Source organism: Nicotiana tabacum, chromosome 3 (genome assembly GCF_000715075.1).
Source record: "Nicotiana tabacum cultivar K326 chromosome 3, ASM71507v2, whole genome shotgun sequence".
Lineage (NCBI taxonomy): Eukaryota > Viridiplantae > Streptophyta > Magnoliopsida > Solanales > Solanaceae > Nicotiana > Nicotiana tabacum.
Genome location: NC_134082.1, coordinates 112,857,008 through 112,929,096, shown reverse-complemented (window position 1 = coordinate 112,929,096; position 72,089 = coordinate 112,857,008). Strand labels below are relative to the sequence as shown.

General features: G+C 37.3%; 2 protein-coding genes and 1 long non-coding RNA gene across 4 annotated transcripts; 2 read left to right on the top strand and 1 right to left on the bottom strand.

Moving 5' to 3' along the window:
- The first annotated feature begins 1,279 nt into the window (after positions 1 to 1,279).
- LOC107793941 (protein SHORT-ROOT) lies at positions 1,280 to 3,643 on the top strand. The gene has a single exon (XM_016616391.2). It carries the CDS (start codon positions 1,843 to 1,845, stop codon positions 3,379 to 3,381), a length of 1,539 nt encoding a protein of 512 aa, XP_016471877.1. The 5' UTR covers positions 1,280 to 1,842; the 3' UTR covers positions 3,382 to 3,643.
- Positions 3,644 to 33,230: 29,587 nt separating this feature from the next.
- LOC107822724 (uncharacterized) lies at positions 33,231 to 40,009 on the top strand. Its single transcript, XR_012707732.1, has 3 exons — positions 33,231 to 33,835; positions 38,153 to 38,233; positions 38,740 to 40,009. It is a non-coding gene; the product is annotated as an uncharacterized LOC107822724 (long non-coding RNA).
- Positions 40,010 to 60,288: 20,279 nt separating this feature from the next.
- Positions 60,289 to 68,102, bottom strand: LOC107822725 (uncharacterized). Of its 2 annotated transcripts, none has more exons than XM_016649292.2 (3): positions 67,620 to 68,102; positions 65,758 to 66,339; positions 60,289 to 61,408 (listed from the first exon to the last, which is right to left on the bottom strand). In XM_016649292.2, exons 2-3 carry the CDS (start codon positions 66,307 to 66,309, stop codon positions 60,557 to 60,559), a joined length of 1,404 nt encoding a protein of 467 aa, XP_016504778.1. In that variant the 5' UTR covers positions 66,310 to 66,339; positions 67,620 to 68,102; the 3' UTR covers positions 60,289 to 60,556. The 2 variants fall into 2 exon arrangements, with proteins under 2 accessions (XP_016504778.1, XP_016504779.1); XM_016649293.2 differs by having other exon boundaries at positions 65,758 to 66,257; positions 67,620 to 68,073.
- Positions 68,103 to 72,089: the final 3,987 nt, after the last annotated feature.

Here is a 72,089-nt window from a genome sequence, read left to right as displayed (position 1 = left end):
GTAAGGGCGAGGCGCCAGCTTAATACAAGACCATCATATCATTTACGTTCTTTTTAGTTTTTACGGCATGCTTTGATAATTAAACTATGTCCTTTGAACGGGCGCAATCCTCTTCATTTTTCTTTGTCCGCTATCTTTGAAAAAGCAGTACTCATTTAATTTACGAGCAATGTATTAATTATGCCTAAAAACTTTTGCACTATCAATATATTTTAATATAAAATAACCGATTAATTATTATTTTTATTAAAGTATTAATTATTGTTTATTATAGAAATATTTACTTAAAATAATCTTATCAACTTGCGTACAGAGGCGGTCTTACCCTTTGGGTAGGAAGGTCACCAATCCCCGATAACTTCCAAAAAAATATAGGTATATATCTTAAATAATACGTATATATTTTGATTAGCACCCTAAGATGCAAATCTTTGGTAACTGTATTGGTTGATTAGGGGGCACGATTTGACTTTTAGAGCGCTGCGTGGGTTCGGTTCCGACTCTAGCATTTGCTGAAATTTTTATTCGATATTGGTGCTCCCGTCACTTTCAAATTTTGGATCCGCCTCTGCTAGTGTACAATATAATTTTTATATACTTGACCTTCTATTTACTGCCCGTGCAGTGGATTAAAAGAGCTAGACTGACACGTTATTTCAAGAGAATATTAGTAGCCAATGGATTTTTTAGCCTTTGATATGGATTAAGCAATAAGTTCCATAATAATCACACTTAGACATAGCACAAGAACGCGCGGCAGAAATATTTTCTAGGAAAATGGCCTAGTTCTAAATGTAGTGGTGATGATGGAAATGTTATGGGGTTGGGAGAAAAGTAAGGAGCATGCCCTGGATTTAAGATAAATTCCCTAGGTTTAATATTGTATTCAAAGTTAAACGAAGATTCTAATGATGTTGCATACTGTATGGGTTTTCGTAGAAGTATAAGAAAGGTCAAAAAGGGCAGAATTTTCATCTTTTTGTTGTTGCTGTTGTTCTTTTGGCAGGCTTTGAAGATGGATTAGGAGGCAAAAGAATGTGAATGAATAGGTTATTGTGTTGGGCGAAAATAATAATAATAATAATGGAATGGTTTTGGTGGTGGGTTTGATAATGATCATATATATATATATATATATATATATATATATATATATATATATATATATATATCATGGAATCCATGAAATCATCACGATGATGCACGCCGGCAGCTTTTTTAATGTCTCTTTCCTTTTCTCTTTTCCCCTCAAAACCCCATTTGTCACGCCTGCTCCCACTCACTTATACTCCCTCCTCTTCTCTTCCCTTTTCAATGTATGTATATCAAAAAATGAAAAGCTAATCTACTAAGCTGTTTCTTGGGTCTCGAATTTATATAATCTTTTCTACCTTTTTGTATTTCTTTATTATACCACTATCTATATCTTTTGTCAGACAATTTTCTATATCTAAATACACACCAACCAGTCCCAATATGGCTAGCTCCATGTTTTAACGGGAAAAAATTACAACTATTTTCAGTCATTTGAAAGAATGACTAGGAAACAATAGAAACCAAATCCACCTCACATCTCCATTTCATTCTTATTCCATTCTTATCATAATATCTCGACTGCCTCAATAAAAAAGAAAAGTAAAGTGAAATTTTTACTTGGATATATATTCTTCTCTCTTTTTATTCTTTGCCCACTCTTCTCCCCTTTCTCTTTCTTTAATTATGTATATCCTCTAGCTAAAACCACCTACTCCACTTTGATCTTTTGCTTTGAACCATCCAACAGAATCACTGGGGTAAAGGAACATTATTCTTTAACTTTGATGTGGGTCGGCCGTTGGTTAAATGGATACTTTGTTTAGATTAGTTACCCTTCAACAACAACAACAACAATCTGATCAATCCTTTAACTCCAGTAGAACTTCAAGCAGCTCTAGATCTTCTAATAAACAAAACACCTATAGTACTTACAATTACCCTCCTCATCATAATCAAGAAGACGAAGAATGCTTCAACTTTTTCATGGATGAAGATGACTTCTCTTCTAATTCCTCTTCTAAACACAACAACTACCCTCCTCCTTATCATTACCAACAACAACAACAACAATTTTCCAACACTCCTACACCGACAACCACTAGCAGTACTCCAACACAATCTCATCAGTACTATGATCAGTTCTCTCCAGCACGTGACTTAAACCTAGAATTTGGTTCTTCATTTTCGGGCAAGTGGGCAACGGACATCCTTCTAGAAACTTCCCGTGCCATTGCTGATAAGAATAGCACACGTGTCCAGCAGCTGATGTGGATGTTGAATGAGCTAAGTTCTCCCTATGGTGACACCGAACAAAAATTGGCTTCTTATTTTTTGCAGGCTTTGTTTAGTCGCATGACGGATTCTGGTGAACGTTGTTATAGAACGTTGGTGTCTGCTTCTGATAAAACATGTTCGTTCGAGTCAACGAGGAAATTGGTTTTGAAATTCCAGGAAGTTAGCCCGTGGACAACTTTTGGTCACGTTGCATCCAATGGTGCAATTATGGAAGCGTTTGAAGGTGAAAGTAAGTTGCATATAATTGATATTAGCAACACTTATTGTACTCAATGGCCAACTTTGCTTGAAGCTCTTGCTACTCGTACTGATGAAACTCCTCATCTCCGACTCACCACCGTGGTCGTAGGTGGCGCCACCGGAGGAACGGCGGCTATGCAAAAAGTTATGAAAGAGATCGGGAGCAGAATGGAAAAATTTGCTAGGCTTATGGGTGTGCCGTTTAAGTTTAGTGTCATTCACCATATGGGAAATTTATCTGAATTGGATGTTGGTGCGTTAGATATTAAAGAAGATGAAGCACTAGCAATTAATTGTATTGGTGCGTTACATTCGGTTTCGCCAGCTGGAAATCGAAGGGATTATTTGATATCATTGTTTAAGAGATTACAGCCTAGGATTGTGACTATTGTGGAAGAAGAAGCTGATCTTGATGTGGGAGTTGATGGTTTTGATTTCGTTAAGGGTTTTCAAGAATGTTTGAGATGGATTAGGGTTTATTTTGAATCATTAGACGAGAGTTTCCCTAAGACAAGTAACGAACGTTTGATGCTAGAGAGACAAGCAGGACGGTCAATTGTTGATTTACTGGCTTGCCCTCCATCAGAGTCAATGGAGAGGAGGGAAACAGGGGCAAAATGGTTACATCGTTTGCATGCAGGAGGGTTTAGTCCAATTTTATACAGTGATGAAGTTTGTGATGATGTGAGGGCTTTGTTGAGGAGGTATAAAGAAGGGTGGTCAATGACACAGTGCGGCGGAGATTCCGCCGGAATATTCTTGTCGTGGAAGGAACAGCCGGTGGTGTGGGCCAGTGCATGGAAGCCTTAGATCACCAATGGGTGGTGTTGGGTGGTGAGTCGCCATCTTAGATAGCTCCCTATTGCTCTCTCACTTTTGTTAGTGGATTTGTTTGGAGTGGATGAAATCAAGAAAGGTACCTTTGGCTTTTTTTATTTTTATTTTAAATGATGAATAGAATTTTTGAGCTTTAATTAGTAGTAACATACTAATTCTATCGGATGATGATTAACCTTTTGTTAACATTGGTGATTGATTTCGGCATTCAAGCAAAGAAAATTTGGTTTTTCAATTGAGTTTAAGTTATATGTACTATTAGTGTATAATTTTTTTTTAAAAAAGTGTTTCAGGTTAATTAAGTTAGCTGTAATAACATGTAATTATTTATAACAAATGTGATCTAGTAATCCAGAAACTAAAGTAGATATATAACATATCATAACATGTTAAATTATACTGATAATTTATTACTTATTTCATTTAGAATGCTATTGATTACAATGATATTTATTAGCGCAGTAACCGGTTAGTGCTAATCCCTTGGTTGGTATAACACAAACCAAATTATGTCTTTCTTGCTAATACATCCATTAATCCATATTAATCCATATCATATATGACTGCCACAATGTCAATATCGTTAAGAATAACGCATAAATACTCCATTAATTAGCTGCATTGTGTTGTCTTTATGGTTAAGTAGGAGAACAAGAGGACAAATAGCAAATGCATCAAGTACACATGATCTTCATGAAACTCAGTAGCTTCTTAAAGTACTTTAATTTGTCTAAGTGTTTGGTCTCAATTTATGTATAGATGGAGTAGGTATTAGGTGCCAAAGGATGATATAAGCATAGATTTGTGATCTTTAAAGCAAGAAATAATTGAGATAAAAACAAAAAATTGATCATAAGATTGTAACAAGGGGTCGTTATCTTGGGTTGGGACCATAGAATCTTAGGACGGCTATTGAGTTTAGGGTTATGCTTGGGAATCTAACAAAAGGTGTTTAGTCTTTAGTGGTATATAATGGTCTAATATATAAGTGGCCTGCACGATATATAGATATGGTCTATGTCATATTCTATTCCTATTCATCTTTCCTTTTTTCTCCATACTTTTTTGGTGAGAATGAAGTTGCTTTAAGCCACTTGATGGCCCCTCTCCCACACCAATAACCATAAATTAAACTTGGCCTCTGAAGTGGATGACTACTTTTTGGCCCACTAAAAGAAAGCAAGAGAACAAGAAACATTCAGTAATAGTAGTGGGAAGTGGGAACTTCTTTTTAGGGTGTTTTTTTTTAACATCTCTCTTACTCTTTAAATTTGATGAGACCTGCCCCTTCCACGTTAACATTCTCACTTCCTTTTCACCTTTGGTTTTTCATTTTTATTTTTCATTCCTCTGTATTGAGATTTGATTAAATTCGAATTCTCACCGAAAAATTTACTCCAAAATATTAAGATAACTCCCTACCTAAAGTTTAAACCTGAAATTTGTTAGGGATGAAGAAGTACAATTGCTACTTCATTATAACCTTTGTCGTCTTCATTTACGTGGGCCTTTTCTTCATCTATGATTACCAAAAGCATGGCTTGGATGAGATCCACTATATATATATATATATATATATATATATATATATATATAATTGTGTATAATTTTGCTTTTTTTTTTTTGCTTCTCTTTATATAAAGGAGCCCTGGCTTTATTATGTATTATGGTGATCGAAAATTGACCAAGACTTTGTTGTGATGACCAAAATACTGCAAGTTGGCGACCACCCAAATAAATGTTTGATCACTGTCACCCATATATTGAAAAAAAGAAATAAGATTTTGTTGGATGATTTGCGTCTACTAAGCGTCTGTTGGCGGCAACTCTTTATATTTTTCTCTTGTTTATTAAATGATATCATTGTGTAACAAGGTTATCGGAGTGTGATATTTATTACTCTAAAATGAATATTTAATCAAACAACTAATTCACCAGAGAGAGCGACTTCGCAACTACTAATGCAAATAATCCACCCCGAAGAATAAAATTCAAGGAATATTGTCTTTTACGATGTTGCTTTTCGTTGAGGGCACCATTTTCTTGGAGACAAAAGACAAATAGAATGGCTTGAGGAAATCTTCTAAGGGATATGTTTCTCTTATCTCTGTCTTTTGGTTAAATAACAATTACCGTAACTATTTTTAGCTTTTCATCAATATTAGGGCATGTTGGCTCTTATTTTTGCCCTCATAGCTTCATCCATTTGTTTCCCTATCAAATGGATAATCCGCCCAATCAACTAACAAAAGATTTACAAACAAAAAGAACGATGAAAATAGAAAAAAGATTGACCAATATTTATCTCGTTTACCGACATTGAAATTCTACGTCAAATAGAGAAACATTTATAGTGAATTTGCATAAGTCGTTGCAATAGTTACTTGATTGTTATCACAACTCACAAATGATATTCAGTTAACTTCTAATTTCTACTAGCATGCTAATGCAAGCGTTTAATAATAATCTGCTATTCTTTTCAACATTTGCAATGTGCATTTTAATTTTTTTGGAGCTTCATATTTCATAAGGCTACCGCATATCAGTGTGTTATGAACTACAAAAACATGATTTTCTATTAAAAATGGAGATGAATGATGTCTCGCATTAGTTTGTTGAAATACAAGCAAATGCTGTTATACTTGGCCACTTGGGCTTCCTCTCTTCTTTTCTCTTCTTTCTTTTACTATTAGGCCCAGAAGCCCACCTTGTATTTATTTAGTTACATTGTAGTAGGAGTGTCAATGACTATTTGAGAACCGACTAAACCGATCGAACCATACCGCATCGTACCGATTCTTAAGTTTCTTTTAAAGAAACTGTAGGTTTTTATATAAATCTATAACTGTATCGATAATTAGGGTAGGTTTTTAATTTTATAAAAATAAACCGAAAAAATACCGAATCGTACCGAATAAATTTTACATGCGAAAAATATATTTATATAGTAAGCTTAAAGCTAATAAAGCATTAAATTTTTCATTGGGCCTTGGAATTATGAAAACTGTTACAAGCCAACAAGTAATTAAGCTCAAAATACTAATTCCTAAAACCTATTATCCTACTTATACTTAAACTAAATTATTTCAAGTATCTTTATTAAGAAGACACAAAGTATTCTAGCGATTATGAGTAGCAAACTATAATATATTGAATATGTTTCCTTTCATATAATTTAGATTTATCTTTTTGAATATTTAATATAGACTTTATTCTTGAGTCTCAGCTTGATAATATCTTTTCAGTCGTGTGATTTATATTTTCTTTGCTTTTACTTGGTTTCTTTTACGTTGCTGTCGAATAGTTAATGTATCTATACTTTAGCCATCTTTCATGTTTTTTAATTCATCACTTTTTAAACAGTAAAAATGTCTAGAGAGTTTTGCTAAGTCCTATAAAAGAATGCATGTTATTGCATTCTACTTTTACTGGTGAATTTTATATGACATTTAAAAAAATACTGAAAATTAACCGAACCGTACTGATACCGAAGTGAAACTGACATGATAGGAACAGTTTCGAAAAATCTAATTTTGGTTATGCATAATAGAATAACCGAAAAATTGGTATGGTATAAATTTTATAAAATAACTGGCCGAACCGAACCATTGACACCCCTACATTGTAGTTAGTTGGGTTTAATATAAGTACTAAGCCGACCCATTCTGTTGGGTATGAGAGACCAGTAATTGTATAGACAAATTATTTTTTCATTCTCAGTTCATTCTAATGAAAACCTAGAAGCTTCTGTTTTTCTCTCAATAGCCTCACAATATTCTAACAAAACCTCAATGATTTGTGCGTGAATCAAGTTTTAACATGGTATCAGAGCCTAGATCTGGATAGATCAGGTGATTACCTCTCGTCCGATATTACCCTCGCATGTTTTCATCGGAGTTTTAATATTCCGCTGTTCTGTCGTCTCTTTGAGTTTTTCCGGCGAGATTCTCCGGCATTGGTGTAGAAATTCGTGTTTTTCTACTAGCACTTGGATGTTTCTGGTGATTGATCGAATTTAATTGGTATTTTCTGAGAAGTCTTCATTAGGGTTTGGTGGTTTTCTGCAACTGTACATTCAGCTAGGGTTCACTTGGGCCTTCGTCACTGAGTTTTTTTCTACAAGGCCGTTATTCTTTCTGGTTGCAAAGAAAATTTGGTAACCCTAGTTATCTCTTCTCATTTTTTGATTGCGTGTGCATTTTCTCTGATTAATTGTGTACAAAATGCCGAATGATGATGTTCCCCATCTGTGTTACCAACTGCTCGCCCTACTACCTCTCGTTCTATTTTTCATGAGGATGATTAGACGCACTTATGTCATCCCTTTTATGTGCATCCATAAGATGTTTTAGGGTCCTCATTAGTTTAAGTAGTTTTTGATGGTACTGGGGAGTTGGAGACGAACCATTCTTGTGGCTTTATCTGTTAGAAATAAACTAGGTTTCATTAATGGATCCTCAGTTAAGCCTCCTGACAGTTCCGCCTTTGTGGGACAGTGGCAGACGTGTAATGATTTGGTCGTCTCTTGGTTAACTAACTCCCTGTCCAAAGACATTGCCTGTAGTGTTGAGTACTCTGAACTTGCCAAAGATATTTGGAGTGAGTTGGAGGAAAGATATGATCTGGCAGATGCTGCAAGGGTATTTGAGCTTAAGAAAGAGTTAGCTCACATCTCACAAGGATCACTTGAAATTGCCTCATATTTAAAAAAATCAAGCAATTGTGGGATGAAATTGATGCTTTGTCAATCAGTAGAGTCAGGTCTTGTAGCAACTGGTTTCAAATCTGATTATCAGAAAGATGATGATGTTCAAAAGGTGTATCAGTTTTTGATGGGTTTCAATGATATATATATATATATATATATATATATATATATATATATATATATATATATATATATATATATATATATATATATATATATGCAAACTAGAAGTAATATATTCATGATTAAGCCATTTCCATCTGTGAGCATTGTCTATAGTATACTGCTGTCAGATGAGAAGTAGAGGCACCTCTCCTCAGTTTCTCCCTACATCTGCTTCTTTCAATGCTAGGGTGTCTAAATAAGGTTTTCCTTCTATAGTGAATTTTGATGCTTGTAGACATATAATTTTTGACCCTCCCCGAAATTTTACACCATTTAGTGCTTAGATCTTCATTTTATATTTAATATTGATATTTTAACTTTTAGTTCATTTTTTACTTTATTTTATCATAAAAAATAAAAACTACAAAAATACTTTTCCTTTTTTGTGTAGTTGGTGTTGTTGTCTAACTATTTTTGGCTTGTCTTACTTTTGATAAAAATTGAAAACCACAAAAAAGAATCACATTTTTAGTACTAGTTTTAGTTTTAATTTACAAAAAAAAAAATATATCTTCTTTTAACCTAGTATTTTAACAAATAAGTTGGTTATATTAGTTCATTTAATTATTTTAGTCTAAAAATAGTTATCTCCTTTTGGCTTTAACTCTAAAAGAAAAAGAAACAAAAAAGAAGAAGAAGAAGAAACGAACCAATTACATTTTCATTGAGAAAAGAATTCACTCTATCCATTTTTGGAACAATTCTTGGTCATTACATTCCACTCACTTCTGCACACTACAACACTCATATTTTGGTATCACATGCTCACTTTTATTTTTGAATTTTTCATTTCAGATATTCCCAATTGCACATGCGCACAATTTTCCTTTCTTGCCCATAAACAGTTTCACATGTCATTTTTCTCTTATATTTGATATCTTATCCATAACTTTTTCCCTGCTCCCCAATTAATCTCAGCACATTGGATGCCACTCTTGACAGAATGTTCTCACACCAAACACACATTACATAAAGAGAGAGGAGGACGTGAGAGAACGGGGAGAGACGACACATAACATCGACTTTTGGACAGAGACAACACCCATTTTAGGATTTGTCTCTTTGTTATTGCTCTCACAAAAAATCAGTCCAAAATACCATAGATGCAACAACAAGCACCACCGGTAGAACCATCGTAGATCTGTCCCCAAAACTGCCATGGGTCCTCCATAACAAGCCATTTTCATGGTTGTTTCGCCATTAATTGTTGAGTAACGTCGAGTATCGTTCGAGTGATCCGGTCGGTGCTTTTCTGTTCAAGGTCCGGTCAGAGGCGTAAATTGATTTTCAATTTAGTGCAAGTTTATTGTCAAATTTTTGCTTTTCGGTGTCGTATTCAAAGGCATTCTTAAATCAAATTCTGAAAGAAATTTTGCTTTCAACAAAGGTCCATTTCTCAAACTCATTTTATTTCAGCTTATTATGCTAGTTTGATGAATAGCTCTAATTAATTGTGACTCTTCTGTGTTAGCATGTCTTTCCTTTGTTTAATTAGTCAGTTGATGTTACTTAACTATTAATTTTCATGATGCTTCTGTCATGACCCTAAACCCAGACCCGGTCGTGATGACACCACTCGTGAAGAAAAGACCAGCCGATATAACACCCAATTCATTTTAAGTAATTAAGATAACACAATTTAAGTCTTTAACATGATTAAATCTCAAATAAACAATGAAATGGTATAATTTGCGGAAAAACCAACACAGCCCGACATCGGGGTATCACCAGTCATGAGCATCTAATAACCGATTAAAAGTAGGAAGAGTCTACATAGTCTATTACAGAACTAAAACAAGGGAAAATAAGATAGGGGGAGAAGCACTGGGCTGCGAACGCCGAGCAACTACCTAGTGAACTCCGAACCGCCTGAGCTGGAAGCAATCAACACTCGCTAGCGGGACCCGAATCTCCTATATCTGCACACATGATGCAGGGAGTAATGTGAGTACTCCGACTCAGTGAGTAATAATAATTAATGAAGACTGAGCGATAAGAAATCACGTAAGACACAATGATATGCTATAAAGAAGCAGTGTAAAACCAGCAAAAGGCAACGAAACAATGAAATCTTATAAAAACACCTTAGTTCAGAATAAGCTTCTTTAAAAACACCTTTTTAACAGTTAAACAAGTAAATGAAAAGCAGCTAGAAAAGATAAACACATAAAATCCGCGCCTCGGGCACAATATCAATAGAATCAGCCCCTCGGGCAATAACATGGAGCAGCACCAGCCCCTCGGGCTATATCCCATATCACAATGGGTACCCGCGCTCACTGGGGGCGTACAGACTCTGGGAGGGTCCCCTTACCGGCAAGCGCAATATCAAGCCATCTCGTGGCATAATCAATAGGCTCTCGACCTCATATCAATCCACCTCGTGGCGTACAACTCAGGCCCTCGGCCTTATAATCATAATCAGTACAACACTGTTGCGGTGTGCAGCCCGATCCCATAATAATCCTCACAACACAAGCCCTCGCCCTACTCAGTCAGAAATCTCTAAAAGCCCCCCGGGCATAGTAAAATATGATGCTCAGCCCAAAATATCATTTAAAGTATTAAAACAGAGTAAACATGGCTGAGTTATGAAAACAATATAATATAGCATGACTGAGTACAGATATAAAATCAAACAGTGAGGAAATAACAGTAAAAAATCCCTAAGAGTCCAAATAGTTGGAACGAGGCCTAAATATGACATTTAGCCCAAAACATGATGATAGCAAACAATTTTCAATCAAATATGCGGTAAAACAGTCATCCGGAATGGACTAAGTCACAATCCTCAACGGTGCACGACCCCACGCTCGTCATCTAGCGTGTGCATCACCTCAATATAGTACAACAATGTGAAATCCGGGGTTTCATACCCTCAGAATAACATTTCCAATCATTATTCACCTCTATCCGGTCTGAATTCTAGCCCGCGATGCCCTTGCCTCTCGAACCGGCCTCCGAATTCTCCAAATCTAATCAAAATCAGTGCAAAACCATCAAAATATGCTAAGGGAACAAAGCCCATTCGAAAGAAATCAAATTACAACACAAATCCCGAAATTGGCCAAACTCGACCCCGGACCCACATCTCGGATTCCGATAAAAATTATATCAATAGACTCCTTATCACTCCCCGAGTTTGTTCATATCAAAATCACCAAAATCCAACCACAAATGACCCCTCACATCCCAAATTCTAGGTCTCCAATTACAAGCCCTAGTTCTTCAATATTAGGCTTAAATTCCATGATTAATTAGGTAGAAATCACATTAGGATTGAGTATTAAGTCCATAAATCTTACCTCCAAGTGTTCCCCCTTGATTCCTTCTTCAATCCCCTTCAAAAAAGCTTCAAAATCGCCAAAAATAGTGAAAGTTAGACCCAAAATCACGGACAATGGCTATTTAAACATTCTACCTAGGCATTCAAATCCTTCTTCGCGAACGCAGTCAAAGCCTCACATTCGCGAAGCACAACCTGGCGTTGACCACAAATTCCTCTTACGCGAACGCAACCACTCCCTCGCGAATGCGATGACCCCATATCTTAAACCATCGCGAACGCGATGCTCAAAGACCCCAGCCCTTTGCGAACGCGGGACCTCCTTCACGAACGTGAAGGCAAAACCTTTAGCCTCACATTCTAGCCCTTCGCAAACGCGAGGGCCCACTCACAATGAGAAGGCCAACTGGTTTGCAACACACACAACAGTTTTCTACAACTTTCTACAACTTGAAATGGTCCGTTTAACCACCCGAAACTCACTCGAGGCCCTTGGGACCTCCACCAAACATGCCAACATATCCCACAACATCATTCAAACTTGTTCCAACCTTCGGAATGTTCAAAATAACATCAAAACACCAAATTCGCATCGGATTCAAGTCTAAGAATTCCAAATCTTCTAAATTCCGCTTTCGATCAAAAAGTCTATCAAGCCACGTCCAAATGACCTAAACGTTTTCACACACATTCCAAATGACACAATGGACCTACTGCAACTCCCAGAATTCTGTTCTGACCCCTATATAAAAATCTCACCTATCAACCGGAAAATGCCAAAATTCCATTTTCGCCAATTCAAGCCTAAATCCACTCCGAGCCTCCAAAACATATTTCGATCATGCTCCTAAGTCCCAAATTATCTCCCGAAGCTATCCGAACCATAGAAATTCACATCCGAGCCCTTTAACACATAAGTCAACATTCGGTTGACTTTTCCAACTTAAGCTTCCTCAAAAGAGACTAAGTATCTCAAACCTTACCAAAACCTCTCCGAACCCGAACCAACCAACCCGATCACACATAGTACCGATAAACAAAGAAATTAGAAGCAGAAATGGGGGAAATAGAGCGGTAACTCATGAAACGACCGGCCGGGTCGTTACAACTTTTAATCAGCTTGTTGCCTTGAAATTGTGTAAACAACGGAGGAGTACACCAGGAGATTGGATTGATTACATTGACATGATCTTATTTATTTTATAGTAGATTGGAATTGAAAAAACATCATAGCTCACAAAGAAGTTAGAATGTTAAGGAAATAATTCGAAAATCACAAGGAGAAATTAGGCTAATCTAACTGATCGTGAGCATTAGTTAGCCATTGGGTGGTATTGGATGAGACAAGAATCCAGTTAATTGGAATTAAGTGATTTAGGCTTGATGAATGATGTGAAGTTTTGAAAGAAAAATGAGTATGAAAGGAATGTCTTATTTTATTTTAGTTTATTTTATTGCTTTAACCGCTAGGTGCATGTTAGGCCGACCATGCCCGGGTAGGCAACTTTTAAGATATTTTCTTTGTTTTTTGGCTTTTGAGGCTAAAGGTCGCTCTCTTACTTATTATTTTATTTAGGGGAATGCCCCGTAGATTATATATATATTTTTATCCAGAATATACCTCGTAGTGAATGTAATGGGAGGTCGTGACAGACATCGTGGAGGGAGCATAGTATAGACTCTCAGTATTTTTCTCTTATTTTTTTATTTAAGTAGGGACGACCTCGAGCCTCTTGAGTGTTTATCTTTCTTCATGTGTTTTTGCCTCAGCTTGAGTGTTCTTTAAAGCCAACTAGATCAAGTATGCAACTGTATTAATTACGGAACTCGGGGAATGCCTAACATCTTCTCCCCGAGTCAAACGAACCCCCTCTTGAGTGTTTATCTTTCTTCATGTGTTTTTGCCTCAGCTTGAGTGTTCTTTAAAGCCAACTAGATCAAGTATGCAACTGTATTAATTACGGAACTCGGGGAATGCCTAACATCTTCTCCCCGAGTCAAACGAACCCCCTTTCTCTGAATCTCTGGTGCGGACTATGTTTTAGAGTCTAAATGTGTTTTCAAAAGGAAAAATTATTTTTAAACGGTGACCTGGCACACCGAAACCAAATGTCAGATGGCGACTCTAAAAAATCCTTTGAACACAATTTTGTCTCTTTTAATTTGAAAACCCTTTCGAGCTTTAAAACTACTTTATTAATTTTAAGAGAGTTAGTGAGATGAAAAAAGGGGTGTGACAGCTTTGGCGACTCCACTGGGGAGTTGCAAGTTCGAGCTGATACTTTGATCTAGTTGACTTTTTAGAATATTCGGTTGAGGTATTTTTGTTTTTTATTTGCTTTGTTTGCTTTTATTTTTTTACTTTATTATTTGCTAGTTGTTTATATATTTACAGTTTTCCTTTATGTGTTTATTGATTTATAAACTGTCATCATTTGCATAACCATGAGTCTTCTTTCTGCAACAAGTCTCCCGGAGTACGTTTGAGCATACACGGCCTTTTTGTGAGCCACCCGTGTCATTGGGGAGTGGCGTGGGAGCGTGGATTGGGCGGACATCTAGAGCAGCCGCCATCGACCATGTGCCGCCCCAAATTGCCTTGTCTAGTAAATCCCAAACCTAGGTCACGCTTTAGGTCATTCTTATTTGCATCATGTCATTTTGACCTAGCAGGGCTCGGTCCCAGGCGACGTGTCCCTTTGTAGGAGGGCTATCCAAATTATGTCAAAATGGGTCCGTGGCCCAAAAAGACCTTTAATCATCCCTATGTGCTACATGCTACATTCTTTAAGGGTAAATGAGTCATTTGACTGACCGATGAGAAAGAAAAGATGGTGCAATTTAAAATGAAGCAAGTAGGGGCCACTCACTTTTTTCTTTCATAGTTTTCCCCCCAAAAAAGAGAAAAGAAAATCCAAAAAGATTTTACATTTTCATCATTTTTAAAAAAAGACAAAAATATATTTTCTCCAAATCAGTTATTTTTTTTTCAAATTCTCTCCCACATTCATTCTTCCCGAACTACGCATACCTGATTCTCGTCTTTCGTGCCAGGATACGTAGGCAACCCATATAGGATTCGGTCTTCCTAGTGAGTCTTATATTCTTAGCTTCGGGGGTCGTAGCCAAATCTTGCATGTCTAGTCACTTTTGGCCACATCGACCGTTTTGCAAAATAAGGCTATTTTTGCAAAGTGGCTTGTCGAACCGTGTTTGGAGAATCTTGAATTCATAATTAGTTTTCTCTTTACTTTAAGGTCCATCCTTGTTGAATTTGTATGTCTGGCCACTTTTGGCCACATCGGTCGTTCTTGCAAAATGGGTCATTTTTACAAAAGTGGTTCTGTGACCCATGTCTTAGAGTCCTAAGTCCACAATAAGGTATCCTCTCTGTTTAAGGTCCATTCTTGTTAAATCTGCGCGCTTAGACATTTTTTTCTACATAGGCCATTTCTGCAAAGTAGGGTTATTTGTGCAAAGTAATCTTAGAGACCGTGATTCCTGAGAGTTTAGGGGTCATATGGGCCTTTTTGAGATATTTTTCCATATCTTAGTGGTCATCCTTGTTGAGTTTGCACTTCTAGTCACATTTAGGCCACGTAGGTCATTTTGCAAAGATAGTCTCACTCGTGCCTTGCATGGCCCAATCAGAAGCGTTATGGTCTTACATAGTGTCTCGAGTCATTAACTCTATTTGGTCTTATTTTTTTTCTCATTCAGGTATGGATCCATTTACCAGAGCTCGAGCATGACAAATACCCCAGAACCATTCCAGTCAGGACCATTGCTTTCAAGAGCTGTTTGAGGAGACTATTTATATTTTGAGTCTGTTTTGTCTTTTATTTTATAACTCTTGTCTAGAAATATTAATTCTTTTAGGTGGCGTCACAGTTTGTTGTAATCTAGTTGAGTTTGTTGAATCTTTTGTTTTCGTACTTTATATGATGTATTTGAAAATCAATTTTTTTTTTATTATAAATGAAAAATTCAAAAAGATTTTTATTTTTAGTTTATTTTGTCCATTACTTTTTTAGAACTACGCTTGGTCTGATTCATGTGGCACATGATACGTAGGCAACCTACATCGAGTTCGATCGAATCATCTTTTAAAATTTAAAAAGACAAAAAGAAAAAAGAAGAAGATGATGAAGTTGTGGGATGTGAGAAATGAGAGGAAAGAAAAGAGTGACAATCATAAGAAAAAAGAGAGGAAAGAAAATGAGCAAACAAGGAGTGTTAAAGAGAAAAATTAAGAGGAAAAAAGGGCAAGAAGAGTGAACTTAGGATGATGCCAATATGACCTTCGTACCCTCGAAGTCATTTTAGGACCGATAATTGTGACTACCGTTGCACATAATGTGAAGATTATCTTATATTAAATATCCTAACACTACCGTGATGACTTTATATTGTTCCTCTTTGTTATCTTCATTAAAACAGAAGGGGTGGTTGGTTTGTGGTTCTTAAACTGGTAACTCTTCCCTACAACATAAAGTCGAAAGGCAATGACAGGCGATAACGAAATTGAGTTGGTTGATGCTGGTACCCGAAAGACATTGATTGAACATGGCACTGGTTGGTTGATGAGGTAAGGATGTTAAGACAACACATGACGAACATGTATCAGGCTTGGATAACTGGGAAGGCACCACTCCCGCTGCCACCTAGCTTTCTAGATACTACCCTTACCTAAGCTCCGGTCATAGTGTCAGATGATCCACCATTCTCTCCAAATTTTCCCGCTTATCACAGCTTTCTCAACCTCCCTAGTCCTCCCTCCAACTACCTTCCCCAAAAATAGCCCTCCTGTCATATCCACTACCTCCACTATCACAACTTCTCAACAACCTTTCTTTCATAGATCCAACAGTGAACACCAGTTCAAACTTAGATACCCAATACTACCCCCTAGAGTTGGCCTACCAGGTCCCGGACTCATATAATCATAGCTCTCAAAATGAGCCTCATGTTGAAAATAAAATGTTCACAAATAAAGAAGAGCGAGATGAGATATCCAAAAAGTTCAAAGGTATAGAACAATCCTTAAAGAACATGCAAGGGATGAGAAATCAGATTAACATGTCTTACAATGACTTGTGTATGTTTCTTGATATTCATCTACCCGTGGGGTTTAAAATGCCAAAGTTTAACTTGTATGATGGGCGTTGAGATCCAGTAGCCCATCTGAGGGGTTATTGTAGTGAAATGAGAAGTGTTGGCGGGAAAGATGAGTTGTTGATGGTATATTTCAGTGAGAGCATGAGTGGGGCGGCCTTGGAATGGTATACTCGTCAAGATGTCAGTAAGTGGTATGCATGTGATGACATGGCTCAAGATTTTGTTCGACACTTTCAGTATAATATAGATATTATCCCAAACTGCTCCTCCCTATCTAAGATGGAAAAGAAACCCGAGGAAAGTTTTAGGGAGTTTGGGCTCAGATGGAGGGAACAAGCTGCTCAGGTCATTCCCCCGATAGATGAAGAAGAAATGGTTCAGATTTTCCTACAAGCTCAGGGACCCACCTACTTCAGTCATTTGATCCTAGCTTTAGGTAAACCTTTCAATGATGTAGTAAAAATGGGGAAGATGGTGGAAGAAGGAATCAAGTCAGGAAAAATCATGAGCTACTCTGCATTGAAAAATACTATAGAAAATATTCGGAACATCTCAGTAATTTTGAGTGGAAGAAAGAGAAATAGAAAAGATGTTGTTGAGCCCCGCCAACAACAAGATCCAGTGGGTGTTCCTGCTCAATGCTTTCAGCCTCAACATCAACCCCATGAATATCCTTGTACTCTAGATAATCCTCCCCAATGCTACTTCTCTCCACAAAATCCTCAAAGTTATACCTCACCTTCCCAGTACTCTATCCACAATGCACTACCATATGCTCCACATCCACAAGACCCGCAATGGCCTGTACCACCTCCACAAATGTCTTACCCACCTCTACAAGCGACACCACCTAGCCACAAGAGGTTCCAACCTAGGACGGAGTACAAAATGAAAAGGCAGCAACAAAAGGAAAAGTCTTTCACTCCTTGGAGAAACATATGTAGTCTGTTCCAAAAATTAAGGCAATTGAACATGTTGAAGCCGATTCAGATAAAAATGTCGAACCCCCTTCCAAAGAATTTTGATTATTCTCAAAGGTGTGCATATTGCTCTAATGCCCTAGGGCACAACATAGAAAAGTGTTGGAATTTAAAAAGGGCAGTCCAAAAGCTTGTTGATGCAAGTGACATTATCGTGCAAAATCCAGATGCAGCGGATACGAGCCAAAGTCTGTTACCTGTTCATAATAAGATGCATATGGTGGGCATGATTTGTGTTAAAGAGGAATATGAGAACTCTTCTGAGTTTCTTGGTGGGCCATTTGCCGCGAAGTTTTCAGCACTATCAGTCTCGGTTTCAGAAGTTGATCTTAAGAACGAATTGGCAAAAGGCACTCAAAAGAAATTTGCTAAGGTCAATGTGATGGAGACTTGTGAACGTCCTAGTAATGTCGATGTGCGACTCAGTGGCTAAGATGTCGACCTTGGAAATTAGAAAGACACTCCTTTCTTGGTTAGCCATGAAGGAGTCTTGGTAGTTTATTTTATCGTCATTTTTGTTGTCCGGGTTATTTCAGGGTTGTAATATGGATATTGTCTTCTATCCTTTTATTTTTCCTAGCTCAATTAGTCTTGTTACCTCGTTTAGTATTATTTAGGTCGTTCCAGGTTTGTAACCCAAGTTTTGTTGTAAACCCTTTCACCATTAGTTTCATGTAATCTCCTGTTTTCTATTATTTCTAGTCCGTTTTGTTTAGTTCTCTTTTCCTTTTATATTTCTTTTCATGACTGACTTTAGTGACATGACATGGACGCGGGATTCTCAGTCTGGTCTTAAAAGTTAGTCTAATCATAAAACAATGAAATAAGTTTGAAGATGACATAGACATTTGAGGGAAATAAGTAAAGATTTGGACATTTTGGGATTATTTAGAACCCAAATTCTGTGAAACTGGACAGATAGTTTGGAAAGTTAATAGGACAACAAGAATTTATTACAAGAGAGTGCGTCCTAGACAATTTGAAGCGAGCAACTTTTTGTTCAAGTGTATCTTAAGCTATAAGATATAGTCAAGGGAGTTTGCTCAAACTGGCGGAGGACATCCATTGCGAAGAAAAAATTATCCAACAAGAGTTTTGTACTTGACAAGGAATTAAAGAATCTGTGATATCAATGTCGATGCTGCAAAAAATGCTATGCATGATCTTCATTTTCATCCTCAAATTGCATGTGTTATACTTGGCATTTTCAGAGATTGGGAGACCCTCTTTCAGCTACTCGAATACTTTATACTCTTCGATACCCCTTTGAGCCTGTGCTGATTTCTTTGACCTCACCTCTTTTGGAATCAAGATAGAGTCATTAAAAAAATCATATCCCCATAAGGTTTGTTTTAGAAATTTCATCCCCAAAGAAAAAAGAAAAGAAAAGAAAAGAGGAAAAGAAGAAGAAAAAATAAAAGAGAAAAAGAAAAAAAAGAAGGAAAAGAGAATAGCAACAACAAAAAGTATTCTTTTGAACTACGTTCGACCTGATTCTTGTGTCAACAAGATACATAGGCAGCCTTAGGGTTCGGTCACACCAAATTAAAAATTCTAAAATTCCCCATTTCAAAAGAAACTGGGGCATAAGTTTTGCTTTCTATAAAAGACGGTTCCAAAAGTTGTAAAGTTATACCCAATTTTGTCTTAGTTTGAATTTGAGCCTTCATGCCTTTCTTTCTTTCTAACCCTATCCAAAAGCCATATTACGGTCCAAAAAAGACCTTCCAAATAATCTTTGAGAGTGACGAGTTAGATATGCCAGGAGCATATGATATTTTTACCATGGTTAATGCCTTGTCATCTGTAGTATCAGAGTAAATAGAAGAAAATAACAAAATGAGATAGTCTTATTGGTGAAAACCCTCACGGGCACCATAAGGCGACGTTGAGTTGAGAGAAAAAACAAAAGGATTGTGAATCTAATAGAATAATTGGATCATTGTAGCCCAATTCCAAAGGTTGAAAGTGTGACAAGAATTGAAAATTAGACATACTGGACAGATTAGGCCACTTAATCCAAAATGCATGTCATGGTCATTAGAGTTGGTATCCACATCTGATAAGTTTCTATTTTGTAATTTTCTTGTTAGATATAATCTTTTTCCATTGTCCCCTTACTATGTTCCTCTTGCTTTGTTTAAGTCCTCTTTTTGAGTCTGTTTTATCAAAACAAGTGGGAAATGACTTCAAAATTTACTACCAGCTTTCCAATTGCACGAAGTCTGACTAGCACATCAAAGTGGCATAAGTTATAGAAAAGTGGCATGTGCACTGAGTTGATAATAATTGACGTGCTTTGGGATTTATGTGAAATGCAAAGGTTCAGTAAATATCAATTCATGGGCCCAATGCGACAAATAGAGGGTATTGGGCTTGAACGAATCAGAGTTGTTTTCTGTGATAAGGGTTGACAAAAAAAGTGGTTAGTTAATAACAAGCAAGGTCTTCCAAGTTGAAATCAAAGTTATCGTGGCAGTTGTAGGAGCAATCGCCCTCAAGGTCAAGGCCACAAACCAAACACCATATTTTAAACTCACAAGTTTTTTTTGTTTGAAACAGGGACGAATACTGTGTCCAAATAAAAACTTGGAAGCTTGAACCTTTCAGGTGTCATGCCCAATTTTGTCAGCATAAAGGCTGTTTGAAAATGGTTTTTTTACCTCCTAGATATCCCCCTATTTGAAAAGATTATCACCTCTCAGGAATTTTCCCAATTTGAGAAGAACCAAACCTCTTAGGCATTCCCCCTAGTTGAGAAGAACCATACCTTCTAGGAATTCCCCTTAGTTGAGAAGAATTTTTAGCTTTCTTTAAGTTCAGGGGCCCCGTCTGGAGAATAGGGTCAGTTTTTAGTTTTGTTAAGTTATTAATCTTTAGCATTCCTTTAGTGCAGGGGTCCCGCTTGGAGAATAGGGTCAGTTTTTAGTTTTCTTGAGTTGTTAGTCTTTAGTTTTACTTGAATTCAGGGGTCCCACCTGTAGAATAGGGTCACTTTTAATTTTTTTAAGTTGTTAATCTTTAGCATTCCTTTAGTTCAGGGGTCCCGCCTGGAGAATAAGGTTAATTTTTAGTTTTCTGAAGTTGTTAGTCTTTAGTATTCCTTTAGTTCAGGGGTCCCGCCTGGAGAATAGGGTCAATATTAGTTTTTTTAAGTTGTTAATCTTTAGTTTTTCTTAAGTTCAGGGGTCCTGCCTGGAGAATAGGGTCAGCTTTTAGTTTTCTTATGTTGTTAATCTTTAGCATTCCTTTAGTTCAAGGGTCCCGCCTGGAGAATAAGGTCAGTTTTTAGTTTCATTGAGTTGTTAATCTTTAGTTTTACTTGAATTCAGGGGTCCCTATAGAATAGGGTCAATTTTAGTTTTCTTAAGTTGTTAATCTTTAGTTTTTCTTAAAGTTCAGGGGTCCCTCCTGGAGAATATGGTCAGTTTTTAGTTTCTTTAAGTTGTTAGTCATTAGTTTTTCTTAAAGTTCAGGGGTCCCGCCTGGAGAATAGGGTCAATTGTTAGTTTCCTTAAGTTTTCAATCTCTAGTTTTTCTTGAATTCAGGGGTTCCGCCTGGAGAATAGGGTCAATTTTTAGTTTAGTCGAGCTCAGTTTATAGTTTTCCTTAAGCTCAATCTCACAGGAGACGTACATCCTAGTCGAGTCTTTAATTTTACTTTCATAATTGCATCCTTCGTCAATAACATAGGTGATTTATAGTTTTACTAACAACTCACAAATCTTCCTAGTGCAAACTGGGGCAGACAATTTTGTTCGTTTTGTTGTTTTGATTGCAGACACTCACTTGGAGAAAGAGGGTCAATATTTTAGAAATCAGTTTTAAGTTCAGACCAGGAGCTCGTTTGAAGAACAGGGTCAACTTTCATTTTCTTTCAAGATCAAGCAGGAGGATCCCGCCTGAAAAACAGGATCAACTGTTAATTTCCAGTTCAATTCAAAAGTACCAGGAGCCCGCCTGAAGAATATGGTCAATTTTCAGTTTTCAAGTTCAAGTCAGAGAGACACGAGGAGCCCGCCTGAAGAACATGGTCAACTTTCAATTTTCAAATTCAAGTTAGAGACAGCAGGTGTCACGACCCAAACCGATGGGCCACGACAGGTGGCTGAGTCCTACCTGCCAAACACGCCTAAGCATGCATCTGAGATATGAACCTGAATAACATCTGCTGCATTACGAAAATAACATACGTGAAAGAAACCTTCCATCAAGGCATATGTATGTATACATGCAGAATATAGTGGGCGAGCCGGTAAGGCTGCTATAGACAATTATACATCCAAAACTGAAAGCCGACAAGACCACATACAACCCAACTAGACATATCTACAAACCTCTAATAAAAACATAACTGTCTAAAGACGGGACTGAGCACGTCATACCCATATACATACACACACACACACACACACACACACACACACACACACACACACACACACATAAACGTATCGTACCAAAACAAAAAGCATCTCCGGATCAAGTGGAGCACGCCAACTCTCGCTTATCAAGAATCCTAAGAAGGGGGACTGTCAGCTTGCCTACCTGCACCTGCGGGCATGAAACGCAGGCCCCGTGAAATAGGGCATCAGTGATAAGTTAGGATTTTAAAGTGTTTATGTCCCTACTTGCCTATGCTTTGAGTATAAATTGATACAAAAATAGTCCCAAAATGCTCACAAATTGTGCTTGATTGCAGGGTTGATTGACAAAGTGACGAGATGTCAAAAAATCGGCTCAAAAAGGAGTGAAACCTGCTCAAGTATCAAAGACCAAGAGAAGTGAAGAAAAAGGGGGCCTAGTGCGAACCGCGTAACAATGACCGCGGCCGCACTAGAAGGTTCAGAGACTGGACATTTTTCGATCAAGGTCATGCGGCTACGGTAGGATTCACGCGACCCGCGGAGAAGCTTCGCGGCCTCACTCCTTCTCTGTGCGGTCCGCGTTCATAAGGTTCAGCAAAGGGGCATTTGTCCTCATGCGGTCTGCGGTCACATCTGTGCGGACCGCGCCAGTTGCCTTCGCGGCCGCGGTACACTCTCACGCGGTCTGCATTCCCCAGTTCAAGTTATCAAACAACTGAAACCCAAGAGCCAGTGCGACCGCGGTCCGTTTTGTGCGGCCCGCACTGACCCCACAAGGGTATTTTTGTCCACTTTTCCAGCTTAGTATAAATAGAACATTTTACTATTTTTCAAAGGAGCGGTCAGATCTGAGAACAGAAGAACAATTGCGCTTGGTGTTGTAGCCATTTTTGGCATATTTGCTTCCCATTAACAATAGATTATTGTAGTTTCTTCTTAGTAATTAATTAATATGTGTAGTTCTTCATCTATTTCTTCAGTTTCTTCTTTAATTATGTGTAGCTAAACCCATTAGCTAGGGTTGTGGCTCAACCCTAGTGTGGGTAATTGATGGGTGTTGCCATCTAGGGTTAGATTGACTATGGGTGTTTGTTATTTGGGTTGATTTTATGATTTAATTTAGAATTGGTGGTTGCAAACACTGATTCAAGCTTTGTGGGTTTAACTCTTCTTGAGAAAGAGAGTTTATGACCTCAAAATTGACCCAACAAGGAATTGGGATGGACTCATGAGAAATGATAGTCCCAATTAACGGGTTAAATCTCGAGAGAGTAATCACCCTACTTGAACCCTAGTTGCTTGGTCTAATTTGCCAACCCAACTGGTCTCGAGAAAGTTAATTGGGTAAAATCATTCTCTCTACCGAGAGGTGTGAGAGTGGGTAAAATTTGTGCAACGGTTATAACATAACTCCCAAACAAGTCAATCGAACCTAAGTAACATCTACCTGTCAATTAGCCACCAAGGTAATGCTACAACTCTAGTGCTCTTCCTTCCCATTAATTACAACTTAGCAATATTCTCCTAGCATAATCTAACTTTAATCCGTAGTTTTATAATATTAGTTATAAATACAAAAACTCAAAAGATGATTGAAGTGACATTAGAAGCACAACCACAACTCTAGGCTAGACAGAAAATACAACTCCACTACTAGCTCCTTGTGGAAATTCGATCCCGGACCTCTATTCGGGTAAAAGCTATTGCGATCCGCTCTTCCTACCATAGTGTAGTGTCGAGTCGGCAGCGATCAGTCAGTACGAAAAATGTACTGAGTATATAAGGCATGGAAATTAGTACGTAAAAGACATAGATGAAACATGGAATACTGAAACACATTTTTAAATTTAAATAACTTTGTAATTTCTGAAACGTTTATAACGCCATGCACGTGCATGTAAATGTCATGCCATGCATAGGTATGGGTGTACATAATATCATCAAGCCACTGAGGGCATCCCATCATATCATCTCAACCACTGTGGGCAATATCATCAACATATACCAGCTGATCAGGTGGTGATGCGTATATAACGCCGTAACCTCTTTCCATATCCCATATACATATACATATATATATACGCGTATATAACGCCGTCTGAGTCATATTTCAGCCACTGTGGGCAACATCATCATCATATACTAGCTGATCAGGTGGTGGTGCGTATATAACACCGTAACCTTTTCCCATATCCCATATACATATATTTACATATATACGCGTATATAACGCCATCTGTTCATGGGTCAATGCACATGTATAAATGTGTGAAATGCATGAAAAATACGTAATAATCTCAATATTCCTTCCGGATAAACTTTTTCAACTGTGTATTCTGGGACCCATGAACAGAAGATAATAATATTTTTCATGGGGAATCAAGAATATAGATACCCCTACTATTTCTATGAATAGAGTAATTTATGGCAACTGTGTATTTGCTCGTTTCTTCAGTATAATTTGGACCATGCTAAAAGAAAGAAGGGGGGCCTTAACATACCTGTTTCTTGAATTATTTGAATGAATCTGCTTCTGCGAAATATGAACGAAATTACACTTGAATTCCTTGAAATCTTGGATGAATTGTTCTGCTTTGAACGTTTTTTTGATCTAAAGAATGGATTAAAACTAAAAACTTGATCCAACATTTTCTTTTTGAAGTGGCTTATGTTCCTAGCTCTTGAATGGATTAATTGTTGAACTTTGAAACTTCTGCCCACGTTCTTGTTTGATCAGAGACCAAACCTTTTTGAATTTTTAACAAAGAAACTGTGAGCGTAACTGTGTTAAAACAAAAATCAGAAAACTGTTAGAATAATAAAGAAATGTATAAAATAGTAAAGAATCAGAAATATTCCGAGTCCACAATTTTTCTTGTGCGTCCTTAAGGAATTTTAACCTCCTCACACGTTGCCAAGGTAATGGATTAAATCCTCCCAGGATAAAACGGAATAAACCTTCCTACAACAGTGGCAATACAAACTGCAGGATACCAACGAACTCAAAGAACGGAGCAAAATCACACTTACAAATTTGAGAGAGAGAGACTACGAATTAGGATGCAGTATATTCAGAAAGAAAGAAGTTCTGGAGTGTTTTTCGTATCAAGAAGTTGCAGCCTTGCCTCGAAATTTATAGGCAAATATCAGAAGAGGTGTCTGGAAAGGTGCCTTTTCAGAAAATACGCAGCCTGCCGCGGTTCTACCGCGATCGCGACAGAACCGCGGCCAGAGAGGCTCTCTGAATTTGACTGCCGCAATTCTACCGCGGTCGCGACAGAATCGCGGCCAGCGAGGCCCTCTGAACTTTCAACAGGGTTCTGGCTTAGTTTCAGCAGTGATTTGGCATTTAATTAATTATTAAATAATTAAATAAATTTTGTCCAAAAAATAATCTTATCGATCGATCATTTGACAAATCCAAATCTGAAGCCGAAGCCGAAGCCGAAGCTGAGCCGAGCGAGCGACGACGACGGCGCGAGGGTTCATTCTCTTCAACTCCTTTTAAGAGCTTTAAGAAGTGAATCTATATATAATCACACAAATGTGATTGTCCCTCACCAATGAGGGACAAAGTGCAAGACAAAAGTTCACTTCTTCAAATTTTCATTTTCCCTCCATTTTATTTCCCTCCATTTCCAATTCACACTTCTTCTACTTTAAAGCCCAATGGCTTAAAGTCCAACAATCCCCCACATGAATGGGAATGGCTGTATCAAGAAAGATCATAGATGAAAGCTATGTGATTTTGCAAGTAAGGATTAATTGCATCTGGATAAGTAGGTTTCCCTTTGAACTTTCCGTAGTGAACATATGTCGGATATACTCGGTCAATCGGTAGATTTGATATCTTTGAACCGTCGAACTTTAGTGTATACCTAGACAGCCATATGTCACACAACCAACCCTTAACCGTCTTTTGGTTCTCATTGTTGTGTTCATTTTAGCCATGAACACCGCCTGGTCTCATAAGTGCATAGAGAATTGGCCTTACAGAATTCTCCTTGAAGCGGCTTACACTTCATACTTACATAGGTGATTCCTAAGCGTGTAATCCTTTAGATTGACACTATTTGATAGATACCTCATCAAACTTTGGTAATCATTAAAGAACGTGTAAAGTTCTATCCTTGTTACTGAACATTGTCTTCATCACGAGAATGGACCAAAGATTTTGTTTTGACAATGTTGAACCGGTCAATCACAACTTTGTTTGAGCTCCTTGAACCTAGATCTCGGAACATCCAAAATTCTAGGTAGAGTTACCGCCATGTTGACTTGTCCTTGGCTATAGTCCCATTCCCTTAGATGATTTATCAACTCCCTCTCTAGTTAAGCCTTTTGTAAGTGGATCCGCAACATTATCCTTTGATCTTACTTAATCAATAGTGATAATTGCACTAGAAAGTAGTTGTCTAACGGTATTATGTGTTCGTCGTATATGACGAGACTTTCCATTATACATAACGCTCCCTGCCCGTCCTATTGCAGCCTCACTATTGCAATGTATGCAAATAGGAGCCAAAGGTTTTGGCCAGAACGGAATGTCTTCTAAAAAATTCCGAAGCCATTCAGCTTCTTCACCGGCTTTATCCAATGCTATAAACTCTGATTCCATTGTAGAGCGAGCGATACATGTCTATTTGGAAGACTTCCAAGATACTGCTCCTCCACCAACAGTAAACACATATCCACTTGTGGACTTTGTTCTGATGAGCCGGTTATCCAATTAGCATCACTATATCCTTCAATAACCGCAAGATATTTATTGTAGTGCAAAGCATAGTCTTGGGTATACTCCAAATATCCTAGAACTCGTTTCATAGCCACCCAGTGTTGCTTGTTGGGATTACTTGTGAATCGACTAAGATTACTTATTGCACAAGCTATATCGGGTCGTGTACAGTTCATGATGTACATTAGACTTCCCAACACACGAGCATACTCCAATTGAGACGTACTTTCGCCTTTATTCTTCATAAGATGACGGTTTAAGTCAATTGGAGTCCTTGCACTTCTAAATTCCAAGTGTTTGAATTTTTCAAGTACCATTTTCACGTAATGTGATTGAGACAAAGCTAGACCTTGAGGAGTCCTCTGGATTTTAGTTCCTATAATTACATCGGCAACTCCTAAGTCTTTCATATCAAACTTACTAGCAAGCATACGCTTAGTAGCTTGAATGTCGGCAATGTCTTTGCTCATTATTAGCATATCATCAACATATAAGCAAACAATGACTACATGATTTTGAACGTTCTTAATGTAAACACACTTATCACATTCATTAATCTTAAAACCATTTGACAACATTGTTTGGTCAAATTTCGCATGCCATTGTTTGGGTGCTTGTTTTAGTCCATAAAGAGACTTAACAAGTCTACACACCTTTTTTTCTTTTCCCGGAACCACAAACCCTTCAGGTTGGTTCATGTAAATTTCTTCCTCAAGATCACCATTTAAGAAGGCTGTTTTTACATTCATTTGATGGATTTGAAGACCATACAAGGCGGCTAACGCTATTAGCATCCGAATAGATAATTCTTGTTACCGGCGAGTATGTGTCAAAATAGTCAAGACCTTCTCGTTGTCTAAATCATTTGACAACAAGTCTTGCCTTGTATTTGTCAATAGTACCATCATCTTTCATTTTCTTCTTGAAAATCCATTTAGAACCCAACGTTTTGTTACCCGGAGGAAGATCAACCAATTCCCAAGTATGGTTGCTCAATATGGATTCTATTTCACTATTGACAGCTTCTTTCCAATATTGTGCTTCTGAGGAAGACATTGCTTCCTTGAAGGTACGAGGCTCATTTTCTAACAGAAAAGTCAGAAAATCTGGACCGAATGAAGTAGATATCCTTTGACGTTTACTTCTTCTTGGATTTTCTTCATTAGGCATACCATCTGTTATTTCCTCCCGAGGTCGTTTTGACTTTTGGCAGGTCACTTCACTTTCCTTTTTATACGGATAAATAGTTTCAAAGAATTCAGCATTATCTGATTCTATTATCGTATTAATGTGAATCTCAGGATTTTCTGATTTATGAACCAGAAAACGATATGCCTTGCTATTGGTTACATATCCAATAAACACACAATCAACCGTTTTTGGACCTATATTAACCCTTTTAGGTTTAGGAACTTGTACCTTAGATAAACACCCCCACACTTTGAAGTATTTCAAGCTAGGCTTCCTTCCTTTCCACTTTTCATAAGGAATGGACTGTGTTTTACTATGAGGTACACGGTTGATTATCCGGTTAGCTGTAAGTATAGCTCCCCCCCCACAAGTTCTGTGGTAAGCCAGAACTTATTAGCAATGCATTCATCATCTCCTTCAATGTTCAATTCTTCCTCTCCGCAATTCCATTAGATTGTGGAGAGTAAGGGGCAGTTGTTTGGTGAATAATGCCATTTTCCAAACAAATTTCTTCAAAAGGAGATTCATATTCGCCACCCCGATCACTTCTTATCATTTTTATCTTTTTGTTTAGTTGCGTTTCAACTTCATTCTTGTATTGCTTGAAAGCATCAATTGCCTCATCTTTACTATTAAGTAAATAAATATAGCAGTATCTCGTGCTATCGTCAATAAAAGTAATAAAATACTTTTTCCCACCGCGAGATGGTGTTGACTTCATATCGCAAATATCTGTGTGAATTAAGTCTAAAGGACTTGAATTCCTTTCAACGGACTTATAAGGATGCTTAGCATACTTTGATTCCACACATATTTGACATTTGGAATTAATGCAATCAAATTTTGGCAATACTTCTAGATTTATCATCTTCCGCAATGTTTTGAAGTTTACGTGACCTAAACGCGAATGCCATAAAGTGTTTGACTCAAGTAAGTAAGAAGAAACATTCACTTTATTGATAGGAACTGCTATTACATTTAGCTTAAAAAGGCCCTCATTTAGGTAACCTTTTCCTACATATACATCGTTCTTACTAAGTACAACACTATTAGAAACAAAAATACATTTGAATCCATTCTTGACAAGAAGTGAGGTAGACACAAGATTCTTGCGAATTTCTAGAACACGGAGGACTTGATTTAGAGTCACTATTTTTCCCGACGTCATCTTCAACTCAATCTTGCCAACTCCTTCAATTTTGGCCGTAGATGAATTTCCCATGAAGATTGTCTCGTTGGGTCCTGCGGGGGCATAAGAAGAAAATAACTCCTTGTTAGCACAAACATGGCGGGTGGCTCCAGAATCTATCCACCATTCTTTTGGATTTCCTACCAAATTGCATTCAGACAACATGGCACATAAGTCCTCCATTTCATCTTCAACCATGTTAGCTTGATTCTTTTTCTTCTTATCATTCTTGGGCGCACGACAATCCACGGCCTTATGCCCAGATCTTCCATAGTTGTGGCAATTACCCTTGAACTTTTTCTTGCTTGGGTAATTCTTTGGTCCGGAAGCCTTCTTCCTCTTCTTATTTTGTGGCGCCTCCTCAACAACGTTTGCCCCCATTATTGTCGAGTTTCCACGTGACTTCTTTTCAGCATTTTTGTTGTCTTCTTCTATCCTCAAACGAATAATCAAGTCTTCTAGTGTCATCTCCTTCCACTTGTGTTTAAGATAGTTCTTAAAATCCTTCCACAACGGAGGTAACTTTTCAATGAAAGCAGCGACTTGAAAGGCCTCATTTATGACCATACCTTCAATAACAATCTCATAATTAGTAATAAGATAAATCTTATTAATAAAATTATTGACTCGGGTCATACCTTCAGCAAGGAGGTCATGCACAATGACTTGTAATTCTTGGACTTGGGTTATGACTGACCTAGTGTCAATCATCTTGAAATCCAAAAACCTTGCAGCCACGAACTTCTTAAGTCCGGCATCCTCAGTCTTGTACTTCTTCTCAAGTGCATTCCATAACGCTTTTGAAGTTTCCATGACACTATAGACATTGTACAAGCCATCTTCCAAACAACTCAATATGTAGTTTTTGCACAAGAAATCAGAATGTTTCCATGCTTCAGTTACAACAAGTCGTTCATCATCCGGAGTATTCTCAGCCATGACCGGAGGATCCTCCTTGATGAAACGTTGCAAACTCAACGTAGTAAGATAGAAGAGCATCATCATTTGCCAGCGTTTGAAGTCAATACCAGAAAACTTTTCGGGTTTTTCTGCCGGTGCCATAGCATGAGCAGGAGTAGAACGGCTTGACGAGGCAGCAACACTCGTAACAGTAGCACCCGTTCCCGCAACACTTCCATTAGTTTGGTTTTCATTCGTCATATTTCTGTAAAATTGAAAACAATACAGAACTTGTTAAATCAGTGAAGTTTTGATATCTTCAAACTGAATACCAAACCAAACATAGAACACGTAAATATGGTGAAGTTTTTTATATACTTCAAATCCGTACGTTTATTATTCCGGCAAAGTTTTTATGTACTTTAAACAGGACAGAAACAATTATAGGAGTAGAAAGCAACAAGGCTTTAGTCTCCAACAAAGTATATAGAAAACAATTTAATAATCAACACAGAAACGTTAGTAAAATAAAATTCCGTAAGCTTGTGAGCGTAACTGTGTTAAAACAAAAATCAGAAAACTGTTAGAATAATAAAGAAATGTATAAAATAGTAAAGAATCAGAAATATTCCGAGTCCACAATTTTTCTTGTGCGTCCTTAAGGAATTTTAACCCCCTCACACGTTGCCAAGGTAATGGATTAAATCCTCCCAGGATAAAACGGAATAAACCTTCCTGCAACAGTGGCAATACAAACTGTAGGATACCAACGAACTCAAAGAACGGAGCAAAATCACACTTACGAATTTGAGAGAGAGAGACTGCGAATTAGGATGCAGTATATTCAGAAAGAAAGAAGTTCTGGAGTGTTTTTCGTATCAAGAAGATGCAGCCTTGCCTCAGAATTTATAGGCAAATATCAGAAGAGGTGTCTGGAAAGGTGCCTTTTCAGAAAATACGCGGCCTGCCGCGATTCTACCGCGATCGCGGCAGAACCGCGGCCAGAGAGGCTCTCTGAATCTGACTGTCGCGATTCTACCGCGGTCGCGGCAGAACCACAGCCAGCGAGGCCCTCTGAACTTTCAGCAGGGTTCTGGCATAGTTTCAGCAGTGATTTGGCATTTAATTAATTATTAAATAATTAAATAAATTTTGTCCAAAAAATAATCTTATCGATCATTTGACAAATCCGAATCCGAATCCGAAGCCGAAGCCGAAGCCGAAGCCGAGCCGAGCGAGCGACGACGATGGCGCGAGGGTTCATTCTCTTCAACTCCTTTTAAGAGCTAATCTATAAGCACACAAATGTGATTGTCCCTCACCAATGAGGGACAAAGTGCAAGACAAAAGTTCACTTCTTCAAATTTTCATTTTCCCTCCATTTTATTTCCCTTCATTTCCAATTCACACTTCTTCTACTTTAAAGCCCAATGGCTTAAAGTCCAATAGAAACTTATATCCATGTCGTACATGTAAGACTTGTAACCAAGTCTTGTTTTTGGATAAGACTTTATGAAATTCCTATAAGTAGCCACATGGCTTGAATGACTAAGAGTCATTCTTAGCCATTGTGGCTTTGTGCCACGTGGCTTTGGGGTTATTTAATTAACCTTTGTCCGCTTATTAGTTAACTGGGTAATATTCTATTACCCGGTAATTAATTAATTACCCGCATAATTTAAAAATTATTATAATTTACTTAAAATTCTATTTATTTTTAAAATACTTCATATATACTTTATATATTATACTACCATGGTCATATGGTACCTTGAATGGTACTTGTTCACAATTATCGGGTATTATCGCTCGACCCGTATTTTATTCCAAATTGGCCACTTTCAACGAAACTCGTTTTCTTTAATCCGTGTACCACTTTATCCTTCATGACACTTATTTATCGCTTGTTATAAATAGTGTAAATACGTTAACGTCAAGATGATCTCATCCCCGAGTCTACGTCAATTAACTGAAGACGAAACTTTTAACGTACAAAAACGCAAGATGTAACAGCAGGATCCCGCCTGAAGAATAGGGGCAACCTCCAGTTCTTTTTTTAGTTCAAATCAGAAGTAGCACGAGCCCGCCTAAAGAACAAGGTTTTCAAGCTCAAGTCTACCCCAAGTTCAAATTTATTTCAAGTGCAAGCAGCAAGATGCCCGCTTGAAGAATATGGTCAACTTTTAGTTTTCTTCAAGTTCAAGTCAATAGGATGCCCACCTAAAGAATAGAGTTGATTTTTCAGTTTCATGTTGAAGATTCAAGTAGAGGTTCAAGGAAGATTTGATATAAGAAGTAGATAGGATCTTGTATTTTTCTTTCATTTTTGTTGTAATTTTTGCTTTTATTTTTGATGTAATGGCAGGGAACGCGGACCGGAACCTCGAACGGTACCTCACTCGACTCTTCTCTCATATCATCATGCTCCATCACTTCATTCACTTTTGAACTACACGTGACCTGATTCTTTTATAATCTGGGATATGTAGGTTGTCCAAAATCAGGACTCGGTCGCATTATCTTTCTTTTAGTTTTATTCTCTTTTAAATAAGGGTGAGGTCAAAAAATTTGTCTCGTCGTTCTTTGTCTGAAAACTCTTCGTATTTCCAGTCAAAGTGTAGACATGTAATTTTTGACCCTCCCCAAAATTTTATACCATTTAGTGCTTAGATGTTCATTTTAGATTTCATATTGATATTTTAACTATTAGTTCATTTTTAGCTTTATTTTATCATAAAAAAATAAAAACTACAAAAATATTTTTCCTTTTTTTGAGTAGGTGGTGTTCTTGTATAACTATTTTTGGCTTGTCTTACTTTTGATAAAAATTGAAAACCACAAAAAAGAATCACATTTTTAGTACTAGTTTAGTTTTAATTTACAAAAAAAAATTATGAAAATATGTCTTCTTTTAATCTAGTATTTTAACAAATAAGTTGGTTACATTTATTCTAGTTCATTTAATTATTTTAGTCTAAAAATAGTTATCTCCTTTTGGCTTTAATTCTAAAAGAAAAAGAAACAAAAAAAAAGAAGAAGAAGAAACGAACCAATTACATTTTCATTGAGAAAATAATCCACTCTATCCAATTTTGGAATAATTCTTGGTCATCACATTCCCCTCACTTCTGCACACTAAAACACTCATATTTTGGACTCACATGCTTACTTTTATTTTTGAAATTTTCATTCCAGATATTCCTAATTCCACATGCACACAATTTTCCTTTCTTGCCCATAAACAATTTCACACGTCATTTTTCTCTTTTATTTGATCTTATCCATAACATTTTCCTTGCTCCCCAATTAATCCCAGCACATTGGATGCCACTCTTGATAGAATGTTCTCACACCAAACACACATTACATAAAGAGAGAGGAAGACATGAGAGAACGGGGAGAGACGACACAGAACATCGGCTTTTGGACAGAGACAACACCCATTTTAGGATTTGGCTCTCTGTTATTGCTCTCACAGAAAATCAGGCCAAAATACCATAGATGCGACACCAGCCACCACCAGTAGAGCCATTGTAGATCTGTCCCCAAAACTGCCATGGGTCCTCCCTAACAAGCCATTTTCATGGTTGTTTCGCCATTAATTGTTGAGTAACGTCGAGTATTGTTCGAGTGCCCCGGTCGACACTTTTCTGTTCAAGGTCCGATCAGAGGCGTGAATTGATTTTCAATTTAGTGCAAGTTTGCTGTCAATTGTTTTTGCTTTTCGGTGTCATACTCAGAGGCATTCTTAAATCAAATTCTGAAAGAAATTTTGGTTTCAATAAAGGTCCATTTCTCAAACCCATTTTATTTCAGCTTATTACGCTCGTTTGATGAATAGCTCTAATTAATTGTGACTCTTCTGTGTTAGCATGTATTTCCTTTATTTAATTAGTCAGTTGATGTTAATTAACTATTAATTTCCATGATGCTTCTTAATTAGCTTGTTGCCTTGAAATTGTGTAAACAACGGAGGAGTACACCAGGAGATTGGATTGATTACATTGACATGATTTTCTTTATTTTATAGTACATTGGAATTGAAAAAACATCGTAGCTCACAAAGAAGTTATAATGTTAAGAAAATAATTCTAAAATTACAAAGAGAATTTAGGCTAATCTAACTGATCGTGAGCATTAGTTGGGCGTTGAGTGGTATTGAATGAGACAAGAATCCAATTAATTAGAATTAAGTGATTTAGGCTTGATGAATGATGTGAAGCGTTGAAAGAAAAATGAGTATGAAAGGAATGTCTTATTTTATTTTAGTTTATTTTATTGCTTTAATCGCTAGGTGCATGTTAGGCCGACCACGCCCGGGTAGGCAACTTTTAAGATGTTTTCTTTGTTTTTTGGCTTCTAAGGCTAAAGATCGTTTCCTTAGTTATTATCTTATTTAGGGGAATGCCCCATAGATTTTGTATATATTTTTATACGAGGTATGCCCCATAGTGAATGTAATGGGAGGCCGTGACGGACATCGTGGAGGGAGCATAGTACTCTTAGTATTTTTCTCTTATTTTTTTTTTGTATTTAGGTGGGAACGACCTCGAGCCTCTTGTGTGTTTATTTTTCTTTGTGTGTTTTTGCCTCAACTTGAGTTTTCTTTAAATCCAACTAGATTAAGTATGCAACCGTATTAGTTGCGGGACTCGAGGAATGCCTAACACCTCCTCCCGAATCAAATGAACCTCCTTTCTCTGAATCTCTGGTGCAGACTATGTTTTAGAGTCTATATGTGTTTTTAAAAGGAAAAATTATTTTTAAAAAGTTATTTTTAAACCAAATATCAGGTAGCGGCTCTGAAAAATCTTTTTGAACACAATTTTGTCACTTTCAATTTTGAAAACCCTTTTTAAGCTTTACAAATTTTTTTATTTATTTTTAAGAGGGTTAATGAAGTGAAAAAAGGAGTGTGAGAATGCTCAAAGACCCCTTACATGCAAAAATTATTAGAAACCAGGTCACATCATTGATAAATGTTATAAACTACATAGGTATATTCCAAACTTCAAGTTTACAAAAGGGCCTGGCAGTAGGAAACTGCAGCTCATGTTGAAGTGAACTCTCCTGGTCCTCCTGTTAATGTGGTTTCTAATATGGTTTCTGATTCTGTCAAGCCATCTAAGTCTGGTAATGTTTCAATGGTCCCTGGTTTGACACAAGATCAATTCTCCCAAATGATGATGTTACTGCAACAATCCCATTTTTCTGTCGATTCCTGCTCTACTCCCACTCTAATGGCTTCTGCTAACTTTGCTGGTAAGTTGTTATCAGAAAGTATTCCGCTCAAGTCATGCATGCTTTCACAAGTAGATAGTTTTATTTGGGCTATAGACTCTGGAGCTTTTGATCACATGACCTCTTATAAGGATTTACTTTTTAATCTGCAAACACTACCTGTACCTTGTCTAGTTTCTCTTCCAAATGGTTACAAAGTCAAAGTTCATTTAGTAGGATCCTTGACTTTATTTTCAAATTTCACAATTCATCATGTTCTTTATCTTCCTTCCTTTCAATACAATCTTATTTCAATTCATAAGCTGTTAGAACAATATAATGTGATTATTCTGTTTACCAGAACTCTTTGTGCTATACAGGCCCCTTCTCTGAAGATGCCTCTGGTTCTTAGTAAATTGGACCACAGTCTCCATAAACTTTTACTTCCTCCTATTGCTTCTGCCAGTACCACATCCTATTACTCATCTATTGTTACTTCCCCTGTTATTTCCCTTGTTTTTCCCTTATCTGTGTTTTTCCTGAGATACAAGCAAATGTAAAGAATGTAATTGTTGTTGATGCTCATGAAACACATGTAAATACTAATGCAACTCCGAATAATATCAATGAAATGGATGCAGTTTGGCATTATAGGCTTGGGTATTTTCTTTTTTCTAGAATGAAACACATCTCCATGCTTGGGTCACAGTTATCTTCCAAATAGTCTTTTTCTTGTCTAATATGTCCATTAGCTAGACAAACAAGATCACCATTTCCTGATAATAGTATACAAACCACAAAACCTTTTCAGTTAATCATTAACAGTTAGGGTCCATATCACTGACATACCTATACTAGATTTATGACCATTGTTGGTGATTTTTCCAGAGCCACTCGGACCCACCTAATGAGAGCCAAAAGCGATGCTTTTGATCTCTTAAAAGCCTTCATTGCCATAGCCGAAACTCAATTCTAATTGAAAGTTCAAAATGTAAGAAGTGACAATGCTTTAGAATTGGGATCCAACGTTGTTGGATCAAAGTTCTTCTCTAAGAAAGGGGTATTGAATCAGACAACATGGCCTCATACTCCATAATGAAATGGAGTTGTGGAAAGGAAGCACAGACATCTCTTGGAAACTACTAGAGCCCATCCTTTCCAATCTAGCCTCCCTCTTAGATTTTGACGAAACTGCATACTCACAGCCACCTATCTGATAAATAGGTTCCCTTCTAGTGTATTAAAGGACAAGAGTCCCTATGAAATCTTATATAACAAACTCCCCACATACTCAAATCTTAGATCTTTTGGATGCTTATGTTACTCCACTATTCCAAAATCTTATAGGGGCAAACTGCAGCCTAGGGCCATTCCTTGTGTGTTTATTGGTTATCCCTTTGGGAAGAAAGCCTATAAACTGTATGATTTACAGAATAAAGTCTATTTTATCTCCAGAGATATTATATTTCATGAACATATATTTCCTTTTGTTCAATCTGGCTCTACTTCCCTTACTATGTCAAATTTACCATTTTTTGCATGTTTTGGTCACTCTGCTAAGCAGAATTCTTCTTTGTTCCATGACTTCTTCTACCTTGCTCCACCTGTTGCATCTCCTGTCTCTCCTCATCCCTCTAATCCTACTTGTTCCGCTTCTGAAATATATAAGAGCAGATCTCCTACTTCTCCTAATCTCCATTTCTCAGAATCTGAATTCCCCCCTTAAAGAGATCATCTAGACCTCATAGTCCTCCTTCGTATCTACAGAATTATGTCTACAACCTACCAACTCATGGCTCTAGCTCTGCTAATTCAGCTGTTATGTCTACTTCTAGTGAGCATCATGCATTTGAGACTACTACTTATTCTAAGGCAACAGCTATCCCTGAGTGGCAGAATGCTATGAGACTAGAGTTTGAGGCATTGGAGACTAATGGTACTTGGGACATAGTTGAGTTACCCAAGGGCAAGAAGCCAATTGGCTGCAAACGGGTATATAAAATTAAGTACAAAGCTGATGGGAGCATAGAGAGATATAAAGCTAGGCTTGTGGTAAGGGGTGATACACAGGTTGAAGGCATAGACTTTCATGAAACTTTTCACATGTAGTTAAAATGTCTTACTGTTAAAACTTTAATTGTTGTAGCTGTTAAAAGAAATTGGCCACTATTCCAACTAGATGTTAATAATGCTTTCTTGTATGGGGACTTAGATGAAGAAGTTTTTATAAAGCTTCCACCTGGTCTTTCAGTTTCTACTGTATCCTCTACTTCTGCTTCCACTTCTTTAGTCTGTAAACTCAAAAAAAAATTATATGGTTTGAGACAAGCTTCAAGGCAATGGTATACCAAGTTGTCTCAATCTTTGTCTTCTAGAGGCTATGAGCACTCCTTCAATGACTATTCACTCTTTATTAAAGGTTCTGGTGATGTTTTGGTTCTTTTGGTAGTGTATGTTGATGACATTATCATCACTGGGACAAATTTGTGTGAGATTGCTATTGTGAAAATCTTTCTCTATGATCAATTTAAAATTAAGGATTTAGGCCACCTTAATATTTTCTGGGTAATGAAGTGTTGTATTCTGAAGGTGGGGTGTTGCTGCACCAGAAAAAGTTTGTTCATGATCTTCTCAAAGAGTTCCACTCTTATGATTGTTCTTCAGTGGTATCCCCTCTTGATATGCATGACAAGTTGCAGGCTGATCATGGTGATCGCTTGCCTAATCCTGAGACTTATAGTTGCTTAGTGGGTAAACTCAACTTCTTAACCCATATCAGACCTGACATTTGTTTTGCAATGCAACATTTAAACCAATTTATGTAGAAGCATTGCCTTCCTCACATGTAGTAGGAAGTCAATCAGTGTGTTTTGCATTTTACTAGGGGGATGTCTCATAGGCTGGAAGTCAAAGAAGCAATCTGTGGTGTCCTTGTCATCTACTGAAGCTGAATACAGGTCTATGAGTAAGGCCACTGCTGAAATTACTTGGGTTTGCATACTTCTCTCTGATTTTTGGTGTTACCTTTTCTTCTCATGTTTAGGACTGCTTATCGGGCGAATTAGACACTTATTTACTTTTAACGGTTTGGCTTATCGGTTATCGGCTTTTAAATGTATTAATCCGCTAGCTACTCGATAAGATATAAGATGGATTGGTATCGGTTTAGCTCTTATCGGGCGGTTATCGGACGGTTTATCGGCCTAGCATACAAATTCAGAAATCGAAATTACACCAGACATACGTGTCTTTTAAAAAAGCAGAACACATCATTTGAGATTGAAAAAAGCAGAACTAGGTAGATTACATATGAGTCTGCAACAATTAAAGTCACAGTAAATGAAGAAGTGGAAATGAGCTAGGTTGATTATATATCATTTGAGAGTGAAAAAAGCAGAACTAGGTTGATTACATATGAGTCTTCAGCAATTAAAGTCACAGTCTCACATTCTGTATCTTGAATTTCTGTAGCTTCAAAAAAAATGCATACACCAATTCTGTGGGTCCAATTAATAGTAACTGCCCAGTTGATATTTTTTTCTACAACGGACAGCTCTTACCACAGGCGATTCAACCATAGCCAAACCAAGTTCAAGCTCTCAAGAAATCCAATTCTGTAGGAAACAACAACAAGAAATCAGCAGTCAACGACTCAAATCTCAACAACGGTGCTAGCCAACACAATAACGGCCATGCCAAGATCGACAGCACAAGTAAAAAAGAGGCAACTGTAGGTCAATCGTTTGGTCAGAAAATTTTACGTCTTGCGACCCTTGCAGAGACTGTCATGTCACTGAAACAATTCCATCGACAAAATCACAAGCACTAAGATGATGAAACACAAACATAGTTCCACATTCTGTAATCAAAATGTGTTTGGTATGAACTTCCTAAAAAATGACTTACCATGGATAATGTTTTTCAATATTTCATTGAAGAGTGAAAAAAGATATTTTTTAGAACAAATACTTGAAGCCTTGATGGGTTAAATTCGAATTCTTACCAGATATATTAACACTACACGTCCATTACGGAAGGGTCTTTTCCATTGCGGCTAAATCTGAAGAAAACAATTTAAATAATGAGTCGTGCGATAAATATAAGCATATCAACAACACTTATAAACAACAAATATAGTAACAATATTATTACCTTATTCAAGCTGCTCGATTTTATCAAGATCTTCCTCAACACTAATAGGTTGTTTTAATTTTTCATTTTGAAGCCAATCTTGAAGACACACTAGAGCTTGCACCAATTTAGGAGTTAATGAACTCCTAAATGAATCAAGAAGACGTCCTCCCATACTAAATGCACATTCAGATGCCACAGTTGAAATCGGAACAGCTAATACATCACGAGCCATCTCCGCAAGAATAGAAAATCTAGCTGAGTTCAATTTCCACCAAAGAAGAACATCAAATTCTTTAGTGTCATCCTCAGTTTCTTCACTTAAATATTTATCTAACTCTGTTCTAGTATCAACACCTCCACTCCCACTTTTATATTTTTTTATATCTTGCATGAGTGATTCTGAAAGTCCTATATTTTGGGTGCTTGCTTGACTGCCAGAAAGCCCGGAAGTCGAAGTGTCCAATGAAGAACAATCTGAAGATGAAGCAAGCACAACACCTTTTGAGCCGGACTTTACATACTCACTAAATAATGAAGTCATGTACTTCGTCACTTTTGCTTGTATAGTTGCCCCCGGATCTACACCAAACATCTTTACAAGTGCATAGCCAACTGATTCAATCTTGTAACATGGATCCAAAATACATGAGATAAAAATTATCTTGTTCATTTTCTCTGGATCACCCCAATACTTATCAAATTTTTCTTTCATATTCTTTGTCATTTCACTTAAAACTGTATCTTCATTTAATATCAATTGCTTCAAATAAACAGCAATTGCGCAAATTTCAAGAAAATGAATATTCGATGTAACATAACGTGATCCAGATATCTTCAAAGAAAGAAGATAGAAGATTTCAAGAAACTTTGTTATTCTTTTTACATTCTCCCAATCACTACTTAAAAGTTCACCTGTAAGAATTCCAACATCAATATAAGAATGCTCAAGATAATGTCTCAAGCCAATTTCACTAGAAGCATAATGTGAAATGCACTTTCAAATTCAACAGCTCTGCGCAACATCAAGTAGGTGGAATTCCATCTAGTTGGAACATCTAAGCATAAATTTTTTTTTACAATTGAGTTGCTTATCATCAAAACATTCTTGAAACCTCTTCAACCTCGCAGGAGACTGCCTAACATATCTCACTGCATGCCTAACACGTTCAATAGATATCGAAGATTCTTTTAAACCATCCTGGACCATAAGATTCATGATGTGAGCCATACATCTCATGTGAAGGTGAGTACCATTCATCAAATTAGTTCCCATTTTTGTTAATTGCTTAGACAATTCTTTTACTGTCATCATTTGAGCTTGTATTATCAACTATGACAGTGAAGATCTTATTTATCCCCCACTTATGTAAGCACCTACCAATACCATTTTCCACATCTTCACCTTTATGACTAACAATAGGACAAAAATTAATTATTCTCTTATGCATATTCCATTCACTATCAATCTAATGGGCAGTGATACACATGTAATTGATTCTTTGTATAGAAGTCCAGGTATCAGTGGTAATACATACTCTTTGTTTTGTTTATATAAAAACCTCTTCAACTTTTGCTTTTCTTCATTAAAAAGATCAAACAATCCCTAGTTACAGTACTACGGGAAGGGAGCCGAAAATAAGGTTGCGCCACTTTCATAAAGTCTCTAAAACCTTCTTTCTCAACAAAGCTAAAAGGAAGCTCATCAACTATTACCATACGACATAACGCCTTCCTACATTCTTCTTGATCAAATTTCCAAGTAACAACAGTTACGTCACCCTGACTACCTCCAGAGCATATTGAAAGCCTAAATTTGATTATTTTTTTTATCAACAATAGCAGGCATTTAGGACACTTAAGCATATGAGAAAGAAGTGTCGACGTACCGTCTTTGGTCTGAAATATATACTCAATAAAGCAATAGTCACATTTTTCTTTTGTACTCTCTTCAGAAGTAATAATTTCTGTAAAATGATCCCATACAACAGATCTTTTTCTCCCTTTTTTGGTTATATTTGACTCCGTTGTTTGAGCTTGACTTATTGCATTTGAATTAGAAGCCCCACTTTCACCCATCATCACCTTATCACTTTGTATATTTTCAGCCATGTATGAGTCGCTACAACAAGAAAAGAAAAGGAATGAGAATAAAGACATCAAGTTGTAATAGACCATAACTTAAAGAGCAAAAACACCAAATCAGAAGCACAATGATAAGCCTGCTACCAATTTGAATCAAGAAATTCTGCATATGTAACTTTCACACCCAACCAAAAGGAACTCTACGTTGAAACATACTCAGCCAAGAAAGCATCAAACAGATAATATACAATGGCTATCAAACACCTATATGCGTAAACCAAATATTTGTTTCTTTTATGCTCTGGACCAATACAGCTCTCTCACGCACAAAGAACAAACATGCCCAAACTTATAGTACTTCTGAAAGCAACCCCAAAACTCAATATTTATTTCTCTATATTCTGTCGCACCCCTTTTTTCCCTTTTGACGGGAAGTCCGGGTTTCGACATTTATGGAGGAAATAACTCATTTCCTTTTGGGAATTGGGTTTTTGAAGAGTCGCCACCTAACGGATTACGGTGCGTTAGCGCACCTAGAGTAATTAACTCATGGACTGCTTTGCATTATCAGAGATTAGGATAAGGGCTCGAAATAACCTTGAGGGGAAGGTATTAGGCACCTCTCGCGGTCCACAACGGTGGATCCCGGCCGAACTTAAACTTATGAATTAGTCATTTTAACAAATAAACAGGTTTAACACACACTTGCAAATAAAGACATGTCTTAACATTCTAAGAACATGTATGATTCAAGTAATGAAACAAGGAAAAAGATTTGAACAAGTTGCACATATATAAAGAAAAGTAAATTCATTTAAACAACGGGAGTTAGGGAAGAGGGGTCCTAGGTTGGTTAGCCTACAGGATCATACCCATACAATGTCCGGTAAATACTCCTTAACGAGGGGCTACACATGACATTATCGCATAGTCATCATATTCCTTACTACCCAATTCCCTCCCCTTGGTCATAGCCTAAAGCGTTCTTGCAACCTTGAAAGATATCCTATGCGTGCACTACCCGTCCCTTCCTCGTGGCTCTGGAGGTATTTAGAACGTCTAATTTAGGTAGTTCTAGATCATCCTAAGGTTTTTAAAGGATAAAAGTCTAGGCGTCAATCAAAACAATGAGGACTGCATTTAAAGAGGGAACAATTAAAGGCTCACATTTACCTCGACAAACATAACAAGTAAGTGCACGTCTCAAACAATAGTTTCAAGTATTTAAGAGAAAACCTTAGAACATGATATCTAGGTGAGTAGAGATTATGCAGTATTGAATTAGGACCAAAGTGTCAAAGAGCTGAATCCTATTTGCCTATTGATTCTTTTAAACCTATTGAGTGTGTGTAGTCTCAAATAACAAGGCACAAATTTATAGTTTACATAGTTTTAGTCGCCTTACCGGCTTGCCTAGGTGTATAACAGTGATGTCCTATAAGCATGATATCTATTATTGATTAAGAATGTAACTAAACAGCAAACAGTTGTAGACGACAGTTTGGATCCTATAGGCAAGCTTTCTAGCAATATTATTTAAGGCAGCGTTGAAACTTATTAAAGAAGTGGATAAATTAGTTAATTAAACCAATTCAGAATAAACACACGTGAATTAAACTGCTTTTCTACTAAACTGGTTTTGAGTCTTATAGGCATGGTTTCTAATTGAGCATAAGGTGAAACAAATAATATTCAATTAACCAAAGTGAAACCCCTATATGCATGATTTCTATTAAAGCTGGTTTTAACTCCTATAGGCATGATTTCTATTAAAGTTGATTTTAACTCCTATATATCTAGTTATTAAAAGTTGATTTAGATCCTATAGGCATGGCTTCTAATTGTGTGGAAGTAAAGCAAATAGAACTTATTTTAAACCAAAGCATATAGGCATGTTATCTAACAAACATATTTGAATCAATACGGATCCTATAGGCATGGTATCTACTCAATTTTACATTATATAACTACCCTCCCTTTTCCACTAATCACCCCACTGTTTGTTTGTAATAATTATTACAGACCAATAAATTGAATAAAAATTACATAAATAGAACAAAAATTAATCTATAGGGAGCCTGAAGTAGGACCAAATGATTTCCAAGCCTCCAGTAGCCTCAAACACCTAAAGGTTCATAGCCAATTCTATGTGTAGGTGTGTCAGAGTTCCCTAAGGACCTCAAGAATCCCGGGTAGTGCTCACACCTAGACTTTATCAAATAATAACTGATTTAGGTGTAGTGTGGAAATGCGAGCCCTGACATGCCAGAGTTCAGAGAGATCTCAAGGGTCTCAAGGCAGTACACATATCAGAGGGGCAGGACCTAGTATTCTAAGAGTAAGTGGAGGTGTATGATAGTTTGAAAGAGTTTAATAGAAAGGTCTTAGGACTGAAAAGAACTTCTGAAAACTATTAGTGATAAAACAGTTTGAGGGAAAGTGTAAAGAAACACTTTTGCAGTCAGAACACAAGATAGAGAACAAACAAACTTTAGGAAGTAACTTTGGCAAGAAACTTTCACACAAGGGAAGAGGGATTGGGAACATAGAGAGTACACCTTAACGGAGCACACAGACAACAGGATACATAGAGTTTTGAGGGGGTTCTATAGAATTAGTAGGTAGAATGCAGGTCATGCAACAAAGATCATAACAGAAACATGTTGAAGCCATTCCAGGGAGAGTAATTAACTTAGGAGAAGTGAGGCAGAACAGGCAAAGACTTAGGTGCTAGGCAAGTATTAATAGGTGAAGGCATGCTAATTACACAAAGGCAGAGTCTAGGCATGCTATATAGACATAAGTCAATCAAACATGCTTAGTTTCATATGCAGGCATAGCAAACAAGCAAGTAAAGTGGAAATGTGCTAATTACAAGTTTGAATAGGTAGTATTAGGCATGCTGGGTAGGTAGTAAACAAAAACGAGAATAGACTCAGGCCACATGAACTAAAGCAGTAAGCAAACACATAAGTTTTGATTCTTAAAATTAATCAGAAGCATACCTAGTTAAAGAAAGAAAACACAAAATGTGAGCAAGGTATTATGCAATTCCCAGCCTTGGCTTGTAGCCGGCTAGAATAACAGGGATCACAAGTAGCAAAGAAAGCAGAGAGAGTAGAGAGAAAGCCTTTTAGAGTGTAAAGTGATAGTTTCTGAACTATTGTTCGTGTCTAGAAGTTAAAATAAGGGGGAGTTTATATAATAATCAAGAGTTAAACAAAATAAGATGAGGGATCAATTAAGTAGCAATTAGGGAAATTCATGGAATCAATCACATGTGTAAATTAGTAAGTATTCCCTTTAATCAAGGGATAACCAATTAACAGTAAAAGCATGAACAGAAGTTTCGATTAAGGAAACAATCAATAAGAATTAGCAAATAACAAATAAGGCAAGGAAAAACTAATTAAGGCAAGAAGTTCAATCAAACCGAGTAGAGAGATAAGAATCAAAAGTTTCGTTAAGGAAAAGAGTTCGAATCAAACCAGGAAATAAGAACTTTAGAATAGTCAAGGGTTCAATCAAAGAGAAAATCACGTAAAGAGTCAGCAAGTTTTCATAGACAAAAATAAGGCAAGAAATGAATAGTCAGGATTCAACACATAGCTTTAACGAAACAAATTGGTAAATCAAGAAAACGACCCTGATTTAAGGAAAAAAATATAGTCTTAACATGAAACCCTGATTTAAGGAAAAAATATAGTCTTAACATGAATAGTCAGAATGAACATAAACATATAGAATCAGTAGGAAAGTTGAACTAAGAAACTCAGTAGAGGCATATTAGGATAAGAAAACACGAGACATCTAAATGGCTAAAGAAAAATTACAAGAACTTAGGCAAGAACAAAGTCAGTACGCAAGTACTAAAAAACCAAACAAAGTATGTCGAAAAAATTAGGGCTTTTAGTATAAATGAGTTGAAGTTAGAGAAAACCTAACGAAATCGGTTAAAACATATAGAAACAGAAGATTAAACACCCAAATCATCAAATGTTTTGGAAAAAGAAATTTCTGGAAACCCTAGTTTAGAGAAAAATGAAAGATCGTTCGAAAATTAGATGGTTATTGTGAAACATCAAAAGATTATTTTAAAACTCATACGAAATAGGTCCATACCATCTTAGATCTGTACAGATCTAAGAAGTTCAGACTGAAGAAATTAGGGTTTCGAGAAGAACAATCACATAGATGAAGAAGCAAGCTTAGAAACCCCTAGATTCATGATGATATAGGAAGATCTTACTCCGAACCAAACCAGAAGAGCCTGAAACAGGCGAGAAAGGTCCATAGATGCAAGCGGACTGACCCTGGTCCCTCGAGGACCTTAGAGATGCGATACCAGCATGAGGGAGGCCATTAGAGGCCTGGTGGTGGTGGGGAAACACCATGAAAGGCAGCATACGACCGACGATGGGGGGAATTAGGGTTAGGGCTTGAGAGCTTTTGGAGAGGAAAGGGATTTCAGGGCGACCAATGTAAAGTGAGAGTTTATATAGTAATCAAGAGTTAAACAAAATAAGGTAACCAATTAAGTAGAAATTATGGAAATTCATGAAATCAATCACATGTGTAAATCAGTAAGTCTTCCCTGTAATCAAGGGATAACCAATTAACGGTAAAAGCATGATAGATATTTAAGGAAAGGAATCAAGTAAAGTTTGGGTATAAAGTAGGTAATTAGGTGTCACGACCCTAAACCCAGACACAATCATGATGGCGCCTCTTGTGAAGACAAGGCCAGCTGACACAACACCCAATTCATTTTAAGCAATTAAAATACACAATTTAAGTCATTAACATGATTAAATCCCAAAGAAACAGTGAAACAGTACAATTTGCGGAACAAACACAGCCCGACATCGGGGTGTCATCAGTCATGAGCATCTAAACATGTGTCTAAGAGTCTGAAGGAGTTTATACAGTCTATTACACAACTAGAGACAGAAAGTAAGATAAGAGGGAGAAACACTGGGCTGCGAATGCTGAGCAGCTACCTAGTGGACTCCGAATGGCCTGTTGGGAGCAATCAACCCTCACTGGCGGGACTTGAAGCTCCTGAATCTGCACACAGGGTGTAGGGAGTAAAGTGAGTACTCCAACTCAGTGAGTAATAACAGTAAATGAAGACTAAGCGATAAGAAATCACGTAAAAACACAACAATATATGCTATAGAACGGCAAAGTAAAACCAGTAAAATGTAGTAAAACAGTGAAACCTTGTAAAAACACCTTAATTCAGTATAAGCTTCTTTAAAACACCTTTTTAACAATTAAACAAGTAAATGAGAAGCAACGAGGAAAGATAAACACATAAAATCAGTCCCTCGGGCACAATATCAACAGAATCAGTCCCTCGGGAAATGACATGGAACAACACCAGCCCCTCGGGCTATAATCTCATATCACAATGGGTACTCTCGCTCACTGGTGGTGTATAGACTCCGCGGGGGCCCCTTACGGCCCAAGCGCAATATCAAGCCATCTCGTGGCATAATCAAATAGGCTCTTAGCCTCATATCAAGCCACCTCATGGCGTAACAAATCAGGCACTCGGCCTCATAATCATAAATCAGTACCACACTATTGCGACGCGTAGCCCGATCCCATAATATTCTTACAACATAGGCCTTCGGCCTCACTCAGTCAGAAATCTCTCATGCCACTCGGGCAACAGTAAAATATCATTTAAAGAGTTAAAACAAAGTAAACATGGTTGAGTTATGAAAACAGTATAATATAGCATGAATGAGCACAGATATAGAATCAAAACAATGAGGAAATATCAGTAAAAATTCCCTAAGGGTCCAAATAGTTGGCACGAGGCCCAAATATGGCATTCAACCCAAAATATGATGATAGCAAACCGTTTTCAATCAAATACGCAGTAAAAAAAGTCATTCTGGATGGACTAAGTCACAATCCCCAACAATGCATGACCTCACGCTCATCATCTAGCGTGTGTGTCACCTCAATATAGCACAACAACGTGAAATCCGAGGTTTCATACACTCACAACAACATTTAAAATCATTACTCACCTCTATCCGGTCCAAACTCTAGCCCGTGGTGCCTTTGCCTCTCGAATCACTCACCAATTTCTCCGAATCTAACCAAAATCAGTTCCACATCATTAATACACGCTAAATAAAGCCCAAGCAAAAATAATCGAATTAACTCAAAAATCCCAAAATTGGCCAAACCCGGCCTCTAGGACCATGTCTCGGAATCTGATAAAAATCACATCAATAGAATCCTCATCCTCCCACAAGTCTATACATATCAAGAACATCAAAATGGGACTTTACATGGCCCCTCAAATTCCCAATTTACATTCTCTAAATTCAAGCCCTAATTCCCCAATTTTAGGCTTTAATTTCCACATATTTCATGTTTAAACAAGTAAGAATCAACATAGGATCGAGTATTGAGTTCAAAAATCTTACCTCCAAGTGTTTCCCTTTGATTCCCTCTTCAATTCTTCTCAAAAAGCTCCAAAATCGCTCAAAAATGGTGAAAGTTAGACCCAAAATCGCGGACATGGCCTTTTAAAACATTCTGCCCAACACTTAAAATCTCTTGATCGTGATCGTGGGACCTCCATCGCGATCGCGAAGCACAAGCTTCCCAGACCCCAAATTTACTCTATGCGAATGCGTCATCTACCACGCGAACGCGATGGTCAGACATCCTACACCTACGCAATCGCGAACAAGGGACCGCGTTCGCGATGCACTAACTCATGGTCAACCTCTGGTCCACTTAACCTTACACGAACGCGACCTATCATACGCGTTTGCGAACAATAACCTCACAGCCTCACGCGATCGCAACACCAATTTCACGAACGCGAAGAACAACCTGGTCTGCCCCCTACAAAAGATCTACGCGATCGCGAGCCTCCTCATGCGATCGCGAAGAAGGAATACCTGCAACAGAACTGAAGCTAAAATCTGCAACTTTTCAACATGCAATTTGATCTGTTTAACCACCCAAAAGTCACCTGAGGCCCTTGGGACCTCAACCAACATGCCAACATATCCCATAACCTCATTCAAGCTTGTTCCAACCTTCAGAACGCTCAAAACAACATCGAAACACCAAAATCACATCAGATTCAAGCCTAAGAATTCCAAGAACTTCCAAATTCCGCTTTCGATCAAAAAGTCTACCAAACCTCGTCCGAAAGACCTGAAATTTTTCACACACATCACAAATGACACAGCGAACCTACTCCAACTTCAGGAATTCCATTTCGACCCCTATATCAAAATCTCACCTATCAACTGAAAAATGCCAAAATCTCAATTTCGCCAATTCAAGCCTAACTCTATTCCGGACCTTTAAAACACATTCCGACCATGCTCCAAAGTCCTAAATCACCTAACGGAGCTAACCAAATCATAAAAAATTCCAATCCGAGGTCATATGCTAAGAAGTCAAAACTCGGTCAAACCTTTCAAACTTTAAGCTTCAAACTGAGAACTGTTCTTCCAGATTCATTCTGATTACCCTGAAAACCAAAACCAACGATTTACATAAGTCATAATACATCACATGGGGCTAGTCGTGCCCGAGAACTAGCGAGCGAAGTGCAAAAGCTCAATACGATCGGTCGGGTCGTTACATTCTCCCCCACTTAAACATACTTTCGTCCTCGAACGTGCCCATAGTTGTTCCAAAAGCCAACAAGTCGTTGTATAACCTTACCATGAAGATACCCGGGGGTGATCCCACATCACCCCATCTCATATAGGTTCGATAACACAATGTAACTGAAATTTCACAATCCAACCTAGTCCATAAACCTTAGAACCACATTTCTACTTCTGAAACCATCTACAAGATCAGAATCTCACATCTATACTCTGGGTAAGCCCGAACCAGCTGTAATAACCCATACCTACAACCTCAGGTGCAATTACATGACGTACCACATAACTCAAACACTTGTAGCGATAACTTCTAATCATAGTAGTTGCTTACAACATCAGAATTTTGATAATAAGCCTTTTATCACATAAAGCCTCATTCCAACACTTCTGTATACTGCCAATGATAAATGAAACACATAGGAAGTCATAACCACTCCTCATATCAACCATTCGGGAAGCCACTTCTCCTTTAGCAAGGACCATAGTAAATTTCTGAGTCGAACATCGATATTATCCCTCCAACACACTAAAATCGAATCCGTTTGCATTTATTCTGGATCCCAACAATCTCATCTAATACCAACACAACTACTCTGGTGATATGACACATCAATACAATCTAAAGCCATAACTTGTGCAATCCGCGCACCAATAAGCAACGATCTGAACATACTCAAATCGTGAGAATGACTCAAATGAGAGAGCTATACCGCAAGCTCACCAGTACCACCACACACAATGTTGAGAACCTGTCACACATCGTAGAACCAGAACACACGAATCCAACCCGAAGGGTCATACCTCCACATAACTTCGCTGCAATATGCGACCGTATCCAAATACTGGTCCACCTGAAACACCTCCAGTCGCTATGCTCAAACCGACAACCACGCGCAATTAGATGTCTAGAACCAAAGAAAATCATCATAACCACTGTGAAGTAATTGACATAACATTACACAAACCCGAAAGGACACAACCGATATGCCATCCACCAAGCAATACTTAATACTCTTTCCGCTCGAATTACACTGAGAGACCCCAATAACACCGCACCACATGTGCCTATAACCAACAGATCCTAACGCCTCGCAACACAGAAAGGTAACTTATAGATCTCCCCAGATCACTAATAAGCTCAATAACAATCGACTCAACACATTTCTCAACAATACAACTCGGAGTCAACCAAGCCGACTCGATATAGAACACACCTCCATATTTGCCTACCAATGAACTCTTTATCAAGGAGTTCCTAAAGCTGCTCCTTCAACTCCTTTAACTCTGCTGGTGCCATACGATACGGTGCCCGGCACCAAACCAATACCAAAGTCAACAACTCTGCCCGACGACATGCCCGGCAGTAGGAAACACACCCGAAAAAATCCCTCACTAGAAGTCCCTGCACTGCCATCCATCACAAAGGCCAAATAAGAAAGACAACCCTCCCCAGCCATCTGTTGGGTCTTCAAAATGAAGCCACCCTACTGGGACCATAACTCATCGAATCTCGCCACTCAATCCGTGGCATTCCTGGTATAGCCAATGTCATCGTCTTAGCGCAATAGTCCAGAATAATACGACACTGAGACAACCAGCCTATACTCAATATCACATCCAAAATCTAACATACCAAGCAACAAAGGATCCACTCGGGTCTCCAAACCTCCAATAGTTACCACACAAGATCAATATATGCGGTCCACAACCACGACTTAACCTGTTTATGAGAACTCTCAGTCTCCAAATCCATACAGCACGTGAATCACCATATCTGATCCCAACTCCACCGTCCGAATATACAACACACCTCTAATACCCAATCATTCCACGAGAGGTACTCCTAAAATTCTTCTGTGCCACCAAGCAAACTCGAATATCAGCAGTTGATCCAACAAGAGAGTGCTGCAATACTAATGAAGTATCATCAACTCAATCACATTGCCCTTTTTCTAAAGCGTATACCCTCATCAAGCTACACCACTTAGTAATATCATTTCCCCAATCATTTGAAGTTGCCCGTGCTGTCTAAGAATTTATGACTCTCCCTTTCAGAACTGAATTGTGACCTTACACATGTAAATTCCAACCCTACACAACATACCGCATATACCATGCCATCCTATGATAAATATAAGGACTTCATAACCCCTTCCGAGCCACAAGCAGCTACGTACTCAACTAGCCAAGAACTTTCCATTTGATCCCATCTAGAAAAAAATCACTATACATCACATGCTCCTCATGCTCGTAGAAAATATACATCTCCAACCGTGGTAGAAACAATCAAGAACTCTCCGAATTCCATTTACACAAAACTAAACCATCAGGACTAAATCTTTCTAACTCAACCAAGCTACGCAGGCCACTAAAACCCAAGCATTGTCGTGAAACACCTGCAGAAATCCATTACCTCGTAAGCATCCAAAGAGCTAATCATATCCTTACCATGTCGATCTGGCCTACCACCAAGCTATCACATCTATCCAAATTCTTTCTGATTTTCTTTCAACTTGATACTTCCTCTCACTATAACACCACAATCCTCGACTCAGACTCGCCACACGAGACCCAAGCATAAGCCACACCGTCCTACAGTTCATAAACCGCTGACTACTTTCTTAAATATACCAAAAAGCACTACATTCGAAATGTTTTCCCTGAAGAGACTTCCTGCGAATCTAAAGCCATTACCTTCACCTTCCTGATACTAATATATAGAATCCCCTAATGATATAGAAATACCACTTATACAACTTGAAAATCTCCAATTATTACATGTGAAATCTTGAATTCGTTAGAACCATTCTCGAGAGTCATCCACTCTACTCAAACCGCAATTAGACCGCTCAAAAGGACTGGACGACATGTGCTCCATTAGCACTCCGACACCGTAGAATGTAACCTCACCTACAACCAAGCAACTTCCTTCTCTATGCACCGTACATCCTTTACCAATAACAACCCAAGTCATTCCGTGATTCTCACCCACCCATAAAGCATAATATAACCTTTATTGCAATTTCTTTTACTCAAGCGATCCTCGATCTCAACCTCTATAAGCCATAACTAATTCACCAGTATGCCTCAAACTGGAACCAACATAGCACATAACCGTGCAATCAACTAATCAATAGCAGACTCCCCCACTTGGCTCAAAGTCATAGATCAAAACACACACAATAACGCATAATGCATATACTCTATTACTGTCATAATACCATAGTGAGATTAAACTCAATCCTTCATAAGCTCGTGAAACACAGAATATCTAGTACTTTAAGTCTTCTGCAAATCTCGCATTCACCCTCGTAATAGTCAAGCCCACTCTCCTAGGCGACCCAAATTCAAATTGCAACACATATATTTCACTGGTAACACATATTTTCCAATAAATGACATAAAGGATCACGCAAACTTTAGAACACTCCGTAGGAGGTAACCCACCTGCTTCGCCTCAAACTAACATCTTTTTATACCCTTCCACCATCATAAACATTACACAGTCACTTAATCTCCTTGAGTCTGAACTCATATCACAACGTGAAATCTACTTCACTTCCCAACTAAGCAGCATGAAAAGATCCTTCAACACACCCACAACTTGGGGCTATACATCAAATTACGATGAAAATCAAGCACCAGATAGCTCTTGCTACCCCCAAGCAAACCCTTCTCATCTCATTCAATTCATATGAACGCATCTCGCAGTCATATTACACTCATCACATAACTATCCAGTCACCACTTCCCTTAATAGGGACACTATCAAACATATAAATCTAGAAACACGCGCTCGCGCAATCAACAGCTCAGGGCTCAAGCTACAAGCAAGGCCCGACCTCAAGTCCTCTAGACTGGCCCAACATCAACACACAGAGATCACATCTCGCCCCTCGATCAGGGAATCACAAGCCGTCGATGCACAGCCGATACCGAGCGCTCATGCGCGCATACAAATGCGTGGAAGGAATTTAAAGAGTGTACTTCAAGCTGAATCAATGACGCACGATAAGAATTCAAAAATGTGGAATTTCCTAAAGGTTCTGCAGCCTCCCGAGGATAAGTACAAACGTCTCCGTACCGATTCGTGAGACTCTACTAAACCTGCTCATGACTCGTGAGACTCTACTAAACCTGCTCATGACTCGTGAGACCTATGTAACCTAGGCTCTGATACCAACTTGTCACGACCCTAAACCCAAACCCGGTCGTGATGACGCCTCTCGTGAAGACAAGGCCAGCCAACACAACACCCAATTCGTTTTAAGCAATTAAAATACACAATTTAAGTCATTAACATGATTAAATCCCAAAGAAATAGTGAAACAGTACAATTTACAGAACAAACACAGCCCGACATCGGGATGTAACCAGTCATGAGCATCTAAACATGTGTCTAAGAGTCTAGAGGAGTTTATATAGTCTATTATAGAACTAGAGACAGAAAGTAAGATAAGAGGGAGAAACACTGGGCTGCGAATGCTAAGCAGCTACCTAGTGGACTCCGAATGGCCTGTTGGGAGCAATCAACCCTCACTGGCGGGACTTGAAGCTCCTGAATCTGCACACAGGGTGTAGGGAGTAAAGTGAGCACTCCAACTCAGTGAGTAATAACAGTAAATGAAGACTAAGCGATAAGAAATCACGTAAAAACGCAACAATATATGCTATAGAAAGGCAAAGTAAAACCAGTAAAATGTAGTAAAACAGTGAAACCTTGTAAAAACACCTTAATTCAGTATAAGCTTCTTTAAAACACCTTTTTAACAATTAAACAAGTAAATGAGAAGCAACGAGGAAAGATAAACATATAAAATCAGTCCCTCAGGCACAATATCAACAGAATCAGTCCCTCGGGCAATAACATGGAACAACACCAGCCCCTCGGGCTATATCTCATATCACAATGGGCACTCTCGCTCACTGGTGGTGTATAGACTCCGCGAGGGGCCCCTTACAGCCCAAGCGCAATATCAAGCCATCTCGTGGCATAATCAAACAGGCTCTCAGCCTCATATCAAGCCACCTCGTGGCGTAACAAATCAGGCCCTCGGCCTCATAATCATAAATCAGTACCACACTACTGCGGCGCGCAGCCCGATCCCATAATATCCTTATAATACAAGCCCTCGGCCTCACTCAGTCAAAAATCTCTCATGCCACTCGAGCAACAGTAAAATATGATGCTCAGCCCAAAAATATCATTTAAAGAGTTAAAACAGAGTAAACATGGCTGAGTTATGAAAACAGTCTAATATAGCATGACTGAGCACATAAATAGAATCAAAACAGTGAGGAAATATTAGTAAAAATCCCCTAAGGGTCCAAATAGTTGGCACGAGGCCCAAATATGACATTCATCCCAAAACATGATAATAGCAATCATTTTTCAATCAAATACGTAGTAAAACAGTCATTCAGGATGGACTAAGTCACAATCTCCAACGGTGCACGACCCCACGCTCATCATCTAGCGTGTTCAATATAGCACAACAATGTGAAATCCATGGTTTCACACCCTCGGGACAACATTTAAAATCATTAATCACCTCTATCCGGTCCAAACCCGCGATGCCTTTGCCTCTAGAATCAGTCTCCAATTTCTCCGAATCTAACCAAAATCAGTTCCAAATCATTAATACATGCTAAAGGAATAAAGCCCAAGCAAAAATAATCGAATTAACTCAAAAATCCCGAAATTGGCAAAATCCGGCCCCCGGGCACACGTCTCAGAATCCGATAAAAATCACATCAATAGAATCCTCATCCTCCCACGAGTCTATACATACCAAGAACATCAAAATCGGACTTCACATGGCCCCTCAAATTCCCAATTTACACTCTCCAAATTCAAGCCCTAATTCCACAATTTTAGGCTTTAATTTCCACATATTTCATGTTTAAACAAGTAAGAATCAACATAGGATCGAGTATTGAGTTCAAAAATCTTACATCCAAGTGTTTCCCTTTGATTCCCTTTTCAATTCTTCTCAAAAAGCTCCAAAATCGCTCAAAAATGGTGAAAGTTAGACCTAAAATCGTGGACATGGCCTTTTAAAACATTCTACCCAGCACTTAAAATCTCTTGATCGCGATCGTGGGACCTCCATCGCGATCGCGAAGCACAAGCTTCCTAGATCCCAAATTTACTCTACGCGAACGCGTCATCTACCATGCGAACGCCATGGTCAGACATACTACAACTACGCGATCATGAACAAAGGACCGCGTTCGCGATGCACAAACTCATGGTCAACCTCTGGTCCACTTAACCTTACGCGAACGCGACCTACCATACGCGTTCGCGAACAATAACCTCACAGCCTCACGCGATCGCAGCTCCAACTTTGCGAACGCGAAGAACAACCTGGACTGCCCCCTACAAAAGCTCTACGCGATCGCGAGCCTCCTCACGCGATCGCGAAGAAAGAATACCTGCAATAGAACTGAAGTTAAAATCTGTAACTTTTCAACATGCAATTTGATCTGTTTAACCACCCAAAACTCACCCGAGGCCCTCGGGACCTCAACCTTATATGCCAACATATCCCATAACCTCATTCAAGCTTGTTCCGACCTTCGGAACGCTCAAAACAACATCAAAATACCAAAATCACATCGGATTCAAGCTTAAGAATTCCAAGAACTTTCAAATTCCGCTTTCGATCAAACAGTCTACCAAACATAGTCCAAATAACCTGATATTTTGCACACACGTCATAAATGACACAACGGACCTACTCCAACTTCCGGAATTCCATTCCGACCCCTATATCAAAATCTCACATATCAACCGGAAAACGCCAAAATCTCAATTTCGCTAATTCAAGCCTAACTCTATTCCGGACCTTCAAAACACATTCCGACCATGCTCCTAAGTCCCAAATCACCTAACGGAGTTAACCAAATCATAAAAATTTCAATCCGAGGTCATATGCTAACAAGTCAAAACTCGTCAAACCTTTCAAACTTTAAGCTTTAAACTGAGAACTTTTCTTCCAAATACATTCTGATTACCCTGAAAACAAAAATCAATGATTTACATAAGTCATAATACATCACATGAGGCTAGTCATGCCTGAGAACTGGAGAGCAAAGTGCAAAAGCTCAAAATGACTGGTCGGGTTGTTACATTAGGGGTAAATGAACAGAAGTTTCAATTAAGGAAACAATCTATAAGAATCAGCAAATAACAAATAAGGCAAGGGAAAACTAATTAAGGCAAGATGTTCAATCAAACCGAGTAGAGAGGTAAGAATCAAAAGTTTCATTAAGAAAAAGAGTTTGAATCAAACCAGGAAATAAGAACGTCAGAATAGTCAAGGGTTCAATCAAAGAGAAAATCACGTAAAGAGTCAGCAAGTTTTCGCAGACAAAAATAATTCAAGAAATGAATAGTCAGGATTCGACACATAGTTATAACGAAACAAATTGGTAAATCAAGAAAATGACCCTGATTTAAGGAGAAAAATGTAGTCTTAACATGAATAGTCAGAATGAACATAAACATATAGATTTAGTAGAAAAGTTGAGCTAAGAAACTCAGTAGAGGCATATTAGGATAAGAAAACCACGAGACATCTAAATGGCTAAAGAAAAATCACAAGAACCAAGGCAAGAACAAAGTCAGTACGCAAGTACTCAGAAACCAAACAAAGAATGTTGAAAAAATTAGGGCTTTTAGTATAAACGAGTTGAAGTTAGAGCAAACCTAACGAAATCGGTTAAAACATATAGAAATAGAAGATTAAACACACAAATCATCAAATGTTTTGGAAAAAGAAATTTTTTGAAACCCTAGTTTAGAGAAAAATGAAAGATCTTTCGAAAATCAGACAGTTATTGTGAAACATCAAAAGATTAATGTAAAACTCATATGAAATAGGTCAAAACCATCTTAGATCTGTACAGATCTAAGAAGTTCAGACTGAAGAAATTAGGGTTTCGAGAAGAACAATCACATAGATGAAGAAGCCAGCTTCGAAACCCCTAGATTCATGACGATATAGGAAGATCTTACTCGGAACCAAACTAGAATAGCCTGAAACAAGCGAGAAAGGGCCATTGATGCAAGCGGACTGACCCTGGTCCCTCGAGGACCTTAGAGATGGTGATACCAGCGTGAGGGAGGCCATTAGAGGCCTGGTGGTGGTGGGGAAACACCATGAAAGGCAGTAGACGACCGGCGATGGGGGTAAATTAGGGTTAGGGCTTGGGAGCTTTTGGAGAGGAAAGGGATTTCAGGGCGGCAGATGGTGTGGAATGAGAGGGTTTGGGGGGGGTCGTTTGGGACTAAAAAAAGGAAGGGGCTAATTGTGGTCGTTGATCTCTATGATCAACGACCGAGATTAAATGAGACTGGGGCCGGGTCAGTTTAGATTTAGTTGGGCTGGGTAGGTTTAGGTTAAAATTGGGCTGGGTATTGGGTCAAAATTAAGGCCAAAATTGAAATAAAATAAGGCCAGATTTTAAATAGCCATTTTTAATAACTAAATAATTTATAAAAAATAATATGAGTACCAAAAATATTTTTATGTACTAAAATAATTTAAAATAGTTATTTAACATTTTAAAAATATAAAAGATTATTTTATGCATAAATAATGTAATTATACATTAGTATAAAAAATACTTATGCATGCTTATAACTGCATATGTACTATTTTGAAAGTATATATATGTGCTTAAAATATGTGAGGAAAAATTGGGTATCAACATATTCTCCTTTATTTGTTTTGAAAATCTTGGATTAAATTTTACCACCTGGATATGTACATCGCCATAACTTTACATCGACAGAGGGACTGCTTGCTTGTGGAAACTTTTGGTTTTGAGAGTAAAATCACACTCAACAAGCCTTAGCATTATTTGGAAGTGTTCAATTTGGTCCATTCACAATTTTGCCATTAGAAAATCTTGGTATACACTATTGCCATTATGAATCTTTAGACTGAAATGAGTGACTTCCAACTTCCACGTGTTCAAAATTTTCGAAAAAAAAAGTCCAAAATTTTCCCTAATTTTTTTTTATATAATTTAAAATTATCCTCAGTTGGAGCTTCATTAGGCGTTAGGTGCAGAAATAGACTTTTTCCTAACTACATAAATAATGGTATTAGATTACAAAGTCTAATGGTGGACAGATAAATTGCTAAAGTTCAGCTAGCATATGGCATGCATATTACCATCTGCTGACTACTGCTCTGGCTATGGCGAGAGGGAGAGGCGAGATGGCGAGAGGGAGACCGGAGATGGCGAGTCACAAGATAGAGTGATGGAAGTCGACGAAGATTGGTGTCTGCTGGTTTAGGCGTTAGGGTTTCTGTGATTCTGTCTTTTTGATTATTTAGGAATTAGGTTTAGGCGTTAAGCGTTAGTCTTAGAGACACTAAGACAGAGTACTGGAACTCTCTGGAAGTGGAAGGGTCACGGGTTTTGTCTTTTTTATATTTAATATATATATATATATATATATGGATATAAATAAATTATATATATGTATATATATATATATATATATATATATATATATTCTTAACAGGTTAACAAATTATCCGTTAAGAAAATTGAATAATCCGCCTCCAAACCGATAAGTCGTTAATAAAAAAATTTCAATCTGTTCCCCGTCCGTTAAATCGTTACCCGATACCAGTAAGCCATTAAGCTTCGGTTCGGTTTGGTTTTCGGTTTCGGATCAGTTTTGAACACCCCTACCCATGTTAGTCTATTTTGTGATAACCAGGCAGCCATCCACATTGCTAAGAATCACGTTTTCCATGAGCGCACCAAGCATATTGAATTGGACTGTCATTTTATTCGTACCACGTTGAATGGGGGTCTATTTTAGTTGCTTCACACTTCTAGTTCCACTCAGCTCGTTGATATGTTCACTAAACCTTTGGGGGGAGTTGTCCATCATCTACATCTTCGCAACTTGTGGGTTATCTCACCCTCCAACTTGTCGAGGGTTGTTGAGATACAAGCAAATGATGTTACTTAGCCATTTGGGCTTCCTCTCTTCTTTTCTCTTCTTTCTTTTACTATTGGACCCAGAAGCCCACCTTGTATTTATTTAGTTACATTGTAGTTAGTTGGGTTTAATATAAGTACTGGGCCGGTCCATTCCGTCGGGTATGAGAGACCAGTAATTGTATAGACAGATTATTTTTGTCATTCTCAGTTCATGTAATGAAGACCTAGAAGCTTCTGTTTTTCTCTCAACAGCCTCATAATAATCTTAGACAAAATCCCAACGATCTGTGCCTGAATCAAGTTTTAACATAGTTGTGAGATGGAATTCATTAGATATATAGGAAAATAAAAAGTTGTCGCCTCATAAAATTCTTTTAATGGATAAGTCTGTCCTATTCATCGGATCAAAGCAGAAATCTTCTTAATTTTTCATGTGGCACCCAGTTTTGCGCCACCCATTGAATTTGTATCCACTTTTTAAAAAAAATTCAACTAATACTCAATTTTTTGGATAACTTTAGTTACATATATTTTTCTCTTCTTCTTTACTGTTGCTTTCTTCTTCTTTGTGCTTAGAGTTTCTTCTTCTTTTTAGTTGCAAAATAGGTTTGTTAAATTTGTTGTTGTTTAATGATTTGATTGAGACTTGTTCTTTTTGATATTTAAAAGTTATGTTTCAAATTTGAGCTCATTTGGAGTAGATTTGGGCATTAAATCGTGTATTGGATTGTTGAAATTTGAAGAACAAATTTATGTTTCAGAATTTAAGATACGAAATCTAAAGTTGCATTCAATGGATTGAACTACTTAAAATTCGAATTTCTAAAGTTGCATTGAAGAGATTAAACTACTTTAAATTTGAATTTCTAAAGTTGCATTAAAAAAATTGAACTACTTCAGATCCGAGCAAGTACACTTTGCAAAAATTTGTGTAATGCGAGTATAACTTCAATTGATGACCCTAAAAGTGGGTATATATGACAATGCCCCGAAACCTTTCACAAGTGTAAACGGATTCTCTCTCTCTTCGCACAGATGAAGCTTTACATTTTTTCCTTCTTGTGTTAAACTATTAAGTATTAACCGGTAATATAGCACTTTCAGTAATAGCATTCGGATAAATTCTAATAAAGTTACACATCGAGACATAAAAACTAAAAGGAAAAGAGAATTCCACGCCAGCCCAAACAAGAAGTCCAAGCTGGTTTCACTCAACAATAGTAATTCTAGCTCTAAAAATTATACAGTATTACGATACAGATGCCCAGGATGAGAATTAGGCATAGCAGTTCAAACCCTAAAAATTTACACCTGTTGTTATTGAGCATAGAACTGGTTAATTTTTAAATTGAAAAAAATAATACAACAACAACAACAAAATTATGGAAAAACAAAAAAATGGAGAACATATTGTACAAATGATTCCCTGTATCCCCTACTCACTTTTTCCCCTGCCACCTATAAGGAAGTCTCCATCTTTTATGCCAATAAACAGAGACTCTGGACCATAAAGGGAAACCAAAATTGTACTCAAGAGGATGGTCCACAGGCCCTGCTACTCTTAAAGGTAGCCACACATACCTTGAATCCCTTAAGTCAGCTGGATTCCACCTATCTGCCATAAAAATAAAGGAACCAGGTAGCTCAGGCAAAGGAAGCACAAATGTGCTCTGACCAAAGAAAGTTGTGTCTCTAAAAACTTTGTTTCCACCGATGCATGGATTTCCAATGGTCTCCCACGGCCCCAAAATTGATTCAGCTGCATGAGCCCGGGCCTCATTTGGAGCCCAACCAGTGCAACCTGATGTGATCATGTAATAGGTCCCGCCGTGTTTGAACAAAGCAGGGGCTTCCCTGTGTTGTCCGACAAGAACCCTTCTCATGGCTTGGGTCACGTCTATGTATTCTTCGTTAAGTGGACCGATATGAAGCTCACTGTTGTCCTCCGAGGAGTAGACGAGATATGCTATACCATCCTCATCTTTGAAGACTGTCATGTCCCTGCTATCATATCCGTGGGGCCGTTTACTGTACAGATAATCAAAGGGACCAGTGGGAAAGTCGCTAGTGGCGACACCAGCTGAAGCTTTCGTGTAGTTTGTGTCATCAATATGCATCCACATTACGTATTTACCTGTTTTCTCATTGTAAATTACTTTTGGCCTCTCCAGTATATTTAATTTGTACAAATCATGTGTCTCATCGTTTTCTTCCGCTGCCAAAACGATGCCTTCATTTTTCCACATCCACAAATCTTTTGATGAATAGCAACCAACGCCAATAACATCAACCTGAACGGAAGAAAATATTGAGATGAAAAGCTGAAAGTTAAAGAAGAACTAGTTCCCAGACCAAGAATAAATCTCATGCTTTTGCCAACACAGCAGAACCAATCTAGATAATGGACAAGTGATTGACAATCTAGGAACCTAGGAAAAGCATCATAACCTATACATATAATAAAAGGAACAGCTCATGTATCACAATGCATATGATACAGTGACAACCTTTGACTCAAGCCTCATATCTGAAAAATCTGCATCCCATTAGACTCATCTAAGACGGTTGACACTGAACTGTCCCACGAAGAGGCACTCATCCTCAAATGAATACCAACTGCTTCTACTACTGTCCAGGAGCTTAGCAAAACTTTTTAAAGATTGCTTATTAGGGAATTGACCTCTAACTGAGTGGCTGAGGGACTGCGTAGCAGGAATTGGGAGGACACGGATAAGCTCATAAAAAAGATTCAGTTACGGTATGGAAGGGACATGGCACTAGCAGGGGCGGAGCTAGTGCACTACTAAAAGGTTCGGACGAACTCATCAACTTTTGCTTAGACCCTATATTTTATTAGGAAATCCATTAAATATATATAAATATTTCATTGCGAACCCAACAACTAAAACAAGCTATGGCTTTTGGCAAGTTCATAACCCATAAATTCAAATTTTGGCTCCGCCTCTGGGCACCCCTACATTTTTAGTGAGATCCTTTTCTCTTTTTTTTCTTAGTATATATATATATATATATATATTTTTTTTTTTTTGATACAGATCATTTTATTGATTTCCAGCAACAAGAGAATGCAGGGAGATCACATTCTCAGTGAGATCCAATTACCTAAGTCCTTACAAGAAAATGGTGAAAGTAAGACAGGATGGAGTACAAATCTGCTGAAGAAATTGACCTCCTTCACATGGTCAGCCAGGATGCAATTCTTACAGCAGAACAATTTTAGAAAAGAGGAAATGTATTATTATTATTATAAGTTGGTGTTACCTGTGTAAGGAGGAGTAATGGGAGGTTGCTGATAATTTATTTACAGTTTAAAACAAGAGGGGTTGCTCTGATGGTAAGCAACCTCCACTTCCAACCAAGACGTTGTGAGTTCGAGTCACCCCAAGAGCAAGGTGGGGAGTTCTTGAAAGGAAGGATGCCGAGGGCCTATTGGAAACAGCCTCTCTACCTTATGGTAGAGGTAAGGTCTGCGTACACACTACCCTTCCCAGACCCCACTAGTGGGATTATACTGGGTTGTTGTTGTTGTTTGTAACAACCTCACAGTTTTTGCAGTAGCGTTCTCTTTATTTGACTTTGATTGAGTACCCCAAAGATAAAGAGTTAGAGGACTCTGTGAAGTTGAAGCGTAAGAATTAAGCAAGCATGGGGCCAGTGGAAGTAGCTTGTAGCTTGGAAAAGTAGCCAGCCATGCCATTTTTGCTATAGAATGAAAGGACTATGAGATTATTTCCAGGCGATGAAAAAAGTTAAACAGAATTTTCAAAAAAAAAAATCACTTTTTCCTAGTATCATTTATCTTTTGGTCCTACTAGCTTGGAAATCGGTGTTAGAGAGGGTAGAAAGGAGGCTTGGAGATTAGCAAAAGAGATACTTGTCCAAAGGAGGAAAGGAAGTGTTGATTGAGAATACAGTAAGATTGGACACTCCCGCTAGTGTTACAGGAAAGTTGGAAAAAATTCAAAGGAATGTTTTATGGGATTCATCAAGCGGTGAGAGGAAGTTTCACTTGGTAAATCGGGAGATATCACGACACCAAAGTGTTAGGGTGGGCTTGGGATTAAAAATTTAAAGGTTTTTAACAAGGTTTGTTGGCAAAATGGTTATAGGAGATTTAAGGTTGAGGAGAATGCTTTTCGGAGAGAGGTGATTGCGGAGAAATATGGAATCTTGGAAGGGGGATGGGGACTAGAAATCTTATACTTCCTTATGGGTGCGGTCTATGGAGGAATACTATGAAGAGGTGAGAAAAGTTTGACGGGAATGTTTCTTCTATAGCGGATGATGGGAGAAGGGTAAGCTTTTGGGGACACAACTGGTGTGGAAGCAATACTTTGAAAATTACATTGAACGCACCAAGTTTCATGCCAAATGGAGATGCCAGTGCAACGGGCACAAAGGCTACAAGGTGGAGAAGTTTGTTGGGTTTGAGATCTAGGAGGAACTTGCAAGACTAGGAGGTCGTACAATTCCAAAGTTTGGTTAAATTGCTTCACGAATAACGTGCTACATGGGATAGCCGTGATGTATGAAGATGAGGGGCAGGGAATAAATGTATCTTTTCATTAAGAGAAACTTCTGGTACATAGATCTTTTGGAGGTCGGTCTTGAATTAATGAAATGATATTTGACTTAACAAAAGAAAAGATTGAGCGTTTCATAGACAGATGGGAGCCAGGATTTGAAACTTATAGGTTCGGGATTCTAGTCATTTTAAGTTACTCGGTTGTAAATTAATAATCTGTACATATTCAATAGATTTGTTAAGACAAATACAGGGTTTGGATCAAAGCTACTGGGTTCGACCGAACTCGTAACCGAAGAGCTAGCTCCCCCCTGTTTATAGCTTCACTTGCTCAAGAGTATGCAAGGTCCAATTCCCATCAGGAGCTTATCATTTCCTGAGCACCACATTGCTGTACATGCAACAGCAAAGAAAAACAAAGGAACTCTGCCCTATATTAAAATAGGTGACTCCATCTGCTCCAGGTTAAAGAGATTTCCAATTAAATAACACCTTCAACTGATTAAAAACATAAACTAGTTCCTGAGCTCCTTGGCCTTGCTTCCTTAACTATGTTAGAAGGCTTAATAATCCTACAAATTAGCAGTCCAAATTTGTTTTGTGCTAGGCTTAATGCTATCTCAATTGTTCAAAACGAGCTACGGGAATGATCCTACTAATTCATCTTCATCTTTTAGAACGATGTGCGACCATAGAACAGGATATAGGCTACGCCATTCTTTATTTATTGTAGTCGTCAGTTCATTCTTGACAAAACCAACCAGGAGTTTATAATCTAGAGTAACAGAAAAGAACCGTTACATGGCTGTACCAAATACGAATGCATTACCACTTGGCTATTCTCCATAGGCTATTTTTGGACAGCAGGAACGGGGAGAGGAGGAACAGAGTAAAAGGGCTTGAAAAATTTTACCCAACTTAAGTCAACTTCAAAACAAACGCAAGTTGCTAAAACTCTTTTTAAGAGCCAGATGTGTCCAGGAAAAAAGAGAGTTGCCTAGTCTGTTGAATCTGCCCGTGAACAGGGAACAGACCAATCTTCAACATAAAATTTCACTAAAACCCGATAAGTAATCTTTTCCCCTGATGATTCTATCTGGCTGTGGTCTGATATTGTATATGATGATACTCTAGATGTTTCAACCTCTTCATATTCAACCAGCCACTCTTTCTTCTTCCTTATTCATTTTATTTTTGGCTGCCCAATGGGATTTAAGAAGATGTTGTTGTTTTAATAGACCCCTCAAAGAGCACGCAAAGCTATCAGCCCCCTGAAACTTACAAGATAAAATCATGTTAGCTAGCCTAAAATTCGATAAGCTCGCCTTGGTACGTAAAACCAACCACAAATGAAACTAACTGAAATGGTTTTGGGAATTGTTTGCACATTGGGAATACAGAAGAACAAGCTGAAACTCAAAGGTATACTTCCCATGTTATAATAGCTCACAGCACAAAGCACACACAGCTTCATTAACAGCACACTGCACATCAATACACAGTGATATCCTCTATGTAGTTGAACCCCGGGAATGGGATAGAGTGAAAAAGGGGCAGAAGGTGCCTTGTTATGTTCAAAGCATGCCAATCCTATCATTAACTAATCTAAAAGAGAGGACCACAGGTCGAGCAGGAAGGTTTCGCAAGCAACTTACAGGTTCTCTAGTAATGTTAAGAAAGGCCAAGAGTAACACAAGGCCATATTTCTTTCTATTAAAAAGGTACAGTTATAGGAGAGATAGAGTATCTCCTTTTTCATTTACATTTTCAACATTGTTGGTTCAAGCGTGATATTCTATTTATACTTGGGATCTAATCTCAACAATCTCTCATGGCCTACCCTGGATCACATCGAAAGCAGTTTTTCCCAACAGCTGAGCACAGATATGTATCACCAACCAACCATCTTACTCAGATATGTATGCAAGCTGTACAAAAGCATTACCTAGTTCAACATAGAAAATATACACGATGTATCCACTAGTTCACATGTATATCTACTTAGAGAGAAGAGAGGAGGGGCAGTTCAAATAAAGAGAAAGCAATAACATAGAAGCTATTCACCTAGAAAAATGTATGAAATCCAGAACTTACTCGTGCTGCTCCTTTTTTGTGAGCATGATATGTTGGCCCATCTTTATACTCTCCATACCAATAATACATTTTTGTCCTCTGATCATATAGAATACCTCCCCCATGAGCTTGTATAGGATTTCCCTCAGTATCCAACCACATTCTTCCAGGGTAATAATAATAGGTATCATTTTCAGAACTCTTACGAGGATCTATAGCAGTTCTTTGACCAGGGAAAAAAACATTCCTTAGCTGGGAAGACTCATCAAGAAATTCTTCAATCAAGGTAGTTGGCCGCTTAGGCTTTCTTTTGGCAGCACGTGGGGATCGCTTCCTTGGTGGTGGAAGCTGTATATTTTCCTCCTCAACCTCTTCAAGCTCACGAATGTGTGGGTGCTGGTTTATATGGAAGTGTGTCCCCCCACGGCGTGCATCTTTTTGGCTAATAAAGGAGTATAGATTAAGTAAAAGAAGGCAACCAACTAGGCTCCATACAAGAACTGAAAATGAGCATCTGCGTCCTGCATTGCAACGTAAAGTGGTTGGTTTCCTGGATTTGTTCTTGAACCTCATTTTGTTCCTTTTTTTATCTTGAAGACAATGCTGCAGTAAAGAAAATCAAACTAATGGAGATCCAGAATTATAGCCACAACCACAAAAGAAAATGGATATGCAGAGCATAATAGAGATGATATGTACTTGTGCTTGCATGTATTGACACATATCTGTACATATACATCTCTCTCAATAAAGGTGAATATTTCGTAAATAGATGAAATTATATAACTAGTATGGACATGCATACAAAATAACTAAAAATCAAGTTTTCTGAACTCATAACTCTGTCAGAGTTGACTGCTGACAATATGATACATCCATAATCAATTGTTTGAACAGCATTCAATCTAGTGGATTTCTTGAGTACCAACAAAAGATACAAATAAATGGAACATTTTATCAGTGAGCACGCGACTTATTAATCGCTAGTTATAGAAAATTTTATTAGATTGTGAGAATTCGATTATTACATCGACTATAACCCGAAAGGATAAGAGCATGGTCCAAGTTGTAAATAAAACATAAGGCCTTAATACAAATTATGATAGATACTGAGACCCATTTTTTCCATAAGCCTGTGATGGGTAGGCTGACAAAAGGGGTTGCTCTGATGGTAAGCAACCTCCACTTCCAACCAAGAGGTTGTGAGTTCGAGTCTCCCCAAGAGCAAGGTGGGAAGTTCTTGGAGGGAAGGATGCCGGGGGTCTATTTGGAAACAGCCTCTCTACCCCAGGGTGGGGATAAGGTATGCGTACACACTACCCTCCCCAGACCCCACTAAGTGGGATTATACTGGGTTGTTGTTGTTGTTGTTGTTGTTGTGATGGGTAGGCTCTCTATAAAATAGCTAGTCTCCCTATTAAAGTTATAGCGGTATAAACTGCACATAGAATGTTAGTGTTTTGAATTGTTAAAAGTTTCCATCTTTCTCAGATTGTGGAAATTGGCTAAAGTTTAAACTCCAACCTCAATCCTGTTGCTCCAATGCATTTGATCACTCTGTATGTCTCAATAGTCAATACCATACAAAAGATTGCAACTTTATCACCCAGAAACAAATTTTAAAAAAAAAATACAAAGATTGTATGTTATGATGCACTTGCTGTCCTCTATTGTCTTGACTATCATTTGACATAGATGCCTAGAGGAATAATTAACAAGTATGATAAAACAAAAGCAAACGTAATTAACAAGCTAAATTGATCAGCTCAAGATCCACAAAGAATAACAAAAATAAATTCTCAGAAAGGAAGGAGAAGAAAAAAGGGCAAAGGTGGAACTAAAAGAGTCAAAATTCTGCTGACAGTCAAAGAAAAGAAACTTACCAGAAAACAACCTAGTCGTGGATTGAACGAAATCTCTCGACATATGTTTTAAGCGTCAAATAGCTACTCGGTTGCGCAATACTTCAGCTAATCTATCAAGTTTGTTGCATATGAATTTCCTTATTATCAGTTGCTAGACTAGTTGTTAAAGGTTAATTTGGGCATTTAATTTTCTGTAAAATCCGGCCCAGATTGCAGGGGGGAGATGACAAGGAAAAGGAAAGGCTTGAGTAAGTCGAGAGTATTGGATCTTGGAATGTAATTAATGATGATGATTATGATAACTTCAGACCAAAGATCCTCCCTTTGGCCCTCCAACTCCCACCTTTACTTCTCTTCCCTGTGACTCTTTCTCTCTCTCTACAGAGCAAGTGTTACAATGACGAAAATTCTTAATTCTTGGGTTTCCATGACCTTAGCTGTAGCTGTAACCATTTGCTGTCTCATAGAAGATTAATTATTGCTTCATTCATTCATCGAGTTTATGATTAAGCGCGTGTTTGGCTAAACTTATAAGTTGTTCAAACTGACTTATAAGTATTTTTTGGTTTATTTACGCGTTTAGTAAAATTAAAAGTGCTTATAAGCCAAAAATAAGTCAAAAGTCATAAGTTGGTCTCCCCAACTTATCAAATTTCAGCTTATAAGCACTTTAGGTTTGACCAAAATATTTACTATTTTATCCCTAAAATACTTATTTTTAAAACAAAACTCTTCATATACCCAGTTTTTCAGCTGCTTATTATTAATTTCAACACTTTTATCCAAACACGTAACTGCTTATTCTTAAATCAGTTTCAGCACTTATGTTTTTCAGCAGCTAATGCTTATCACCTACCTTAAATCAGCTAAGCCAAACGGGCTTTAAGTATACTTGTAGTTGTAGCACTGCTGCCAACACATTTAAGTCTAGCCTCATTACTATACTTTCCGTTTTAGAAATTAAATTATGTAGTTGACTTAAGCAACACCATAAAATGATTCCATCACAACACTCTATTTTGCGATTTTTCTAAGAAAAAATAACACTTTCGTATAGTAGTAGTATTATATATTAACTAGTGTATTTGGCCGCAATTTGCGCGGTTATAAAACTATTTTTCACGTGCAAAATTTATAAAATTAGAATATAGTGATAATTCCTTTGAAATTAGTTTTGTCATGGTTGTCATATAACTACTTCAAATAAAAAGTACTTTCACTTTTTAAAATATACTCCCTCTGTTCCATTTTATGTGAATTTATTGTTGTTTGAAAGTTCAATAAATTTATCTTTGAGCACATTTTTAGAAATACTTTATAAATATTATGAGTTATTAACTATTGTGATTTATAGTACTTTAGTTTCTGCATACGAAAATTTTATTTTTAAATTTTTTGAAAATTCTATATCCAAACTCACAATAAAAGTTAGTCAGTTTATCCCTCATACTCCGAAAAGGTTTACATTTTAACTTTTTTTTATAGTTATTAGTACCTTTTATAGTTTTTTCTTATTTTTTAAATAAAACATGAGGTAGTAAAAGAAAAAAGATAAATAAAGTAATTGAAACCTACCATATATGAAACAAACCATATGAAATATTCTTCTCAAATTAAGTTCCAATTTCGGCCGAAAATTCCCTTTCCTTCCCTTTTCTATTTTTTCTATTTCTCTTTCCTTTTCCATTTGTTTGTTCTTATTTTCCTTTGCCTTAATCTCTTCCTAATTTTATGCAAAATTTCCAAAACTACAAAATCAAATAATTTGAATTAATAAAAGCTAATACCAGGATAAAATAATTGGAAGGAAAAAAATATTATTGTTGTAATAGAAAATAACTTGCCTCTAGAGAATTATCCCTTTGGTGATCATATTTATGGTCATGATATAAAAGAAAGAGGAGTTGTATACCTCTGGCTAAGAAACAATTTTGGCTTCTGAGTAGGACTTTGCTCCATAGTTGTTGCAATCATATTTCAGTTGCTGCAACCGGAAAAGTGCAACTGAGAAATATAGTAGAAACGTTGATGACAACCCCAACAACACAAAATCATTGTATTTAAGTGAATCTGCATGAAAAGAAAGATAAAGTAATGTAAATTTTGTTAATTAATTAGAAGTTGTCGACCAAAATAAGTGAGAAAGAGTTTCACCTAATACAACCTTGTTAGCAACTTGTTCCAAACGATCTAGGAGGGAGGTGCCTCTACCAGCGAGATGGCAATATATATGAGAATGGACACCAGATAAATTATGTAACAAATTAAATAAGCAATTATAGTCCGAGGATAAAAGTTTGAAACGATTGAAGAACACGTTGATGAATAGAACATTTAGTAATTAAAGAAGACAATTATAAGAGAAATTTCATAGAGAGATAACGAAAAGGTGGGAATTTAAATGAACAGTTTCTTCTGGGAATGAGGAAGGTCATGAAACAGTTGGAAACGGTCGTGTTTGTATGTTTCGTTTTCAATGTCTTCTCCTTTAATGTATTAGGAACTTGTTTAAATTTTAAACAAAATAAACAGTAAAATTGAAAAAAAAAACAAAAAAATGAGATAATAAATAAATACATTTTATGGACTATGAGAGGTGTCATGTCAGCACTCTTTGTCCCTTTTTTATATATCTATATAAATTCCTCTATCCAAGTTTTTTTGTCCATTACTGACTTGACATACCCATTCAAAAAATAAAAAAAATTACTATATCACCCTTATTTTATTATATGTTAGATTGAAAATAGGTAATAATTAATGAAGGGTAAAATAAGTATAAATTGGTAAATTATCTATTGATTTTTAAACTGGACAAGTAAAAGTGAATATTTATTTTTAATATAGTAGACATGGAGTATATATCTAGCTTTTAGACTTGACAGGTTCTTGCATAATTACGTTTAATAATTGCTTGTGAGGCCAATATATTTTGGAAAATCTGAGTCGGAAGTGTGACATGCATATACTAAATTCTTAGTGAACCAAGAAAGCATGTTCCCTCCGGTCTTATAAAATTTTAGGATGCTCTTTAAAAAAGATATTTAATAATTTTAATAATTAAATTTTAATTTGAATTACTCTTTATATATTTTTAAAAGTCACACTTAATTAATTTCCTTTAATTGAAGCATTATGTTGATATGACGAAAAAACAAATGACTTCTTATTCTTTACAACATCAAATATAAATTAAATCTATTTAGAAGATTAACTAGTAAAATGGACCGTGCTTCGCGCGGTTGGAGTTACAATTTTTTTTCTTATTCTTCAACATTAAAAATAACCAAAAAATAAGTTTTGGCAACTACTAAAATAATTTTAACTTTTCTTACAATAGATATTTTAAGATACAAGTTTATAATTTTAATTAAGATGTTGTTCATAAAGCTTTTCAAAATGAAGTCAAAAATTTAAATCAAATGTAATCTTGTAAAAATAAAAGGTAGCCAGTCATAACAGTGTTATATCTCATACTAAATTTCTTCTTTCACATCAGAAATATATTTCCTAAAATAAAATTCAAAAATATTTTTCTCTAGTTTTTATCATCTAAACATACTAAACTTTAATAAATAATTAGTTTTAGGTGAAATTACCTTTTTCATTATTATATCTTTTTTGCAAAAATATTTATGTAGGTAAACATAATTTTATACACGATTGTATTATTTAATATATATTTGATATGCCTATAAGTTAGAATATAATTGACTTTATGAGATGAAACAATAAAAGAAGAAGAAGAGTACGACAGAGAAAAGTAGAGAGAAGAGAATTCTTATTGATATGGGATGAATTACAATAGAATATAACCTTCTATTTTATAGGGAGAGATTAGCTTAGCCACCAAGCAATAAACCCTAGAATCTCTCTAAATATAGACATTCACCTTAAATAGAATTCTATTTATAACACTCCCCCTTGAATGTCTATTCAACAGATAATGTGCCTCGTTAAAATCTTAACTAAATAAAACCCAATGGGATCTTCTAGATCACTTGCCTCCTTATTATGATCAGTTTGATCATTTGCTCATCTTCTTTATCAAGAAGTTTTATTTGAAACCGATTTGTCTATACGCTTTAAGCGTACTATAGACTTTGTCCTTCTAGGACTTAATATGAGCATTTGCAATGAGAATATAGTTACTTTCTTTGGGTCAGCAAAAGCGTATGGCATGCTTTGGAATATATTGCAAATGAATTATCCTTTTATAAACTTCAAGTTCATATTATCTTATTCGAGGATCTAAATGTACAAATGATAATTCATTCAACGTAACTTTTTCTCAACCGTTTATCATGTCTCCACCTCATGTTAGAAAAACTAACTTGCTTCCTCAATTTTGGGAACCCATCTTTGTGCGTTATGGTCTTAATCAATATATACACCGCACATCAATAATAATAAGATGAAATTATTTGGTTCCTGACCCCGAACCACTTGTGAGGGGAGAATGTAATATACTTTCGTATATGACCTATA

Bases quoted from the DNA above. Each gene is read 5' to 3' on its own strand.
- LOC107793941 (XM_016616391.2), top strand. From the start codon at position 1,843: ATGGATACTTTGTTTAGATTAGTTACCCTTCAACAACAACAACAACAA.
- LOC107822725 (XM_016649292.2), bottom strand. From the start codon at position 66,309: ATGAGGTTCAAGAACAAATCCAGGAAACCAACCACTTTACGTTGCAAT. The intron at 61,409-65,757 runs GTAAGTTCTGGA...TCTTCCGTTCAG, and splicing joins ACAAAAAAGGAGCAGCACGA to GTTGATGTTATTGGCGTTGG.